The sequence below is a fragment of the Amblyomma americanum genome, chromosome 5, assembly GCF_052857255.1.
Source record: "Amblyomma americanum isolate KBUSLIRL-KWMA chromosome 5, ASM5285725v1, whole genome shotgun sequence".
In the NCBI taxonomy this organism is placed as follows: Eukaryota; Metazoa; Arthropoda; class Arachnida; order Ixodida; family Ixodidae; genus Amblyomma; species Amblyomma americanum.
Window position 1 is genome coordinate 87,776,790 of NC_135501.1, and position 72,089 is coordinate 87,848,878.

The 72,089-nt window shown below is 44.0% G+C and overlaps 1 protein-coding gene across 1 annotated transcript; it reads left to right on the forward strand.

The window, feature by feature from the left end:
• Positions 1-2,601: 2,601 nt before the first annotated feature.
• On the forward strand, positions 2,602-12,834 carry LOC144134859 (sulfotransferase 1B1-like). The gene is made up of 2 exons (XM_077667670.1): positions 2,602-2,660; positions 11,845-12,834. The coding sequence occupies exon 2, from the start codon at positions 11,867-11,869 to the stop codon at positions 12,827-12,829; it is 963 nt and encodes a 320-aa protein (XP_077523796.1). The 5' UTR covers positions 2,602-2,660; positions 11,845-11,866; the 3' UTR covers positions 12,830-12,834.
• Positions 12,835-72,089: the final 59,255 nt, after the last annotated feature.

The following is a 72,089-nucleotide window of genomic DNA, read 5'->3' on the forward strand; positions in this document are numbered from 1 at the left end:
GGCTTTTCATCTTTGATTAGAGGTGCGAAACCCACACAAACAAAAGGAAGGTAGTTGGGACTGTGCCTGTGTGTGTTTCGCGCCCGTAACTGAAGATGAACAGTTAGCAACTTGCCCAACAGTACGTGATTTTTAAGAATCGCCTTTGATGATAGCAAAAACGTTAATAGAAAAAGATGCAAGAAGGCCCTGGAAGATGTGCGGATATATTTGAGGTTATAGTGAATTCTTATATTATATGAAGATATTACGTTCATAAACAGTTTCCCGTGCAAAATTCTCTTTTCCAGAATTGTTGTGTGTGTAGAACCATACCCAATCATTCTGAAAGAAAGCATCTTTGACCGCGAATCTTTTTATGAATGAAATTTTTTCGTATAACCTGAGATTTCACTATAACACTCAATATATCCGCAAATCTCCCCAGGAGTTTCTTGCATTTTTTTATTAACGTTTTTGCTATCGTCATAAGAGTTCCTCGTTTGTTTTTATGGCAGTCCTAACTGTTTAATACGAATTAAAAAACACGTAAAAACAAAGATTTTGCTACATATCAGAAAACTGGACCACTACCTTCAGTAGTTCTATAACAGTATCTTACGTTTTTCTGATTTTCAAACTTTTTCTTCCAGAATGCTGGGGATGTAACTAAAGAGGGCTGGACACTTGGTGAACTACTCTGGCGTCTTAACCAAGGGAATCAGACAGAGCCGAAAGTGTAGCAGAGATAAGGTTCGTTATACAAAAGACATAGCGGTAATTCCAGGAGTCAAGAGTACCGGCTAAACCAACTAGAGGTAAAGCGAAAGGTGGAATACACAGACTTTCTGAACAATACTATTAAATGTAGGGGTGTGTAAACAATCGACATCGAACAATTTAAGTGCTGTTGGCTTCGTTGACTCGAACAGGCTTAGTAGCTCACTCGAGGACGCTGGCGTCTCAGGAGTAGGACACATGTTGCGGTACTGTTTGATCCTGCGAGCACAGTTGAGCTGACCAAGGAGTCATTCGGCGGTTTTTCATCGCCACTTACTGCGTTCGGTAGAATTCAGATCTTCTGGCGATGATCGTGTAACTTGAAACACGAAATAGCTTTATATCAAATCTGTTCGGCAGCTACACGGGACGAAGCTTATTCCCAAATCAACAAGCAGTGCGAGTTTCCACGTGTGCTGGTTTCTTCTGCACGGTCTGTCCCCTACTTCCTAAAAAAATTGTCTTAAGAAGGTTAAATTGCCCGTATGAAACATGACTGTCGGTTAGTATGCCCTCAGCTAATCAACATCCAAAAATAATTTCCGTGGGTTATTCGCGCGATCTTGTGTTTCTCGCATCGTTTTCTAGGCTGAGACTTTACAAAAGATGCAGCGATCCGACAAACATGGGTCGCGGAAGGCAAACAACTTGCTCTTAATTTCCTACCGTAGCAGTCTTTTGTTTTGCCTTCGCTTTTATGTTTTTTTACGCATAAGCTTTCAATTCTTGTCTATTTCGTCCACCTAGCTTCATTAACCTGAACCCCCAAGGGTAAATGACATCATTAGCACCCCTTTGGCAAATGCTTCCCACAAGAATTTTCAGCCGATATTTTTTCTCGTGGGAACGCCACTTTGCCACTTACGTAAATAGTTTTGTCTGAATCAACCAGTTATGATGAGGTGAATACTGAAGGCATAGTAATCCTTTAGTTAATCCTAGACGCTAAGAAATGCACTGGTATGAATAACCTTCACCATGCGTTACCGGTATTTCTAATATGCTTTCACCGAGATATCTAGAAGACATACAGAAAAAGTGCTTACCATCTGCCACTGTTCCTTCTTAGCGAAAACAAGGCAGAATGCGCCCTCGTTTGAAACGTAGCAAAGGACAGCAATCGTCAAAGTGCAGGCCCAATTGCTGAATATCACTGCTATGCATGATGCTAAATTTACTGCCTAACATTCAAAAAAGGTTAAAAGGCAGTTTTAGGATGATAACGCTATTACCTCACAGTTGGCATAGGTTTCTTGATGTTGAAGATAAACATAACGTTATTTTCAATTTTTCCGAAAGTGACTACTGCCGTATAAACTTAACTCTACGCTTTCCAATAGCCTGCACGCCTCCCTCTTTGATTCCCACTTTTGCACTACAGTCAGCTATCAGTACAGAGTGCAGTGTCTTCACTTGACTCAATGATTATTGAGCGCCTTTGTAGAGCCTTCAGACTATGTCGTCGTCAACATTCAACTTGTAACATTTTCTGAGATTTATTACTCCTAGAAGTACTGGCGTTAATGCCATTCAAGTTAGAAGCGGATACGCGAGGGGTCAGATCGTTAACTTGTGTCAATAGCTCCGAGTAGTGCATATTAAAACTCATTTTTTTTAAGCCAGGAATAGAGTATCTCACAAGAAACTCGGAATATAACTTCCCATCCGTGTCGCGAGAAAAAGCTGAGCTGTGGGCGCGCAGGTGTTTCTGGTAAATTACTCCGGTACAGGATATGGAGGTAAAGAAAACAGCAACGCATCCGCACAGCGTCACGAAACAGGTGCCAGCAGAGAAGATAGTACACGCCAGCACATTATCTGTTGTGCTACAGGCGGAAGCGTCATTTTTGTGGCCGTCGAACTTGGCGCAGGGTTTTCGTCTACATGCCACGTCTCGTAGGGTAAGTGCTCGTTTCTTGCACCGTTTGTCTTCTGATCTGTGTATTGTTGCGCTGAAACTTATAACAAGATGAAAATAAGGTTATTTACATCTCTTGAATTCCGTGAAAACTACCAAATCAGTAAACACAGTTCTACGAATTTTTATAAAGGAAATGAACAACAGCGCACATAAATTGAAAAGCAAATACTAGTACGCGACCATTTTCAGTTAAAACAAATTTGGCTGCTGTTGCACCCGTACTTTTTATGCACTTAAGGAAGAAACAGCGCAATGAAACACGGACACACGAAGAACGGACACACACGAGCGCTGACTCACAACTGAAGTTTATTTTGAAGAAAAGATGCTTAAATAGGAGACATGCGAGGGTGCTTAACAGGGCTGCTGCAGCGATAACCGCCAATCAGTGTGGTCGCGTCACAAAATTTCAAAAACAGCAACGAATGAAGTAAGTGATAAAAAACGGTGTAAAGGGACGCAAAAAGGTGGTCAGGTGACAGTAACAATAACAAGACCAATGGGGGGGGGGGGGGGGGGGGGGAGCATTAAAACCATGAGGGACACAGATGTGAAAATACAGGTGAAACATAAAAATGAAAGACGTACAAGCTTTAAAAGCGTGCCCAAAAAGGGGAGGGGGAGATAAAAGCGGTAAAATCTTAAGACACAGCGAAGGATAAAACAAGATAAAGGCACTACCAACAAGGGATAACAGAATTATTAGGCTATAGGTTGCACAAGAAAACTTAAGTGTTCATCAGGCCACCCAGAAAATTTAGCTCTTTTTCCGACAAGGAGAGGGATTCAGTGCTCACGCATTGTTCACCAGCTTGATGAATTTGGAGGGCTTCTAGGATTTCCCTCGTCAACCTATCTCGTCCTCTGCCGATAGTGGTGCAGCGATTAAAGTCAGGGGTGCAGATTCTTTCAGTGTCGACTTCTGTGATTTTGCACTTCTTACAGTGCTTAGCCAGGTGCCCAGAAATTGCTATACTATTTACGTTGTTTTGATTTTCTTGTAGGCGGATATTGATGCACCTTCCCGTTTGACCGATGTACCTCTTCCCGCATGACACTGGGATGGAGTAAATTATTTCTAAATCACAGGGGACATATTGATCAGAGTGTGCCACCCTACACCCTCGGGAACAGAGGGCGGAAAGCTTGTTGGGAGCCGTGAAGACGACATCCACGCCGGCGCGCTGTGCGACTTTCTTTAGACGATGGCCGATGGTGTGGAGGTAGGGCATTGCCACAAAATTTCTGCGGTTATCGTTTGAAGCAGCAGGTCCGAGGTGTGGCCGGGGCTTCTTGATCATGGAGCCGGCTACTGATACAAGCAGATGCAAAGGGTAGCCTGCTGTTAAAAGACGATTGGTCTGGTTGTTGAAGCTGTCCAGGAATAAATGCTCACATGATTTTTGCAGCGCGTTTTGGAAGCCCAGCTTTACTATGCCCCGCTAGACAAGTTTTGTGTGAGCTGACGTGAATGGCAGGAGTGGCTTTTTGCCTCTAGGTTGGTAAGACCAGCAGGTGTGGTTATCGGAAAATTGGAGATTAAGGTCAAGAAATCTGATCGACTGATCGTTGGGTGTTTCATGTGTCAAAGGGAGAGGCAAGCATCGGTCAAATAAGGAAAGGGCCTGCGACACCGCTGAAGTGAAAGATTCCTGGCTGCTGTTTAGAAGGACGAGATAGTCGTCAACGTATCGGAAAATTTTTACCACGGCCGTCTCAGCAATCAAGTCATGCAGCTTTCTATCATGTTGGGCTAGCTGGTGAACAATGCGTGAGCACTGCATTCCTCCCCTTGTCGGAAAAAGAGCTAAATTTTCTGGGTGGCCTGATGAACACTTAAGTTTTCTTGTGCAACCTATAGCCTAATGATTCTGTTATCCCTTGTTGGTAGTGCCTTTATCTTGTTTTATCCTTCGCTGCGTCTTAAGATTTTACCGCTTTTATCTCCCCCTCCCCTTTTTGGGCACGCTTTTAAAGCTTGTACGTCTTTCATTTTTATGTTTCACCTGTATTTTCACATCTGTGTCTCTCATGGTTTTAATGTTTCCCCCCCCCCATTGGTCTTGTTATTGTTACTGTCACCTGACCACCTTTTTGCGTCCCTTTACACCGTTTTTTATCACTTCATTCGTTGCTGTTTTTGAAATTTTGTGACGCGACCACACTGATTGGCGGTTATCGCTTCAGCAGCCCTGTTAAGCACCCTCGCATGTCTCCTATTTAAGCATCTTTTCTTCAAAATAAACTTCAGTGTGAGTCAGCGCTCGTGTGTGTCCGTTCTTCGTGTGTCCGTGTTTCATTGCGCTGTTTCTTCCTTAAATGCATTACCAACTAGTCCGAAACCTTGCTCTTCTTTTTATGCACCCCAGAATGCTGAGAAGTCAAAGGACTCCTGCTTTGACCCCCTGATAAAGGCCGTCTTTATGAAATGCGCTCCCCCATAGCTCGAAAAAGCACAAAATATTGTAACACATAAGTCTTTTTATTCAGAGGTCTGAAGGTTTATCTTCGCAGTAAATCGTTGTAAAGAATCTTCTGTGAGAGTTAACAAGATAAGCGTGACTAGGTACAGTTAACTATAGTGTAGGATAATGCTTCTACTTTGTTACTTGAAGCAACGAAATACTTCCTTTTCAAGTTAGAAGAAGGGGTGCCGTCGTGTACATACGGTAGAAATCGGGTACAACAAAATCATGAATCTATCTCCTACTTGGAAATTTACGCTAACAGTGGGACGCTTTGTGATGGAGTGTATTCTGGTCCTTGAATCAAAATTAGTGTCGAAAGCACATCTTAAAAGAAAAAGTCAACAAGATTACGAGACCAAGCATTTTATTTTTGCTTATAAACCAAAAAACTTTACTTGTCCTGCTTAACTTGCACTGCGCGGAAGCTGTTTCCAAAATATGAACGATCAGTTCTCGTTTCAAACAAGACAAGTTATCCAGCACACATTTACAAACCAAAGTTCATTCTTCATGTTCTATTAGCCTTATTATCTAGGTTACGTTTTACACAAAATACACTACGAGTTGCTCGAGGGTAGAAGAAACCAACATAAGCCATCGAGAAAAAAATTAGGAAAGTTGAGATCTGTTCATGCCATAACCTTATTCTCTATGATCGACTTGTCACCTTTGGCGTTTTCTGTCAAAGCACGTTTCCCTGCCTTTTTGAAGCACATGATTTTGTGTTCCTCAAAAAAATTTCCATCAACATGTCGTTGCTCGGGCGACAGGTGTGACACATAGCCACCTATTTCATCACGGCTGTACTGGAGCTTGCGACGACAATAAAATCTACGTAAAAAATTGTCAGTTGTTCTAGAGCGTGATCCGGTTGCACTACTGGTAAAGGTGTGCAATACACAAAATGTTTAGTATTAGACTATTCTGTGGGATAGGAATGTCATATCCTAATGTCCTCGTGGGGGAAACTAGACGCAGCAGCCTCTGAAAGTGCGGCTGCTCTACGACGCAAAGTCAAAAATCCTCTAATGCCGCAAGACACTTATCCGCTCCGTCCACGCAGCACGGAGCTCCAGGCGACTCAGCAACCTGCCGACCAGACGCCAAGACGACCCGACAATACCCGCCGTCAGTCCGACGCCAATCGCCTACACAGCACCCCTTCGACGCACCAAAGCCGCGACCGAACACCTCGACATTGTCGAAACACGACGTCACCTACGGCGAACCTACAGAACTCAGTCGAAAGAACCGACCTCACTGCCCTTGTAGATACTTGCATCGACAATTCCGTGCTTTGTGAGCAGTTTGCCACGGCGTTCAAGAAGGTTACTAACAGTTGGGGCGGCCCGCAGATACGTATCGCCGGAGGCCATTTGATTGAGCCCACGGGAATGTGCACGCCTAGAGTCACAGTGCAAGGGGAAACCTTCCTGGCAATGTTAGCCGTGCTGGTTCAGTGCTCCTGTGATGTCATCTATGGTATGAACTTCCTAACTGAACACAGCGCAATCATCGACCTGCAGGCGAAGTCTGTCGAGTTTTCGACTGAGAATGCCCTTCAAACCAACAGCACATTACCAGCTCCACTACATATTCTTAACGAGCCCGTGAGTGTGCCGCCAAACTCTAGTGTCATGGTGACCGCCGGTACACTGACACTCGAAGCAACAGAAGGTGTCTTGAGCAAGCAGGTCTTGCTTCTGGACAGAGGCATTGCTGTTGCCCGGGCAGTTGCTCTCCTTGCCGATGGGAAGGTTGATGTTTTGCCTACCAACTTCAGCAATGAACACATACACCTAGTTAACGCACAACTGGAACCTATCTTGGAGCTACCAAAGAAACTAAGTGCGCGCATAGTTTAACCACTGACCTGAACTACGACAACAATACGGACCTGCCTCACCAATGTCAAAAACTCCGGACCCTGCTCAACCACTACCGTAGCTCCTTTGCGGTGTCGGCATGCGTCGGACGCACACATCACGTTAAGCACTGCATCATTACAGATGACACTGTCCGTCCCCTTCGTCAGCCACCTCATCGCATTTTCCCTAAGGAACGCACCACTGTAAGGGCTCAAGTTCAGGAAATGCTGGATACCGACGTCATCCACCCATATCAAAGCCCGTGGAAAGCGTCTATGGTCCTTGTAAAAAAAATGGTACATAGCGGTTTTGCGTCGACGGCTGTCGCCTGAACAACGTCACAAAAGAGATGTTATCCTCGTCCAAGAATCGACGATGCCTTGAATCGGCTCTGCGACGCCAAATATTTCTCTTGGAGGAACCTGAAGTCGGGGTACTGGCAAATCGAGGTCGACGAGAGCGACCGCGATAAGATGGCTTTTATCAAACCAGACAGATTATACGAGTACCGGCTTGTGCCTTTCTGTCTTTGTTGCGCACCAGGCACTTTTCAAGGCTCATGGACATTGTTCTTGCCGACGTTAAGTGGGTCACTTGTCTTGTATACTTGGACGACGTGATTGTCTTCGCCTCAAGTTTCAATGCACGCCTTTGTCGCCTAGACACGGTCCTGCAAGCTATAAAGTCCCTGGCTTTACACTTAAATCCGAAGAATGCCTTTTTGAGCTGAAGTTCTCAGGACACGTAGTCAGCCGGTATGGCGTCCTTCCAGATACAAAAAGAAAACCGTTGCCATTGCGAATTGCGGCCCCGCGGGACCTGAAAGAAGTTCGCCGTTTCCTCGACGTATGTGCACATTACCGCCGGTTTGTCAAAAACATCTCGAAAATTACTGCACCCCTTACCCGCTTGTCCAAGAATGATGTGCCATTCACCTCTGGAATTCTGCAGGAGCAGGCTTTTCAGGGACTCCAACGTTGCCTTCAGGCAGCACCGTTATGGCACATTTCGACTAAATTGCTGACACAGGTGTAAACACCGATGGGAGTAATGTTGGGCTGGGCGCTATTTTGGTTCAGCTGCAGAAGGGACAACAATGTGTGATTGCATACGCAAGTCTTGCTTTGTCCAAGACGAAGGGCAACTACACTGCCACATAAAAAATTGCCTCGCCATCGTATCGGCAATTTCGAAGTTTCGGAAAGGTAGTACTGGCCTGCTCAATCCGCCGCCGTGACGCATTTTGGGCGAACCTGCCGAGACTGCCAGCAACGCACGGTTCCACCTCTCAAGCCTGCTGGTATTCTCACGCCCACTACACCCCAATCCAGTTCATTCCAACAAATTGCTATGGACTTGCTTGGACCGTTCTCTACATCTAGCTTTGAAAAGAGGGTAATCATAATTACTACTTACTACCTGACGCGCTACGTGGAAAGTGGCAGCTCTCCACAGTGTCCCTGCCTTCGAGATCGCTGAATTCTTCGTTCATCAGACTGTCGTACAACTGTAATCTGTAAGATTGTCTTACAACTCTGACAAATTACAAACCGAGGTCCTGCCTTTTCCGCTGAGCTAATGCAGCACATTCTTGTTCAGACTTGCACACAGCACCTCAAGACGAAAGCCTACCACCCCCAGACAAACGGAGCAACGGAACGTCCCGACAAGACACTTGCTCACATGCTCTCGATGTGTGCGGACGTGGAGTATAGATTGTGGAATGACGTCTTACCTTATGTCACGGTTGCGCCGCCGTCCAAGAAACCATCAACTAGGCACCATTTTCTCTAGTTTACGGCCGCACGGTAACGAGAACGCTCGGTGCCATGCTTACGCATTTACACGAACACATAAATGACGACGTTGCGCTTTTCTCCAACGCGCCGAAGATGCTCACCAGCTCGCCGGTGTGCGTATCCAAGGACAGAAAGACCGAGATGCGCGCCACTGAAACCTGCGCCGACGAGTTGCCCAATTTCTGGCAGCTGACCCTGTCTGGGTTTGGTGCTCAATCCAACTCCGGGCACTGAGCGAAAAACTCCTGCGAGACGCCCAAACCCCGACGACGCAAGTGCTCCGAGGTGGTCCACGTGGTCGTCCTCAAACTTTACCACGCTAGGACGCATTGACCTTTTACCACGGCATGTCTTTAACATGGGTCGATGCTTCCCACACACGTTGGGGGGGGGGGGGGGGGTGGCTAATGCCACCAGCGCTGAAGAGGGCAGCGAAGATTTTCGAGGAAGAGTGTGCGGCTCATGTTTGCTCCTCGGCCAGTTTTTGCACTTCTTCTAAGCTTGGCAGCATGCAAAACTTGCAACCTTGCTTCAAGATGTCTAGCCTAGCGTTTGCCCTGGAATAACAGGATCGCCTAACAACATTACAGTGCCTCGGTTCAAAGCCTCAGTGTTACGCCGTTTCCTCGAAAGTGTCGCCCGCATAGTACGCCACTTGTAATCTGTGACATCATACTCTGCTCGAAGTTCTTGGCGATAACTCCTGGGATAATGGCCAGATGGGCAAGCTCGGATACACGCCGCCAGTAGGAATATCCTCAGTAGGCTGACCTTTTTTCAGGAGTGAAGTATGCGGCAGAGGCGAAAACCGTGAAAGGGCTATGGGGGAAACAGCCAAAACAACATTGCGACATCCTGGGGAATGTAGGCGTGTATGAAACCTGGCTTTCAATGCGGTTCTGACCAAAAAGGTTGCAAACGAAGAAGGGTTTTGGAGAGCAGAAGGAAGGAAATGGCTCAAAGAACTAGAAATTAACTGAGTCAAGGCGTATACTTCGGCAGGTTGCCAAAGAATAAAGTAGGAAAAACAGCACAGAAACAGAGGACAAAGAAAGAACACAAAGGCACAAGGAGCTGACAATCAACTCCTTTTTGTTCCGCCAGAAGCGAAATATATATAGCTGGAAAAACGTCTAAACAACAAAGACACAAACATTATAAATAACCCTGATACAGAAGGCGGAATCATTACAGCCATTTCGCACGTTCACAAACTGTCACATCGAATCAAGGGAGATCTAGACAATTGTTTTGTTCGTACTGCTCCCAATGTGTATTCGACGAATTTACATTTGTGAACAAAGCTGAAAATTATATCGACAAATTTGTGAGTTCTTGAGAAATTAATTCCAAAGAGTTGCAATAAAACTGAGTTTTCCTTGTAAGCAGCACTAGTACAGCTTATACTGTAAAAACTTTGAGCTGAAACGTATATATTCTCTTCACACAAGATGCCTACCTTTCTTGCTCTTATGGAACTCAGTATTCACCGTCTGTTTTTTATCATTGCGTGTATCATATAACACAACTATCAATTCTGAGAACAATTTTCTTACATCTAAAATTTCACTGCAATAAATACAAAACGTCGCTAAAAAGGATACAATTTTCAGGCTTATTGATAATGGCTATGAATAAACTTATTACCTCGCATGCTTAAGAGAGGGTAGGCAGATGGCTTTTGGCAATCATAAATGAACAAGAATGGGGAAAGACTCAAAGTACTCGCCAAAGTTTCGAGAAGAGCACTTGTCTTCGTGTGTGGAAAGCGTTCATCACTAACGGGGTTTATATAGTGTCTCCACTCCGAGGAGGAAGGCCCGATGGGGACGAGGAGGGGATGAAGTGGGAAGAGCTTTGGGATGGGGAGGCTGAAGCTTGCCAGAAACCATGACTACTAAAGATGACTAATCAGTTAACGTGCAAAACTGTGAAAAGAAAAAAATGCTAGCAAGCAGAAAGGAATCCGGGGAGTGTGAAGCGTGGAGAAGTACCGAACCTGGGCTTTCAAGGTTGTGTGTACATCTGTGAGAGGTGGCATGCTACGATTGGCTGTGTTGACCTTAAAGTCGGATAGAAGAATTAAGCAGCATGTCGGTACGAAATACTAGAGGAAAGAATGGAAATTGAAGGAAAAGGAGAAAATTGGGGCGAGTTCAGAGAATGCGAGAAAGGAAGAGGGGGTGATTGCGGAAGCTAAATGTTCCCAAGAAATCATAGCAGGAGGTGTGGGCATAATTTCAATCTAGTTGAACAAATTCAACAAAGAAAGGCAAAAGTCAATTGAAAAAAGTTGTTTGAGGGAGGAAATGGCGGGTCAAGGTGGTAGGGCATGGTGAAAAAAATTAGAAAGCGGCGTTATGAAACACTGAGAAATGATATGAGCTTTTAAATTACGCCAGCCGCCGTAATGCACCTGAAAGATGCTAACTCTCATCTATGTATGTTGATCTCTGCTGGTTGTAAGGTTTTAAATTTGTGCATTAGGAATGCTCCTCTGCAATCTTTATTCTTTGCGGATTTGAAGCTTGACTAAAAATTGAAGTTCATCGAAATTTTGACCTCGTTTATTAAAATGTTTTGACGCTGCCTTTTTTGCGTGTCTTGCGGTGTCAGCTCGCTGACCATCTAATGTGGCGCTCATTGATTGCCCGGTTTCTCCTACGCATTGTTTCTGATGACAAAAGCATTACAAACTCAGACGACACACACTTAAAACTAGCATTTACAAAGAAGATGAAGTGGCCTATTTGTGAGATTTCCTTGCTGTACCATATGTTACAGGCCACCTGCAAAACAATTTAACCAGAATATTACTTCGTGTTTATTTTATTGAAAACTACCTGTTCTGTTGGAACTCTAGTTTCTCACATATTTGTTAGCCATTTACTCATGCGAAGAGGAACTACTATTCTCTACTGATCTGCTGCAGCCTAAGCGTGGAAATTAAACCATTCAAATGTGACGATCGTGTTGGAGGGACTCTAAATTTATCGGTATTCTTATATTGACGATCACACTCTGTGCAGGTGGACCATATGAAGATTAATCATGGCAAAGAGGAAGCCATTCGCTAAGTTTATAGATGGCGTTCCCAGGGACCCGCACTGCAACGCTGAGCTCCTCAGGGAGGCCTTAAGGTTTTGCCCAGGGAAAGACGACCTTGTCGTGATCTCTTACCCCAAAGCCGGCACCCACTGGGTTCTCTACATATTGCAGCTCATTCTGAAGAGAGGAGAGCCTGTGAGCTCTTATCAGGAGTTCAAAGAAAACATGCGCTACCTTGGAGTGGTTGAGTTGGAAGGCTGGGAGCCAAACCTGCCCCTTAGGCTCTTCCAGACGCATCTGCCACCGCGAAAAGAGGCAATAAGAGCCAAAGGAAAGTTCATCTACGTGGCTAGAAATCCATGGGACGTAGCTGTATCATTGTTTCACATGGTGACCAACCTCAGCCTCTACCGCTTCGAGGATGGCTCGTTTGATGAACTTCTAGATGCATTCCTCAGCGATGACGTAGCCGGCTACGGAAGCTACTTTGATCACGTCATATCCGGGCATGCCATCAAGGACGAAGCAAACGTGTTTTTCGTGACCTATGAAAACCTGCTCGAAGATACGAAAGGTATGGTAATGAAGCTCGCCCACTTCTTGGGAGAAGATTATGCCCGTGAGCTCCAAATGGACGAAGAGCTATGCCGAAAACTACTTACCCGGTGTAAGGCTGATCAAATGAGAGAGACGATGATTGAAGATCTTGACAAACACTCAGGTCCCGAATTCAATGACGTGGCAAGAAATCTCAAAGTAACTTGCAAGGATGGCTTTAGGGGTGACGGCAACAAGTATTGCTTCGTGAGGGAAGGCAAGGGTGGCAACTGGAAAGAATATTTTTCTGCAGAACAGCTCCAGCGCATGGAGGCTGCAATAAGAGGAGCAGAAGAGAAGTCGCCAGTCATCGATCTCTGGAGGAATACACGGAGCGAGGCTTTTGCGGCCTCTGGTACGCAGCAATAAAGAGACAGGGCGCATGTCTATTCTTTTATTATTTAATTCCTTTGATTTTATGTGAACTTGTTTCCTTTCACAATACCTTCTATATTCAAAAGAGCGGTATTGCAGCATAAATTGCTGAAAATACCGAAGGAAATTATCAGTGCCCATTTCTGCCAAAGCGTCTTTTCCCAAGTGAGTCAAAATAATTTTTGCTATGTAAACTTCACTTTCCGTGTTTTCGGCTCCACCGCAATTTCGCACCACTAATCAGTTCCCCAGCTATTCTCAGCACAATAGGCTAACCTGCATATTTTCTTGAAACTCCTCACGCGGCGTGCCTTCAATATCAATGTGTGAGCTAGGGGCTATGAGAGCGCTGTCAGCAGAAATTTTGCTTCGTTTGCATTGTAGGCTTAGACGCGTTCGCATCATAAAGGCCTTGAGCTAGGATTGCGGCAATGGTATGGATTGTACTCTTAAGGATAGTTTAAGAGTCGTCCAGTTGTCTACCTCGATATATCGTAAAATGAAGCTGCGCTCAATTTTCACAATTAGAGAGTACCGTGATTTTTTTAAGCATGGATTCCTCAAAACGTTTTTCATTTTAAACCCAATCTGGAAAAACCAAAACATCCACGGCATTCATAAGCCATGAGCATGAGGACCTTTGAGGCCAGCATGATAACATACTCTGAGACAGCAAGACAAGCAATTAACGAAAAATTAAGAACCCAGAAAACTAGTTTCACTAAAGAGCTATCACAGCTTCAACAATATATCACGCGTGAACAACATTGAGATAAGGGGTGCGCCAAACGTATCGGACGAGGACCTAAGAAAACTCATATTCGGCATTGGATAAAAAGTAGATCGCACCATGCCACCATAAGACATTGACACCGTACATAGGTTTTCCACACAAAACAGCGCTAGAAAAGATCAAGAAAGCCTATCTGACAGCAAAAGACATTGGAACGGCCGCAGAAATGACATGTATTTTTAAATGGCCGTGTGGGTCTCAAGAGCAAGCCACTCTTTTCTAAAGCATGCAAGCTAAAGAAGACCAAGGAGTGGGAGCCCCTAAGGACGGAATAATATGTCATCTAGGCACAGAAATATGTCACTATCACAGTCTACATTATCACTTCGTACCGCGACTTGCATGAGATTTATTAATACTGCTAGATTTTCAGAAAACTGAACTCCCACCGATCACCATGGCTTATAAACTACTGCGGCCCTAAGGCTGCTGTCAAAACATGTTGAATTACTCACACTTATCTCTTTTACATCTTAATATTGAAGACTACCTGCACACAATGAAGCGTTCCTCGTTCTACAAGCGAGCCTATATCACGCATTTCATTTTATCTCTGTATCTGAAACATGGCTAACGCAACAAAAGTGCCATTCATAGCGTTTACTTGGCTGCAACGTAGAAGTTGCATCCAGTGCAAAAACTTAAATGCATTCAACTACCTTATGTTCCCATATTGATTTTGCGGTTTACATTAATTTCTCGTCACCATATGTCGTTATAAATGATGCCAGCATTCCAGCCGAGTGGTCCGACTCGCTGTTCTTTTAAATTCCACCAGATCGCATGACCAGGCTTTTTATTCCGCACAAATACAAGCACAGGATCATAGGCATTATCTAAAGGTCATCTGGCAATAAAAATGACCACTTTATTAGTGTGCTGGAAAGGGTAGTTTCTAGCTTTTGGGTTTTTAACACTGCATTTGTTATTTTGAGAAATATTACTAAAAATATTGGGGAAGCCGATGCAGAAAATTACTCTTATATGCACTTACTAAGCAGCCATCCTCTAGAGCAAATGATAGTAACAATAACGCGCATATCAACAGAAGAACAAAATATTATTGACTACATTGCCTCGACGGTTTAAACCAAATTTTCAATAGAAACAATACTCACTGATATTAAAGACCACTTGCCTATTTTTGCAGTTGCATCTTCACGTACCGATCAAGTGACAGAAAAAACTTCGTTGTTGTTCACAGTCACACAAATATTATAAAACTCTTATCTACCGAAAACTGGCAAGCGATCTATTCAGGGCACGCAATCTATCTACCGAAAAAATGTTCAACAAATCCCTGAAGACTTTTTGGCCCACATGACAGCTGGCGAGACTATAACTAGTACATCTAAGACAAGACTGAGGCGAAAATCTTGGCTTACGGCAATGCTTTTAAAATCAATTAATCACAAAAGTCGCATGTCGAAAAAACGGAAGCACAGCCCCAATTATATCACTCTCGAAACAAGGTACAAATCTTATAGGAACATCCTGAAGAAACCAGTTAAAATCTAATGAGAAAATTATTCTGCACATTCAGCAGGCCAGTGGTAACAGCAACGCCACCCTAAATGTTAATATTGAACACTAGACACAATTAATGCGCAAAACAATATATCTGATTTATCGGTGGCCAGGTTGTAACTTCAAACACTTCAATAAGTACCTTATGGCAGTAGCTGCAAATAGAGCGCGAATTCCTCCTCATGAAAAATTACTTCATTTCATGGACAGCATGAGTAATGCGGATTCATTCCTTTTTACAACCAGTCACAAGTAAAAAAGTAAAGTTCACAATACTAGCATTGAGAAACACCACATCAGATGGCTATGATGGCATTTCAGTATCATAGATGAAAAGATGCTTATTGTATTTAGCGAACCACTAATAGATGTTTTCAGCGAAATGTTCACCACTATTTTCCCAACGCAGCTTAAGATCAAAATGCTGCCAATTTTAAAAGAGGTCAAACAGAAGGTTGGAAACTCCAAGTAAATATGAAAATTATCACATTTATTCAAAGTAGCAGAAAAAGTGCTGCTGTCAGAATTATAGTTTTTTTGCTGCGAAACAATTTTACGCAAAAGCACAATATGTGTACCTGAAGAGAAAATTAACTGGCGCTACTTAATATAGTCGAGAAAATAGACCAAAATATGAAAAAGGTTACTAACCATGGGCGCATCCACAGAATGTAGCGAAGCTTGTGTCTTGCTTAATGACGACGTATTAATCGGTAATGCAAATAACCACGAATTCAATTCGCACCGTTAAAACACTTAAACTATTACTTGCTGAACAGCGAGCAATGAGTCAGCGTCAACAACGTTAAACCTTCGAAATTAGTAACAGAAAGTGATTTGCTGCAACGGCCCATAATCGGTCCTTTTCTCTTTTTCAATAATATTGTTTATCTGCCAACTTACTTATTCGAAGACTGTATCTTATATGTAGACGAAACTAACATTTTTGTAACTGCCAATAGCGAACAATATCGCTGCAGTACACCAAATGATGTCTTACATAAGCTTTCAATCTGGCTAAAACACTACCGTATATTATTCAACCTACAAAAATTTCAATAAGTTATTCTTGAACCAAATAATATACACCCCGGTGGTAGAACAAGAATTTGGCTTGGTACTCACTGCCTGCAAAGTGTAAACCACACAGATATTTAGAGGTATACTTAGACAGCAAACTTCAGCGGCACAGACGTGTTCAAGAAGTAACTTCAAATATCTACCAAGAAATTGAACTAATTTGCAAACTACGCTACCTGTTTCGCACGAAAACCTTTCTTACCCAGTATTATAGCTTATTGCACGGTCATATTACCTGTGCAATCAGCGTTTACGGTTCAACATATCGTAGCACTTCTGCCAACATAAAAGTCGCTCAAAACAGCACTCCTCTACAGACAATCTTATTTCTTGCCAGGTGCTCGATTTAGGGGCTTCATGACGATTAAGTATTACAACGGCGGAAGAGCAGTCTCCATACCTGGAAGAGCTGTTTTAAATTTCACCGGGAGGCTCTGTAACTGTTCCATAAATGAGAAGTTCTGTAAACTAGAAATTACGTCCTTTACTTTTTCACCTTTTTGACGTGAAACTTCATTCCTTTTTCAGCATAGAACACTTACTCTATTTTTTGTCGAAGAATTCTTCGTGCCATTTTGACCGTGCAGGCATATCACTGAGCTTACAAGTAAAAAAGCAATTCGGGTGTCTTTCTGCACAACCTGCACGCAGGGACAGTGCAGTAGAATGCCACAGATGTTCTCAAGGGAAATCACAACATTCATTATCCACCCCCTCCCTTCCCGCGAAAAAATAAAAACTAATTAGGACACAAAAGCTTGTTTCCTGGCTGTTAATCAAAAGCAATTGATTAATGCTTCCCGTCATTCTTTGCGTCTCAACCGAGTTTTGACTTCCGCCTTGATCATTTAGGGCTTTATTGGATGCTTATTTCCAAGAACCGCGAGCTCCAGCACTTTTGCTAACAGCCGTTGATTACTGTGCTTCGTATGCCCCGCATGTACCGTGATACCGCCTATGTAGGATACAGAAGCATGATCGACCAGCATTCGAGCGCATCTACCGTACTAAAAAAAGCAGATCTACACAGCTTAGCTGCGCGTAGAGTAACATCAATACTTACATTTTTGTACCTAATTTATTAAACATAAGAAGCATACCTTCAGGAACTATTCTGCCACTCCTCTAGAACTAATAATGTGAAAGCACTTCGACCACCCATAAGCCGCATTAATGTTGACAAATATTACTTGTTGCCCTCAGCTATCTCTTACTAGAATAAACTGCCACCTACTGTTTTGAACTACAACTCTGTCAAATCCTTATTAGAACATGTTAATCACCTTGAATTAGCATCATGACATCGTGATGCCCCGTTGGTGATGAATTGTTATTTGTATTTATTTGCGCCTATACTTGTTTTCTTTATTCGATTGCTGTTTGTTTTCTGTCTTGTATCCTCTCTTGCATGGACCCGAGAAGGGCCTTAGTATTTGTAAATAAAAAATAAAAGCATGTCTCCATTTATGTGTTAACGGTCACAGAGGTTGCGGCCCTTAACATAAAAATTTCTGGAAAGCGGGCTGTCGTATGTGCCCGAAAATTTATCAGGCGAAGCGCACGTTTCCCTAGCCTACTGACCCCGTTGTGCTTGCGCTATTCAAGCCTGGTGACAAGAAAATATCCTTTTACAGGCTTCTCGACCGATAGTGATAAGACGGAGTACATCGTCGCGTCGTACAAAATTACCCACACGAGTGGAAAGGAGACATGCCAGACGTAGCGGGCCCTGTTATACTCCAGCCACTGTGATTTCCGTATTTTCACGGTATTCAAGATGGCTGCTGCTTCTTAATACTCATTAAGGCGAAAGCATTTAAGGGCTCATGCTCGCGTCCGTCAGTCCGTCCGGTACGCTCTTCAACTCGATAAGAAAAAAAAATATTTGTTCACTATGGGATTCAAACCACCATCACTACCGTTCCGCAGTCGAGCGTGCTAACGACTACGCTGCTTTCTGCCAACGCATATGTTGTTCTCCTTGTCTAGGACGCAGGAGAGGGTGTGCAGAAAGTCGTCGAATCATACGGATGCCTCGCAAACGCCCTCCAGTGTCTCCAGTACTTAGGATTCACCAACAATTGTGTATTTAATGTATTTAAATAACATTTGAACCACACATCAGTGACACAAGCAGCAACACCGCGCTAAAGGCATTCGCCTCACTGCACTTAAGGTCAACAAAGTGCCGCCTTGAATTTTATTCTCTTGGTTCTGTCACTCTGTGTAGGGCTGTCAGCTCTGGAGACATGTAGAGCAGCTACCAAAAAGTTAAAAGACAGAAAAATTGCGCAAAATCTCAGACAGCGCTCCGGTGCTCATACTATGAGACAGTTCCCTGTACCTCAGGAATAAGGTAAACAGACATCATGATTGTTTCACAGCTTCACCAGTTGGCGTCTGTGAGGTAGGTAAATATGTTGTTACTCTTTATACTTATGTGCGCTTAGAAGTGTTGCAGGCTGTAAACGACTAAAGCAATCAATAAATATATGTAAGGTTGTTACAAAGTGAAGCAGGGAGGAAAAATATGAGGACTTGTATCCGTCCGGGCTCCCAGACGAAGACAAGTCCTCTTTTTGAAACGTTGGCAAGCACCCTGAGGTTTTTTATACCTTGTCCTCTTTGTGGTTATCAAGAGTCATCTGGCCAACCTCTCTTTACCATATATGTAAGGTTGGTGTGAAACATGGTAGTTATGTTCATTACTGTTCATGTTATTTTTTTTTTGTAAACTATACTGCCATTGTTGTGGAGCAATCAAGCTTCTTATTAAGAGCATTAGCGATACTGCGGTCAGTGTGCCGATTTCAAAATAAGGAATTTAATCTTTTAGTACTATTTATTCGAGACTCTCACGGCGCTAAACACTATTATTTTTTCTGAACTTCTTCAGACTGCATGTCACATTAATTTTCTTAGCTTCAACAAACTCGCTAAATTTACACAAGTAAAACTGCATTGTTGCAGCTAGACAGATCGAATCGCCATGTTAGAGCTAATAGTGTTCATGAACAGTACAAATGCTCGCTCCTTTGCAGTTTCCTGTAGGTCCGTTTGAAGCGACAACGAAATGTCAAGTTGTCACAATGGCCGTATTAGTGAGGCTTGTGACTGCAGCCATAGCACTGCATATATCCAGAGCTGATCAGCGTTCATTCATCCTGTCTGCAGGTTCGTGAGTGTCTTCAGGAGACAATTCAGCGATGCCCCTAAACGCCTTCCTTCAGCTGCTGTTCTCTGCACTACAGCTTTTTTTTTTCTTTTTGATCGTTGTTTCTTGCCTCAGGACAAAATATAAATGGTTATATGAGTAAAAAGAGGATTGGTTACAGGACTAAAAAAGTTTGCGGATATAATGATGCCTTACCGAGGTACTGGATGCGCCCCTGCGTCCCCTAGCTGCAGAACTCTTAGCCGAGTGAATCACCGCGGGTAGATGTACGATTCTCGTTGGTTTCAAAGCCGGTAAGAGCCGCAGCAGATGGTGAATGTCGGATTCAACTTCTTTGTTGTTCAACATGTAAACACACTGTCTGCAAAAAGAAAAAATTAAAGCTTTGAACGTTAAAGCTGCAGTTTTATGAAGCACCATGTAGCAGGTTTCTTATTTAGAGAACAAAGATCAGGTCATGCAAGGGTTTGCACCAAACGGTCAATAATAAGGAGGAAACACTTCGGCGATTCTAGGTGGATCATGTGAATGCGTCACCAGCCAAACTTTCGTGATATGTGAGGATTACGTACTAATGTTCGTTCTATATGATGTGGGACATTAGGTTCGTTATATTCGTTCACTAAACTACATTATATTATATTATATATCCCAAGCCCAGATGCGAGTGTTTGTAATATATGACGTGGCATACCTTAGTTCGTTTTGTCCGTGGTTAATAGGTTAATACAGTAAAGTTTGCTATAACCGAACTGGCATAATAACCTTCCTTGTACTCGAGGTTAAAACACGAAATGTCGTTATATCCGACATTGCATACTATGGTTCACTATATTCGACGTTGGATACTAAGTTGGCATAGTCAGTATACAAAGTTTGTTGTAGCCCGATGGGTAGGTGGACCACCTGTCTCCGGTGGTGGGCCACCTAGCACCTGGCTTACGGCTGTCACCATTTCTACTTGCACAGGCCCTTCAAATGCTAAAGCATTAACAAATTGTCGGAATACATGCTCGAGGTATGCAACCCGCCGAAGTTGTATATTGCATCAGATTGCAGCATCATCTGAACAATCCGTATCAGCAGCCTAAATTCTTTAACTGCTAAGAATTGATAGTCGATGCTTTCGATTTTGCACAGACGACTCTGCAAAGTAACGAAGGCACCAGAAAACACCCACAGTTGCACATACTAGAAGCACTTTAATTTACTGTACTGAAACAGCAATGGAAGCGATACATACCGACGACAGATCGTGTCCTTTTAAATCGTCTATCGTAAGTATTCCTGGTGTACTGCTGAAAAGTCTGAAAAGCACAGTACGCTATGCAGTGACATCGCCCCACCGCCAAAAAACATGGCGGCTGGCACTCGTTGCCGACGCTGTGACTGCAACCAAGGACATCTTCCATAGGAATTCTCCGCGGGCTTTGTTCGCAGTCCTTACCCTAGGCCACCGTCACTGTCGCGATTGCGTGTATGCCAGTGCCGCTCACCACGATAAACATTTTGATCTTGCGCAGTTGCGTGCGCCCTATTGCAACTGGGAGGTGGTGAAGCAGAGGGCTAATCTATGCTATGCTGAGCTATGCTAACCTATGCTGTTCTTTCCACATGGGCAGAAACATGGAGTCTTACGAAAAGGGTTCACCTTTAGTTAAGGACAACGCAGCGAGCTATATAAAGAAAAAAATATGTCTATCTTTAAGAGACCGTAAGCGGGCAGAGTGGGTGAGGCAACAAATGCGGGTCAATGACATCCGACCCGAAATCAACCTAAAGAAATGTGCTTGGACAAGGCATGTAACGCGAAGGCAAGATAACCGCTGGATCGTAAGGGTAACGGAGTAGATTCCAAGAGAAGGAAAGCGTAGCAGGGGGCGGCAGAAGGTTAGGCGGGCGGATGAGATTAAGAAGTTTGCGGGGATATGGTGGCCACAGCTGGTAAAGGACAGGATTAATTGAAGAAACATGGGAGAAGCCTTTGCACCCTTGTGGGCTAATCAGGCTGATGATGATGGTGTTCTTTAATAGCTAAAAGGGATCATAAAGCCCCACAACGCACAGACTGTGTTCTCTATTTAAAAGCACAGCGCATTATCTCATAAACCATGGATGCTATTTCGGGTTTTCAACTACCAACTGTCTGCCCATGCCGACTTCGAAAGCTTCTTAGTGCCCACTATAGTCGGCAGGCTGAGAATATATATACGATTCACTCAGCTTGCCATCTTCTTTATCTCTGTGACCAACCTCCAACTCTTTGAGAAGTACATACGCATGCCTAAGCATTTTGTGTTTTCATTTCAACCACCGTACCATTCCCGAATTAGATCATAAATAAGCGCTGTTCAGTTTGAAGCCTATAGCTTACCTCCGCTTCAATTGTGTCCGCGCTGCTCTGGCTCAGTTGAAGGGACGCGGTTTGTAATGTGGCTTAACACCTTTCCTGCAGCATTGTGTCCAGGACTACCCAATGTCGATCACACATAGAGCATTAAGGTTTATCTGCAGAGGATTGTGAACAGCTTGACACTTCCGCACATAGTCGAGGAAAGCAGGCAGGCTGGTGTGGGCTTCGGGCACCCGATTATTTCGGGCCTTGGCAGCTTGTGGACTTACAAGCTGTACCACGCATACTGCGCAAGAAACCAGAACTTCCTCGAGGTGATAACGTTCGCGCATGATCCACTGGTCAGTCAAGTGGAGCGGAGGCTATACGGAGGTTTCGGCTTCATTCGAATAAAGGTTAAATTCACAACTATAGATCTAGAGAGTCTCTATATTGTCGTGATAGCGTGAGGTCGAAGGAAATGATATATGTAAAATAGCTTTTCTAGTCGCTTTGTCGGTTTTGCAAATGCTTTGCAGGTTCCATGGGCTAAGAGGCTTGCACACAGAGTAGGATGCTGAGAGACACACTGAGAAAGGATGCCCGATGTACTAGAAATGTACTGCAATAAGGTGTTTGTCTCGGCTAGTCGGTACATGGTGCTAAATAAAGGCACAGCGCACGAAAGACGGGACTGAGAAAGAGACAAGAAATAGTTTGTCTCTTTCTCAGTATGGTCTTTCGTGCGCTGTGCCTTTATTTAGTACAATGTACCGACTAGCACAGACAATCACCTGTTTGCAAATGCACATGATGCCTATAGAATAGTTGTATGTATGCGTTTTTGTGAAGTGAAATCTGAGCAGTGAAACAATTTGGTGCTCAAAAATAAGAACTCTGCCGATCCTTATTTTTAACCTCATTCTACAGTCATAGCTCTAGGAAAGACTGTTTCTAAGTAAAACGCATTATATAATGATGTACCGAACACCATGGTATTCCCTTGTTGTCAAGGAATAATGTTGACATTGATTAAAGTATATGTGTGCCCGGCAAGTGGCGCTCTGAGAAATGTTGCATGTATAGTAATATTGTGAGTCTATCTTGGCCGCAGTCACGATTTTGAATGCAGGGTAGCGGGCTACAATCCACTCAGATATCTCCGAATCTTTTACCCTATTAGAAAGTCGTGAGTGTGAGTATTTAGTGGGGCCAATCATACGTGGCTGTTGCAATGGGTATCAAGTGGAACTTCGCGTTCAACACAGACTCTAATAGCTCTCAAACAAACACAGAGTTTGTTAACACTCTAATATAGAACTATTTACTTGGATGTTCCCCACGACAAAGTTGCATGGCATAATCTAGAATTTCTTTATATAGACCAAAAAAACTCCCTACTTTGGTCACATTTCTCCCGCATCACTTAGTAAAATGAACTTTCCATGCGTCATATTTTGCTAATGTTATTAATAAAAACTCGCCTTTCTTCGGCATTAATCCTCGCTAAAGTGAGGTAATTGCCGAACTACTACTTTTTCACGCATGTTCGCTTTTCCTTTTAAACGCTTCACCATGTACAAAGGCAGGGCCACCTGTCAAGAAATTTGGCGAATGTCCCTACCACTCGCTACCAGTTGAAAGAAGGCTACCAGTTGCAGCGCTGTTCAGTTAGAATGTACGTTAGGAGCACAGGAAATAAGTACGTAAAAGCTCATTACGTACGTAATAAGTACGTAATGAGGTTTTATCTCGTACGTAACATTTGAAACTCAGGCTAGGGTCAGCTCTATAACACTACCATATGTTTAAGCCAAATTGTTCGAATTATAGTTCAACAGCCTAACTTCGGGAACAGAAAAAACTAAAGTTCAGGTTGTAATGTGGTAGAGGCACCTTGCAGAAGATCCGAGGTGCCAGCATGCGGATAAGATGACCAGTGCAGCGCATTCTATATCGATCATGCAGCAACAACATGAAAACCTAGCGCATCAACGGAGAGAGCCTCGTATTTCGGTCAAGTGATAAGGTGAGTATGAAGGAACATGCACAGGGGAACGCGAGGGTTAAAGCGCAGTGAAAGCGCTTTCTTTCCTTATCTTTACTTGTCTGCAGACAACCTAATAGTTCGTCCCCTAAATTAGGTTGTAAAGTACCGGGAGCAATAACGAATGTAAGGGGAGTCATTTCTTCAAAGTTCCTGATGATACTCGGGCAGATTCTTTATAGGCTCAGTTTAAGCCTGAAATTTTCTCCTAGCAAAATTTCAGTTTGGATAATGACTGGCTTACTCCGCATTAGTAAGTGGGAACCGTTCGGCATTTATCACATGTTAAATCAGCGACGCAATAGCAGTGCTCTCACTGTTGCCGACGTCGAAATACACCTTGCGTTTCTAATGGTAAATTTGGTGGCATTGATAGCTGCCTAATTTTGTAATGCTAAAAATAAAATATTCAGAACTGAACTTTGGTTTAGAAGGTAAGTGTCACTGAGCAGAGTCACATGGACTGATTTTCATTTCCTGGCCTCCAAGAGCGTTCAGCAAGGAAATGAATGCAAATGAGAACGCAGCTTTAACTTTGTAAACTTTGGACCTTTAACATTGCCGCAAACTGCCGAGTACAACTGATGCCCTGAAGTGCTGTACGAGTTCTGCTGGGCCGGAAAATGCGTTGTTTCGCCGGCCATAAAGAGAACCGGGACTGAAGTTTCGAGTCTTTTTCAGGCTGTAGCCTGTGTACATGGGGCGCGTGCCCGGCTTTTGATCTATTATTGCAAGTTGCACTTACAATGTTCTGGTAGCCAAACGTGAGAAACAGGAGCATAGGGTTTGCAGAGAAAGAAGATTACTCAATGCCTTATTACGGATTTTTCGGTGCATGGTGTGCTTGCCTTCTCACGGGACAAAAATAAAAACTACGTTTCGTTTTCCGAGTAGCCCCCATCTCTCTAATGAAAAAATCTCGGCACTAAAACCTCTCTGGAGAGTTGTTCGTTTACGCGAGATGAAAGTTTAGCTACGCCGTTTAGAAACCGAGTTTAATTAGCGTCTGTGACAGTCAGTTGTCCAAGTTACTTTGGACGCGCAAGCCCGGCGACGTTTAACGATACCAGAGAAGTTAAACAACAATTATCAGTGTTGAAGAGTGGCCGCGAAAGACAATTCTCGCTGTTTATAAAGCACAAGATCCAGCAGCGGACTGAACTACTGCCGTGTTCTTAGTGGAACGTTGTAACACATGACACACGGCTCATTTGCATTGGCGCCTTCGCCTACTAAAGCTCAGAGCCCCCTGGCTTGGGCTGCTTCACCTATGAGCAAGTACGCGCCGTCTCTTCTACCATAAGGTGCGCCGGATCTGTTGGGTTTCCTTTTCCCACTCATAACTCGACAGTTGAATACCCATAGAAACCGTTAGAGAGGGATCTTCATTGGACTGCTCAAAGGGCAGCCGTTTGTTCCCAGGCCGTCCATGATTGTGTTTCGACCGGCTTAATAGGTAGAATTGAAACTATACTTTTTTCAGGCAATAGAAAATATTGGTAAGTGCCTTGCCACCTGGCTCCTATATTCATGGGGGTAGCATATCTTGAGCTCCTTATTTTTGTTCTTCATTGCAGCAGTTTCGGGAACAAATATGGCTTTTTGCACGCAAAGCAAGGGGAAAATATGCGGATGACATAGAGACAGTAAGGGTTTGAATGCCTAGTATAACGATGGCAAAAAACAACAATGTGGTAATAAAGCGCACATACGGCAGAATCTACGGTATCTCTACAGAGACGTAAAGTACCCTGCAGATACACTAAAATGTCAAGTCTTGGTGATTCAACAGATGCGGAGAGTACTCCAAGAAATACATGTGCCGGTCGTGAAGCTGTCAGGCTGCAATGGTTAAACGGATCCCCTAGAGCTAGGATAATCATTGGGTGATATGTAGAGAAGAGGTGAAAATGCACCAGCCTTCAGAGTCTAGGTGTTAAGCCTGCTGAAAATTTGTCGGTTTTCGCACTGAGGTCAAGCGACAATTTTCGTAAGCTCCTGCACTCTCGTAGAGCGTTCTTGATAACACATGCGGCACGTTCTCAAATCACCCAACACACCAGATTCACGCCTTTGCGTCCTCTTAAGTGTAATCTTCCGCATGAGAACAACCATGTGCTTGCAGACCGCAGTTAACTCTGCGACGAACACGCTATGTGGATCCTCACGGAAGGTAAATGCTGCATCGGTTTTCTTGTGACTGAGACGAGCTTCATCTTGTTGTTTGTAGGTTTGAAATGCGCAGGAAAATAACTGTCTCAACTACAATACATTCTGGCGTAATGAAATATGATGTCATCTCTGCGCATGATGGAGCAGTAGCGCCTCTTGCTAGTTTCTTTGTGTGAATAATTGCAGCAGTGATGTTTCTGTATAATTATCTAATCGATAAACCGAAACGCTGAATAGCCTAACTTTTCAGATGGCACCTATGATACACACATGGAGTTGAAATGTCCATGTGGTGGAACTGAAAACCGGAAGGCTGCGTACCCCATCAGCATAGGGAAGAATCGATGGTGTGGTGGCTTTTGCTGTGTAGTCGTGCAAGAACAAAACCACCAGGTCGAAATCGCAGGTTATGCGGCGCGTCATCGCTTCGTTTATTTTTATCACGAACCTTCCAGAGACGATGTTGTGGATGGCTGGTGGTAGATTATTAATATATAACGCAGGGCTTACCATATACACGGAATCATTGCGGGAGTGCTTGAGCCCAACTCCTAAATGTCTCTGGAAGAGTGTTGCCTATAAAATGCAGCGAATAACTTATGATGCATACTGAGACCCGGAAGTGCCGGACAGGTGATAGCCCCAAAAAGTGATATTGGGCTGTTTGAAAGAGAGCAAAATACACACCCGAAACTATATAGCCTGATCAAACTTTTTCGACTACCAAAGTCGGAATAGCGGCTTTTTTTTCTGGGACGATGGGCGTATGCCCTCTGCGCAGTAGTTATCAATAGGGCGAATGTTTTATTTTTCTGACCTATAGCTGTGCACTGAATGTTGAAATATAATTCTTCATACACGCACTTTCTTCGAGAATGCTGCGGACAAATAAAGGCTATTTTTAATGCATTGAAGCGAGCCAAACATGTATAACATTCACAAAGACATTAATTTACACACCAATGTAATCCCGCTGAACAGTAACCGCACTATCGTTATTCGGAGATTTGGGATCATTGCGTTCACACAGGCCCACAAAATCTGAAACATATATAGTACGCAGATATGTGGTAGTCCTAGTGTGAATACGGTGGCGGGTGCTGCTTACCCTTCTGATTTGAGGTTCTTGGCATTTAATGGGTTTCGACGCTTGGAGCGCATCGCACTCGGGATACGTAATCTTAGGAAGCTCAGAAAACAAAATTCGCTGCACATCTAGTAACAAATTCTTGACCACTGGCTGCTGCGAAAAGTTAGGCTCTTGCTATTAACATCAGAAGGCAATATTAGAGAAGCATTCGCGAGACGTTTAAGCCTTTTTCCTCTCCACAGACGAAATGGCAACCCATGTTTGTAATGCGTGTAGTTCAATGTCCAGGTACAGCAAGAGTCACGAACGGATAGCAGTGCTTTGCTTAAGGTAAACTTAAGATGGGCGGAAAGAAATGAAGGCAGTAGGTGAGATTAGAATATCTCTGGTTATAAAGTTGTCGCCGCTGGCACTGGATACTTTTATGTAGAGGTCAGTGGCAGTAATGTTTTGTCTTGCTTTGCACTTTAACGGGCACGCGATGACGATGATAATAAACCTGATTTGACCACAAATTGCACGCAAGAAACAAGATGTAGTGGTTTCATGCGTTGTCGACAGCGAAAACCGGACCTTTAGCTTGCGCCTCTTGTGAAACACATGCACAGAAAAACTAAGAAAAGATTAAAGACTATTGCTCTCTACAAAACAACTGCACCGGTCTCTTTCATTATTGTGAGACTATTTTTCGGACGCGCTCACTTTTCTAGTTATAGGTGCTGCTTTCGTGAATTGTACTAATGAGGTCTCAATACGAAGAACGGACTTCGAAGCCGTCGTGTAGTCATAGTAATGAAAGGTCAGCACCCCAAAACCACATCATGTTAACCATCAGTGAGAAATGCAGTGAATGCCAATTTTATTCTTTGATGTTCCAGAAGCGATGCGGAAGTTTGGGTCTCGGTTCTTCAATATCGTTGAGACAAAAACTCCTTGGGACAAAAAAAAAAGCACGTTCTAACTTGAAGGTGCTTAATTGGTCCAGGTGTTGAGAGGCTCCTCATGGCTCCGGTACTTCTGATGGGTTTAGGTTGCGCCAGAGCAAAGAACCGAAAATGTGATATACCTAGTGCAATTGTTGCTTGAAATGGCGCCCTTTACTCAAGAATTGTAGAACAATTGAATTTTAGCCGCCTGACTGGAGCGTTTCGGCTGACACAAGATCGAAAGTGTAGATCATGCGAAATATTCTTATAAGTTATTCATGCTGATCAGACATGAATCATAGTTAAAATTGGGGCAGTGTTGTCTGTCAGTGGGTTTTCTCTTTCCACAAAAACTGTGCGAAAGACAGGATCGAGAAAAGGAGCCGCGCACAAACACAGCCTGTTGTGGGGTTTTTATAACAACTTGAAGTCAGTGTGCCCTCTTGTACTATAATCTGGACGCCCAGAAAGTCAATTCAGTGAGCAAAAAAATGGATGTGAAAGATGAACTTTGATGGGTGTTTTTAAATGTGGCGCTAAACTATGAGAGGAGGTATTATGTTTCAGTCCACTTCATCCATATGTCGCATGGAAGGTTTTCTATAACGTAAGATTAATTGATTTGGATCATACACATTTTGATTCAATAAAATACATAAATATATTTCGGAGCCGTTCTAGTGATAGTAGGTATGTGTTCCTCTTTTTTCCTGTGCCTTTGTTAACATCGCTATTTTTATTTGGTAAGCAGTACAAACTAGCCAGAAACCTTTCTCTTGGGCATAATGCAGCGCCGCTCATTTGAAGCTAATAAGAGTTACGGAATTCGAATGAAATTAGCGCCAGTACGAGCATGGTAACTGTTTTAGTTATCCGATTACGGTAGTCTGTACTCTTGCTTTTTGCATACTACGTGCTCAGATGATGATGAAAAAGGTTGTTGGGCTCAGTGATTCGTGGCTCCTGGTCTGGTCGCTGCCGTCAGACCAGGTTCAGCTTCGTGCCATCATAATGTGACCTACTTGTGTAGCGGGCCAACATCAAATTTTGGATCACAAGGTGCGTATTCTTGGGAACTGTCAATTTCATATTTTTTTCGAGCAAGTATTTAGTATTACATATGTAGGGCGGGTGTGCAGAAGCGATATGTCTAATGATGGAGTGTGTGTAAGGGATTATGAATTGTGTGATTTTACTGATGCCTGAAATTGTTTTCCGTGAAGTGTTTTATTCTTTATGTATTTTTGGGAGAATGCAAAAATACCTGAGAGGCGGGTTGGCTGTGGTAAGTGCCTTCATTTCACCTTGCTGGAAAACTTGTTTAGAGGAACTGTTATGTTTTTTGCTCAGTGGTAGGGTGCACGGAACTAATCTTCCATAAATACATAAACAAGCATGAAGCGCAGGGCTGCATAGCTCATCACTAAACATTCTCCCAATTACCGCGAACTACTGTGAAGACACACTCGAATTACTGAGTAACGGGGAGAAAGGAGACCGTGACAGTATACTTTCCTTCTCAGAAGGAGAGGAACTTGAAAGATCGAATGAAGCAAAATGCCGAAGGTTAGAGTTATAAACCTCAAACATTCTGATTAACTAATACCGCACTTAGGACTTCAGCATGTACTAAGGATTAACCAATATCCAAGTACCAAAGGACCACAGCGGCAAAAGCTGGCAAATTCTTTTTGGCCTACATAATCATACACTCTACAATATAAACTGTAAATACAGGATCATTAATCTAATGAAAGCATGCCTAACTTTGGGCGAGATATTGAAACTGTCCCTAGATCTTAAACGCTGCTTGAGCAGAGGCCGCCAAAATGAATACGAATTACCGAGAGTCCTGTGTAACTTCTCTCCAGCACTGCGTCTTCAAGAGTATTTGTTCGAGAAACAAAAAAAAATATCAGTCCACTTCCATCAACTCAACAACAGTGCACACTCCGATCCGGAAGAGATAAAAATCTAGACCACTATATAAAATTTATAGAACAAGAAATACTTCACGCTTAATCATAATTCCAGGCTAGGTCTCTACAGTTCAAAGAAAAATACGTCATGGCCATTTAATGTGTGTAAACGTAGTGACATTATTATCAAACCCGCGGAGAAAGGAAAAGGAATAGCATTCTAGATGTCAGAATTTGCGTGCAGAAAGATGAACTATCAGCGCAAAAACCCCGAATTCTACAAACTACTCTCCGCAGAGGCCACCATCAAGCACGAAAACAAAGTAGCAGTCGCTCGGAACCAACTGCGCTAGGAAGGAGCCATAACTTCTCGTATAAGCTAGGCACTTACCGCAGTCAATCAGTATCGGAATGTTTTTTAGATGCTCTGAAAAATTCACAAATAAAGCAACCGTAATCGACCGAAAATTTCCAGCATCGGCGCATGCACGGAACTCATCTACACCTACACACACTCTCTCATATTCCCTCGCAACCGTCCCACATGCCTCACGCCAATAATTCCTCGAAGATATCATAAACGAGCTCCCGGGAGTGCGAAACTTGTGACCCTTGATGTGATGTCCCTCAACATCAGTATCACGTGCGACGATGGCATACAGGCTCCAATCACATCGCACGGAAAACAGGAAAGTAAAACCTCTCTCGGTCTGAGAAAAATCAAGACAATTTGCAAGCTCGTACTGGAGCCGAATTTATTGGAATTCAATCACTTATATTGCCTTTAAACGAACAGTAAACCCACAAGCACTAGAATGGCTCCTACCTGCGCCAAAATATTTCTGCACATTGAATCAAATTTTCTTTCCTCATATATAATTAAGCCGGCGTTTTACAAACGTTTTCCTGTCGACATACTGATGATATGAAGAGAAAAAGAAAACCACGTAGCTGAGGATTCACTTCAAGCGTCCCTCAAGGCGCGGTTAAGTGGTCCGGCGATGACGAGATAAATACTTTAGCTATGCTACTATGGCTGTTGCATGCATAACTTTGCATTCTTTTTCATAAATTTGTGTTTAGCAAAGAAGACCTATAAGGAGTCTACTTAACTGCATCTTAGCTGTTCCTCCTGCATATTTTTGTCCAGACAAAAACCCTTTGAGAGGGCTTTTCAAAGTCGCGTCACCTGTCCATATTTTCCAAGGGCAGCATTCCAAAGATGTCCATTTATAAATGGCCATTTTCCGTCCGTCTTGTCCTCTGTCATTCGTCACTCAGCTATACCCACGACTTTCATGCGTCTGTGCAAAACCACCTCGCCATTGCGTAGAAACCTGCCGCGGTGGCTCAGTGGGTAAAGCGCTCGGCTACTGATCCGGAGTTCCCGGGTTCGAACCAGGCCGCAGCGGATGCGTTTTTATGGAGAAAAAACGCTAAGGTGCCCGTGTGCTCTGCGATGTAAGTGCACGTTAAAGAACCCCAGGTGGTCGAAATTATTCCGGAGCTCTCCTCTATGGCACCTCTTTCTCTGTTTCCTCTTTCACTCCCTCCTTTATCGCTTCTCTTACGGCGGGGTTCAGGTGTCCAAAAATATATGAGACAGATACTGCACCATTTCCTTTCCCCCCAAACCAATTATTATTATTATTATTATTATTATTATTATTATTATTATTATTATTATTATTATTATTATTATTATTATTATTATTATTATTATTATTATTATTATTATTATTATTATTAATATTATTATTATTATTATTATTATTATTATTATTATTATTATTGGGTAGAAGGCGACCAGACCTGAAGTTTTGCTGCACAGCGCATTCAATGGCAGCCAGTGGGCAGGTACCGTCACCTGCTCTTGAGAGAGCGCTGCGATGCACCTCACAAGTGACTGCATATCTCAGTCGGTACCAGCCAATGGTGAGGCCCTGTCGCCAACAACCCAATGACAGGTCGCTTTCCACAGACGCTTGAAAGCCGCAGGTATGTCTGAGTGACTAGTGACAGAAGGCCATGCTGACGGGAAATCGCCATCTTAAAATGAACACCCTATAGAATACCACCGCAGTTTAGCTAAACAGAGGTACTGCACTCAGGCCGACTACAATATAACTTCATTTTTGTATTTATTATGTGCATCGCCTTGATGGCATTACAGCATTGGTGAAAATGCAAGAACACTAGTATGTACAATCATCATAATATGCGCACAGAGAAACACGTGCACGCATTACTAAACTAAGCACTCAACGCGTGCATAAACATTTTGATAAAAATGAAACAGTTGCAGGCAATAAAGCACTGTATTGAAGAACTCTTTGACAAAACGCGAATGATCTTCACACTTTAAATCACAAACTGAACACCTTCAAGATACAAAAGGTAAACTGGGACCGAGCACGAAGCAATTCATGTTGTATGAATTATGGGCTTCATCGTCCGAAAAAACATTCAGGCTTTGAGGCATGCCGTCGCAGAGGGCTCCGGATAGTTCCGACTCCTTGGGATCTCTCCGAGCGCTGACCTCACACATTGCATTGAAATGCGACTGCTGCAGCTGGATAGACCACATGTCCTCTGAGTCAGCAGCTGGTATTATTCGCAGTGTAAACATTTGTTGAATTTGAGAGATTTTGGTGACACGATGTTCGAAAAAATATTACGGTCTTCTCCGTGCTACGGCTCGACTGACCTACTGTAGAAATGAATGTGTACTGCAGATTCTTTTCGCAGTGTGTAGGCATCGAGCGTAGTAAGTAAAGTAACTATTTCAGTTTTAAGGAAGCTTCCTGTTTTTCCTCAACCCTCCGCATTTCTGGCTGTTCATTTTCTGCGTTTACACTTGAGCAGCGACATCTAATAACATACGCACAATGCCCATTATCTAGCCGATGCGAATCGCTATTTTTACTTGAAGGACGCGTTGGATGGAGAGTAAGCTATGGTGGAGTGCGCGAATTTTAAAAAAGGAAATGTAGAAAATTCACTGTACCGCCAATTGTTTACATTAGTGATCTCCACTGATGAAAAAGGAGACGAAGGTGGCGCCATCTAAAATTAAGCAGATAGCTTCAATTTAGCCACCGTCGCCTGACGAACACACGGCCGTGTGTGCAGCGGCGGTCCCATGTCAACTGAAAGAGCATCATTGCAGAAGAGTATTTGGCCGCTTTACCCGCCGCCCGTCCGCGATTGCTGCCTGCGGAATACAACGGTGTTTTTAGGGTGGCATAGTGTCCGCATTGTATTTGGAAAGTGCCCAGCTGAATTCACAAACATTCACGGCTTTTACCAGGTTTATAATTATTACAAGAGTTCCGCAGGCCTCAAAGTACTCGGTTTTAAGGGGTGGAATTGTTGCTAAACCGATTTTTCCCATGAGCTTGAAGAGGCCTGTGCAAAATGTCCATCAGGAGGAAATTTGGGTAGCTTTAGGAGATACGTTCGACCAAAAAAGAGGGGTCAAAGTTGTAATCTATTCAAAGACCGTAGTTCCCTCTGCTGGTATATGTTTTTTAACTTATTTCATGAGTATAAAAAAGCTTATGCGAAGGAAAACTCGGCGGTGGCCGTCTGTAGCTGACCGGGTTCCCACAAGGCAAAAAAGAACTTGCCATACTCAGAGGCTTGATGAGGACTGGACGCCGCGGAGGTGCGACGAGATCACCTTCACTGGCTGCTGCTTTAGAAATCCCGGCCATTAGAGCATTTTTTGTTTATGGCACAGAAAAACAGTCGAAAAAGGAAAAGTGCGAACACACTCATGACTCAAAGCACCGGGCTCCATAATATGAGCCTGCCCTGCACCCGCACTTCACCGCCACCACAAACATAAAAATTCTGAGGGCACACACACGCGCGCACAGATAGGGTAACAAACTTGCAGGCTCTTCAAACACAACATATACTTCCCGCACCAAAGAGCACTACTTTCGGAACACCGACTTTAATGGTCGTGGTGATTCTGCATGGTGGTCGATCATGCTGCTCTTCCAAGCACTGAGTTGTCCCAGGAACACAAACCGGTTACAATGCGCACACGTATTGCTCATCTACGCAGTGTTTTCAGTGTCTTTTTTACGTGTTCGTTGTAATATGTACAAGAAAAAGATACCATCTCACCCTAGAATAAAAGAATAGTCAATGTTCTTACACAGTCAGCAATGCACTGTACATAGCACAAAAATGTCCTTAACGTGAAGCCTAGTCTTGAACGGCAGCAACGATGTGCGTAGCTTGAAAGCGAACGCTTTTGTAGCACAATAATACGCAGTCGCTTTGCATGTTTGAAACACTGGTGTCTAGAAACTCCAGAAAATGCTGTCGACACAGTGGTATAGAGAACAAACACCCAGTAAGACCTTACTGCGACCTTCTGGAGAGATTCTACAGGTAACGTGAAGAAAAGCGCACAAAGAAAAAATAGAATGTGTCACCGACTTCCTTAAGCAATCCCCATAAAGTCCGCTCACAATCCTGTGATCTTGGTGCGAAGAGTTAAGGGAAATGAGCTCTGAGACGGCTATTAAGCACAACTATCAGAAACGAGTGCTTCGCCAACGTGAAAATAGAAAAATCGTGAAACAAGAACTTGTGAACAATGCCTATTCCACCAGACTTTAGAGAAACAGACAGATTGCCACGACGCATGGATTGATGGAAGGTAGGAGCGCCCTCTTTGAAACGGGGCAGTGGTAGTTGCCACCATGCTCAGTTTTTTTGTCTCTACTTTTGTTGAACTCTGCTGTAAGTTGTTAATAAAATTCCCCTTTTTCTTTAAAATACGCCTTCCTAAACTTATGTCACCTCTCTACTTTTGAGCCACCAATCCTCCAATCGCTTTTTGCTAATTTCCACCGCAGATTTAATTACATGACTATTGTTATCTCTAAACTTTAAGGCCTCAAGAAGAGTGACTCTTCCTGATTCGACATCGGGATGGATACCATTACATTTTAGAATGAGTTGTTCTACAGTTTCTACCGATTTACCACACACAGCACATGTGTCATCTTCTTCGTTGAATATCTTTTTGTAGCTTCGTGTTCTAAGACACCCTGACCTAGCTTCCAAGTGGAGGGCACTGCCTCTTGAGTTATCATAAAACGTTTCCTTCCTGATCTGCCTTTTCCAGCATTGATATAGTTCCACACTATGCTTCTTTTTCATTGAATCTATCCAATTTTTACCTTTGACGTTTTTAACCTGTCGTTTAATGCTCTTTCTTTCTCCTTCCTCGTCTCTGGCAAACTTACTGGCCAGCTTTCTAGTTCTTTTCCGCCAATGTGTGTCAACGCTCTTTCTGTACAGGTATTTAAATACCTTAGCTGCCCACCGGTTATCGTCCAATTTCCTCAGGCATTCTTCGTATAGTACTTTACTCTGAGCTTCCCGTGCTTCGAACGTTGTCCAGCCCATATCCTATTCCACTCACTCGTTTGTGGTTTTCCCGTGGGCACCTAGTGCTAATCTTCCAATAGTTCTCTGATTTACTTCTAATCGTGACTGAACTTCAGCCCTTAAGCATAGAATCGAATTCCCGAAAGTAAGCCCCGACACCAACATTCCTTTCCAAATACCTTTGAGACTTCATACCTCTTGTACCCCCACAATGCCCTATGTTTCATTATCCCTGCATTTCTTCGCCCTTCTGCTATGACAGACTGTTCGTGCTTTTCCGTGTAGATATGCCATTTGTTTACCCATACCCCGGGATATTTTTATTCGGCCACTCGGGGTATTTTATGGCCTTGTATTATAAGCTCCTGATCAGTTGTTCTGTTGAAAACCATCACACCTGACATAGTTGCGCTGAAACTGAATCTTAGACTGTCTCCTTCGTCTCCACAGCAATTCACTATGGTTTGGAAATCTTCCTGGCTATCTGCTAAAAGCACAATATTGTCCGCACACATTAAACCCTCTAGTCGTTGCTGAACAACCTTTCCGCCTAATGCGTACGACAAATCAAAACCTAGATTCCTTTCTTGTAGCCTTATTTCCATATTTATGATATAAAGCATAAACAGCAGCGATGATAGAGGACAACCTTAATCCTTGCCTTAATCCTTTTTGTACTTGCTTTGACAGTTGTACTCTTAGGTCCTTCCCATGTTATTTCATCTTCATTTTCCCGATATATTTCCTGTAGAAAATTAATTACCTCATGAACGACACCTTTACCTTTTAATATGGTCCACAAGAGTTCCCTGTTCACATTGTCGTATGCACCGCTTATGTCCAGGAAGGCTAAATACAGAGGTCTGTATTCCGCCTTAGCTATTTCTATGCACTGGGTAAGTACGAACAGGCTATCATCTAAGCGCCTACCAGTTATAAACACGTTCTGGAGTTTTCCGAGATTTCTATTACATTCTACCCATGACTGGATTTTTATTTTCACCACCTGCATCGCCAGCCTGTATGTAACTAATGTTATCGTAATCGGTCAGAAGGATATTATGTTCGTCTTATTGCCTTTCCCTTTATAAATCAAATTCATTTTGTTATTTTATTTTATTTTATTGATACTGTTGACCCTCGCTTGAGGGTCGTACCAGGGAGGGAATACAACGCAATGTACAACAGAAAAAATTCATGTCTCATAACATCAAGTTGGGTGCCCCCGACACAAAATATCGATAGAACGTTCGAACTTGTGCACTTCCGATTGTTCGACAACTTCAACAGGCAAAGCATTCCAAATTTCGATGACATCAGGAAAAAAAGAGTAACGAAAAACATCAATACGTGAGTCGTAAGGCTTGATCGATCGAGTGTGGCTTGTTCTCGCGCTCCGTCTTCCCGGAGGCTGAACATATCTATCTGATTTGATCTTGAAGTGCCCTTGAATTATTTGAAAGAAAAGTTTTAGTGTTGAATTTTTCCTTCGATTTTCCAGTGACTCGAGCCCACATGAGTTCAGCATTTCCGTCACTGAGTCCCTTCTTCTGTATCTTGACGAAATAAACCGAGCAGCCATTCTTTGGATTCGTTCCAGTTTATCTTTTAGAACTTTTTGGTGCGGGCTCCAGACGACACAAGCGTACTCCAAGGATGGGCGGATGAATGTTTTGTAAGCTATCAGTTTGACATCTTTTGTTGCATGTTCCAATTTCTTCCTCAGAAAGTAAAGTTTTTGGGAAGCTGTCGAGCACTCATTATTAATATGTTTATGCCACTGCAGATTATGTGCAATTGTGACGCCTAAATACTTGAAGGTATCAACATTTTTTAGATTATTTTTTCCAACATTATAAGAAAATAACTGCAAAGTCTTCTTATTAGTTATATGCGTAAAAGTTGATTTTGTGTAATTAATTTCCATGCCCCATTTTTCGCACCAAAGATGCAAGGAATAAAGGACACGGTTTATTCTAATTTGGTCGGCAGCTTGTGTTATTCGAGAATAAATTAAACAGTCGTCTGCAAAAAGCTTCAATTCTACGGGAGACTCGGTAACCTCGTTAATATCATTAATATAAATTAGGGACAGTAATGGAGCTAAAACCGACCCTTGAGGAACGCCAGGAAATACTTCTAATGTAGAAGAAAAACAATCATCCACATGCACAACCTGCCTGCGATTATTCAAATAGGCTTTAATCCACTTAAGAATGGTTTCGCTAATTCCTGCTTTGTGTAACTTGAAAAGTAATTTACTGTGCGGAACCTTGTCAAATGCTTTTGCAAAATCTACGCAAATGACATCTATTTGTTCTTGGGCATCTATGGCTGAAATAAAATCATGTATCGTTTCTATGAGCTGTGTTATGGTAGATAGCCCTCTTCGGAACCCGTGCTGATGCTGATAAAAGAACGCGTTATCCTCGAGGAAAGTTAGTATATGTTTACTTATGATATGTTCCAATAGTTTACAGCTGATACTTGTCAGGGAAATTGGGCGATAATTATTTGCGAGTAGTCGGTCGCCGTTTTAAAAACAGGTGTTACGACTGCGCACCGCCAATCTTGTGGCAACGAGTTAGAGTGTAGGGACTTTGTAAAGATTATCGTCAAGAAAAATGATATCCACTCAGCGTATCGCTTTAAAAACTGGGTTGGACTTCCATCCGGCCCGCTATCCTTTTTAGAATCCAAAAGTAACAATTGATTAAACACGCCGGCCTGGGTCACGACCAGGTCTTCCATCGAACATGAAAGGGAGGAAGGCGGGTACGCGTCACAGTCATCATTGCTTGGTTTAGAAAAAACAGACTGGAAAAAGTTATTGAAATGATCTGCTATTTTTGTTTTTTCTGTTACTATGTTCTCACTAATTTGAATTCTATTGATTTCCTCTTTATTGCCACTAAGGTAAAGCCAAAACTTCCGAGGTGCCGTTTTAACGAAGCTACTTAATTTTTTATTGAACAATTGCTCTTTTGATTCCATCAGAGCCGTTTTTAAACTCCTTCGCAATTCCGATACCTCAGCTGAGCTCACTTTTCTCCTGCGCAGCCTCTTTATCTTGCGCTTAATGTGTATAATAGGTTGATTAATCCAAGGGTTACGGGGTTTTATTTTCTTTTCTCGAGTTGGAATGAATCTGTCAACGCAATGTTTTATGATATTCTTGAAACGTAGCCATAGGTTTTCAACTGGTTCACAATCGCACGCAAGTTCGAATTCATTATATGACATTTCTAAAAAATCTTGAATGGATGTGTCGTCTGCCTGCCTATAAGCCTTAAATTGTACAGATACAAAGGGTTGGCCACGAGTGTTTGTTCTGATCGGAATGTGCACAGAAACCATTCTGTGGTCAGATATCTCGTCTTTAACAGACACAGTACAGTCACCCACTCTGTCCGAAAGAAACACTTAGTCCAAAAGTGACCGGGATTCGAGTGTTACCCTCGTGTCTTCTTCCACGATTTGTTTAGGATTGTGCGAAAACATTATTTGCAGCAGTGCTTCGGAACTAGAAATTTCAACGTTCCCAGGTAGGAGCCTGTCCCAGTTAATGCTAGGCAAATTAAAATCTCCGGTCATTATTAGTCTGGTGGTACGGTTCAAGTGAGTGCATAAGAACATATTAAGGTCATCCATAAACTCTGGTGAAGTGGCAGGCGGCCTATACACTGCGCCAACAAGGTAAGCAACACTCGCATAAGTAATTTTGCACCAAACTGTTTCAGGCAAAGTGCACTCGACCATTACTGCATCTATAGATCTTTTGACAATGATTGCAACACCCCCACCACGAGTATCCCTGTCCCATCTGAACATCTGGTAGTTTGGGGGCACTATACAGTGACTAGGCACACCGTTGTTTAGCCATGTTTCGGTTACGACGAGCACGTGTGGACTTTCTGTCAGTAATACATATTCTAACTCGGTTACTTTGTTAAAAAGGCTACGAGCATTCAATGATAAGATTCGTAGCTATGACGGGGTGAGTTTAGGTGTTGATTCGCCGGAATTATCCGAGGTGTCAGAGCCATCATGCGAGTTGCCTGCTTTTCGAGTGCGGTGCTTGAACTTATCTCGGGAGTTCAGGAGCGAGTGTGCGTTCTTCTCGTTGTCCCATGTGTATAACTTGTCATTTATTTTGAGCTTGTCGTCGATCAAAAAGACCTTCTCGCCCTGCGCCCTTTCAGCAGAGGCACTTTCCCACAACTTCCTTCGCACCACTACTGTTTCCTTCGCATAGTCATTGCTCACACTAACCGATTGTCCTTTCAGTTTGCTGCAGTTCTTCAGCACTGGTTGTTTTTCTCTGCTGTCATAAAATTTCATAATAATTGGCCTAGGCCGTTCTTTGTTCTTTTTCCCTATGCGATGGATTTTTTCGACGGTTTTTACTTCAACTCCCAGCGTATCATAAAAAAATTTTATCTATGACAGCTGGCTTTAACTCCGTCTCTGAATCGCCGATTTTTTCAGAAACACCAAAAACCAGCAGATTGTTACGACGACTATAGTTTTCATACTCAATCAGTTTTCTGGCCTGTTGCTGAACTGTTACCTCAAGATATTCAATTCTTTTGTTCAATTCTTGTATCACTGCCAGAGAATCAGTTAGTCTATCAGTCTTTTCATTCAGCTGACCAATATCTTTGCTGATATTAGTCAACCGGCAGTCAGACGCGGCTTGATTATCTATAATCGTCTGTAACAGCTCAGCTGTCTTAGGTCCGGGGTTTTCTTCTATGTCTCCCGACATCAGCAGCATCAGCACGGACCAACAGTCAATAACAATGCAATGAAGCCTACCAGGGCACGGCAGGACGACTAAATGGCGATGTGCAGTGCAGAACTGCTGTGCAGAACTTGCTGATTTGTTATGACTGCCTCCAATAATTTCATCAGCGTTTCCTTGCCTCTTGGGTCAAGTTCATTAATTAACTTGATTGGAATTTCGTCCACTCCTGCGGACGTACATCTTGGAATATTTGCTTCCGCCTTTTTCCTGTTAAGATTCCTCAGTTCCACGCTGTTTTCTATTGTGCTGTCCTGTGTTGCTCCCTCATTTGGAGTGATCACTCTATCGTCTTTTTTAAATGACTCAGCTATAACTGATGAAATGTAATTCACAGCGTCATCTCCCTCTAAACATTTTCCCTCGGCATCGTGAATCTGTTCCTGTTTTCTGTGATTTGCTTTGCCCAGCCAGCTTATGTGGTTCCAAAATTTTCTTGCCCCCCCCCCCCCCCCCCACCTTTAGTTGCATCGCGAACTTCAGGCAGCCAGCGACCAGAGGACTGCTTTATTTTAGCCTGGACGAAGACCTGCACTTGCTGTTTATTTCGTCGATAAGATACCCATTTTAGGCCTATTTCCTCTTCAGACTACTGCGCCCTCTTTGCTTCTCTGTGTTCCCGTGATGCCAACCGTCGTTGTTCGATGGCCTCCGTAATTTCCTTATTCCACCAACTTCGTGGCTTCCTCTTACCTCTCCAGCGGTTTACTCCTTTTACTTGTTTTATTTTTGCACTAATGAGCAGTTATAACTTATAAGAATCCCACTTTTCAATGGGATGGGTCCATTGCGTCCTCTATGCAGGCCGCTATTTGCGCTATTTGTTCGTCGTTTAATTTTGCGTGCTCTTTCTGACTCCCATTAATTTCTCTTTTTAGCAGGGCTCCTAACTGTAGACTAATACGCTTATGATCACTACCAAGGCTGTACTTCCCCTCTTCGTCTATTTTCATTATTGCGAGCTTGCTATACATCCCCTGCGAGATTAAGCAGTAGTCAATGGTCGTTTGCCGGTTTCGGGATCCCCACGTGATTTGTCCCTCACACTTAGTTTCTCTATTTGCAATAACTAGGTTGTGTCGCTCACAGAATCTAGCGTCAACTTCCCGTTACAATCTGTGTATCCATCCAGATCCTCGATGGGGAAATTCATGTCCCCCAACAGAATAATATCGGCGCCTTCTCCAAACTGCTTTATATCGTCATTGAGACCCTTAACTAGATCCGTGTTTTCTTGCCTGCATTTGTCCCCTGTCCCTAAACAAACTACTCCTAGCCATGTCCTTTTACCGGAAACTGTACCCGATACCCAGACTTGTTCTTTGCAAGTTGACTTTATTCTTTGCCAATTTGTTCCTTGATGTATCAGCATACCTACTCCTCCTCCCTTCCTCTCCGTTGTTGTTCCGTTGCTCCCTTCCCAGACGTAGCCATCAATAAATGGTGGGTCTTCTAGATACCTGAGATGTGTCTCGCATAGCGCGTATGCACTTACTTCTTCGTCCTTCAACTTCTGTTCTATCTCTAACCGCTTCGCTCTCTTTCTACCGCCTTGCATGTTTATGTACCTGATCCTGGTGTTAAATTTATTATTTGTAGTTTTCTTCAGGGACCCGCTAGTGGCCATTTTTTTTGGCGTCAGCCTCCATTGCTCCACTTTCCACTTTGCTTCTACCTACCCCTATGCCCCAAGCCGCAGTGGACCCCCTAAAAAAGCTGCTGCCCGGCCTGCCACGCGAAACCCGGTCTCGGCTCCTAGCCTTCCATTAAAGTGGATGCCGTCTCGTGTCAAGCTTCCGCCAAAGCTGCTCTATGCACTTCCCTGTTTATGCCTGCCGCTTCAAAGCCTTTGTCCTGGCTTAGCTTCCTTATCTCCCGATTAACAGCCACAACGTCCTTGGCAATTTCTCTGTTCCGTACTTGCACTTCCGGCACTGTGCACACCACGATCTGGACTTGCTGTGCTATCGCCCTTAAATCAACTCCCTCCGCTAATCTTTCCACTAATTCTGCGGCTTCACCATTCAAGACATCATTTAACCCCACCGCTACCACTACCAAATTGTGCACTGCAACATTCTTAGAAAGTTCGTTTTTTTGTCTCTCAGTACTGCTTAAATTTTCCTGCCTTATAATGCCCCAACTGCTACCCGCTTATCACCCTTTACACATCCGTTATAGTTCTTTAGCACCTACTCATATCTGAGTCACCACCGATAAGCACTAGGCTATTCCCTTCCTCCATTCTAACTTCCGGATTACTATGCCGCCTCTTATCTGTGACTGCGACCTCATTCTGGGAAGTTAGCTTGTTCACCTTCTCTCCATCTCCTCTAGACTTCCTAGCTGCCACTTGTGCGTAGCTTTTCCTGTCCGACCTGCCTGTCCTAATTCTTTAGCGCAGGCCCCATCCACGTGGCTGGCGCTGGAATTTCCGCCAATGTGGCTTCGCTTGGCGGTGTCAGCCATTTTTGCGTCCAACCATTCACTAAGCTGCTCTTGGAGTTTGCGCTTCTCTGCCCTCTCTACCTCCAGCTCTTTTTCTAGGGCATCCATACGTAGCGCTAGGCTCGTGCTCGCTTCGTCAGCCCTGTCCAGGCGTGCACTTAATACGCAGCATTTGCACATAAAATCCGCGCCTTCGGCCTCCTCTACAGATTCGAACCGCGTTTCTTTGAAATTCACCGACGCTTCACACTCCTTGCATTTAACCTTCAGTTACTTGACCATCTTAGCAGCACTCTATTATTACTACCACAAAATGCTAGAAAAAAAACACCACTTGCAACCACGTGCTCAAATAAAATTCTGCCTAGCGCAAAAGCCAATCACCGAGAAAGGAATACTAACTACCTGTCTAAACCAGTTAATTCACAAATGAGCCCTGCAAATCCATAGCTGCCGGCCGGAAAAGGCGTGGTCGTTAGGTCACTGACCTGCTCTTTCGCGAGCACTTCACCTATCTAGTCTAGATCTAAATCTAGCCTAAATCTTAGCTCTTAAGATAATAAATGAAAGAACTCATCGATTTGCCGTAGTCACGGCGCTCTCGCAGTCGACCGTCCGTCAGGTCCCGGTCAACACGCGTAATCCGAAGATCATTGAAACAAGCGTCCGCACCACATGGGATCCCATTGAGAGTGCCACACGACGGTTGCGAATATTCACTGCAGTAACCGCACTTTTCAAAATACAAAGCTAGCAGCACCTGTGCGAGCTTTGCAAACGAGTAGGTGTTAGAGCCTTCTGTCTGAGCCAGTACTGAAAGTTCTTGACCCACACAAGCCTGCTTTCTCGCCTCATGGACATGATTTATGAATTCCAGTAAGCTCCACTGTTGCGACCAGGGGGCAGAGGAGACCCTAGGTGATAAAGCGCCCCACAGCTCTAGCCCATTCCACCGGAATGAGTGCCCCTCATCCCCTCTCACCTCGTCAAAATTATTTGGCGGGGTTTTTGGGGTCATTTAAAACTGAACTTAAGAATTCGCAAAACTGTTCACTGAAGAGTAACTCGCAACGGACACTTTTTGTCAGAAGCGGAGAGGGCGAGTTCATCACCTTAAGATAAAATCTTCATATCCAGCCAAAGAGAAACCGCAGATAGCTACGTTGTTAAGAATATGGAGGCAAATGCATTCAAGAAATATAAAAGAACAGCCTTGGCGAAAAATTAATTTCCGCTGTTGTAAGGGTTTGGTTAGTGCTTGGTTATAAACGCGCTTTCTACAAATCTGCTTGAAGCACAGCCTTAGGCCTCTGATTAAAATATCACCAAATTTTGCATGCTCCAAGACCGCAAAAAAGAAATTCCGAGCAGCTTTAACAAGCGCCTTTGTAATGTCAATCTAAAAAAAAAGAGCTTTTGTGTCAGTCCCGTATAATACTGTTTCCGATACCACACGAACAATACGGGTATGGGTTTGGATACTGCGGACTCCGTTAGCTGATGCGAGCCTTTTATGTCCCTGAAAACTTGCAGCAGACGGCTACGAAGATCCTGAGCAAAACGTTTGTACTCCACACTTAGAGGATATCCTTCTTCAATTTTAAACCAAGTATCATCTGCGTTCCCGGAATGAACACTGTGAAATAGCAACAAACAGGATAAGATGCTTGAAAAACATTCATCAAAGCGATTGAAGGAGAGGAAGACGAATAAGTTAGAGAGCTGTCGGGCGGAGCCCGCTCGTCTTTGCAACTCTTTGCGAATAATTTCTCATCGGTGCTGAACATTTGTGTTCAGATAACCTGCACTGCTATATCCTGGTATGATTTCAGCGGTGGGTGCAGCTCCGCTGGTGCCGCACTCTTGCTCAAAACCTGACTTTACACCTGGCATTCCGTCAGGCCGAACTCAGCACGCCATACCTGCTGTGCAAGTCCTACGTGCTGCCTCAAACCTAGTGTCTTGAAATCACTCTTCTGCTCCAGCTGCACCAGGAGTAGGATTTCTATATCCTCATGAACAACGCACCCTTGATGCTTACAACTGAATCCGTGATATGCCACTACCTTCAGGACAAAACGATTTTCCTGATTCGTCATATTCTTCTACTATCATGGACATGGACGCTACAGAGAAGTCCGGACAAGGGTCTGAGAGATTTATTCATGTACCTTCAATGCGCGATCGCAGCTCAAAGCGGTCACTTATGAGTGCAGATACTCCGAACGTATATCAAACTCCTAAGCCCAACCTTACGGTTGTCATCAAGCCACTTGATTCCGGGCACAGCATCACCTGCTTTAATCCACTGACGTTGAGACAAGATTTTGAATCTGTGGCTCCAGACGGCGTGCTTCACGTTCATCCCAACAAGCGCCTAAACCTTCTGGCAGTCAACACCCGTACAGTGCACGCAACTGAACGCCTCTTGCAAATAACAAGCATAGCTGGAGTTGCAGTTCAAGCCTACGAGCCTCGCCCCAGCAACAGAGGCGTCGGTGTCATTAAGGGTGTCCCCCTTTAACTTTCTCAATCAGATATCTACTCAGCGCTGCTACAGAAAGCTCCGAATAAACCCGTCCGCCGACTTGGAAACTCACAAAATATCCGCATTGTATTTGCGACAGAATCTGCTCTGCAATACGTTATTCAGGGTGTACAAGCTGTCGTGTGTACCAGTACATTAAAACACTACGGAAATGCACCAGATGTCAACGTTCCGGCCATGTGGCTAACGCTTGCCGACTTGCTTTGCGCTGCTCTCGTTTCGTTGGCAGCCATGACCGAAATGAATGTGCAAGTGATAACCCCCTTTGTCCTAACTGCGGTAAGCAGCGTGAGGGGACGTTTTTCTGCTGCACTGCCTACCAAATGGAGAAAACCATCTACAAGTACAAGAACTCAAACAAATCAGACCATAAGTAAGCAAAAACTGCTCTACTTGAGCAAAACCAAATCCGGGGAAGTCACCGCAGGAAAAACTCATCGCCGGGGAAGAAAGCTTCCCAATCGCCGGACAAAGATAAAGCCAGTCACCTGCGCATTGAGGACGTGGGGGAGTTTCCTCCTCTTCCACAACGCCAAAATGTTGAGCCACCTCCCGTAGCGAGTTCAAAAGTGACCACTCCACGGCAGCCGCAGTATGCAACTTGGAACCACCTGCGCGAAGTGTCTATTCGCCAAAACTTCAATAGTACCAGTTCTCTACTGTGCTCGCTTGTTGAGACTATCCGCGCTTTCTTTACACCACACTCGTCGCCGGTGGCGAAGATCATCCTAAATGTCCTTGATTTCATTGCACCTGTTCTTGCACAATGGCGGTAGCAGTCAATAGATCAGCTACACTACCTAGCGTGCACAGTATCCGTAACAAGGCCACCATCTTCCCATGGAATGCCTGCAGCCTTCGTCCACGACTGTCTGATTTCCGACAATTTGTTTCGAAGCACCGTTTCCCGATTATTGCCATATCAGAACCCCGCCTGCGTACTGCTGTCTGTCTTTCAGGCTATGCCGTTCTGAACTCGATGAGAGGTGCTGACATCAGCAAAGTTCCTTTAGCTGTTCGGAAGGACGTCACCTCCATTCCACCACCCATATCTGCCGACTCACGGAATGAGTATGTTGCAGCCACCATCAAGATCATGAACCTGTCCTTCACAGTGATCGTCGGGTACATACCGCCACGGGTCAACTTTGTCGTCGACCACCTTCAGTATATCGTACGCAGTACCCCTGCGCCGCACATCATAACAAGAGATTTCAACGCACATCATTCTGCTTGGGGAGGCATCAGATCGACAGCCAGGGACGACAGTTATTTTATTTCGCACAATGCAACAGTGGACGTGCATGCTCAACTGTTTGCTGAGGGAAGTAAGAAAGGACAAGAAGATGAAAGGTGGAGAAGGATTGGTGATAATGGGTGATGTACATCTGCCAGAGAAGATGAAATCTGTTTTGGAAAAAGGACCGAAGTACGCAGTGGAGCCAAAAGTGCCGTCTCAAAATCTATTAGCCATCAACCGACAAATTGCAAGAAAAGCCACAGCAGAGGTGCGAGAAAAATGCCTGCTGGAAGGCGTTGAATCCCTTCTAAAGTCGGGTTATCCGGACACCACAAGAAACAAGGGAATGTCGACGGAAGCCATTGTGTCGTACTGCAGAAGAAATCAACTGCGTCTACTACAAGCTGATAAGGAGGGCGGATTTGTAGTTATCTCGGACGATGACTACTCAGCGAGAGCAACTCAAGCGGTTAGAAAGAATTTCGTTCCAATATCTAAAAAATCTACAAAAGTGAAATCGGCCGCGATGGCCTTGTGTGATGGTCTGCGGTTGAGCACCCTTACTAACCAGATTAGAGATAGCAAAAAGAGCGCGTTTAAAGTTTTCTTTTCTGTCAAAACTCACAAGCAAAGCATGCCGTTTAGAACTATCGTATCCGAAAAAGGCACGTGGCAGAAAAATCTTAGCATGTATTTGACTAAGCACCTGTCCAAGCTGCATGTAAATGATCCTTTTTTGACAAAACGGTCAAATGATATTTGTGAATTTTTTGAAACCAACCCTGATGTTGGGAGTGCTTTTTCAGTGGATGTTGTAGATTTGTTCTATTCAGTCCCTCATGGCCCCTTGTTTTCCGCTGTTAGGGAATGTATTGAGGGAAATGACCCGATTTCTTTTCAGAACTCAGCCGGTATTTCTATAGATGACGTTTTAACCTTATTACAGTTTTACCTGGAATCTACTTTTATCACCTTTGACCAGCACTTTTTTCTGCAGAAATCAGGCATATGCATTGGGTCCTGTGTGGCACCGGTGCTATGTCACATCTTTCTATCTTATATTGACCAAGCTCTGCAGCAAGTTTTACCCATTGACAAGGTTTTTAAAGTATTTAGGTATGTTGATGATTTTATGATTGTTTTAACTAAAGAAGGTCTTTACAACCTTAAGAAAACGGTGGACTGTGTTTTATCTGCCTTTAGAGAGCATGGAAAAGGTCTGGAGTTCACACACGAACTACCTGCTCATGATTCATTACAGTTTTTAGACTTGAAAATTGAGTTCTGTGGTGATCGGGTCTGTTGGTCTTACTTTCCGCGTGCAAACAAGCAGCTGCTACCTTTTGACTTCTGCCATTCCAAACTTGTTAAACGCGGGATTGCTTCGCTTTGCCTTGAATCCGCTTTCAAAAAGTCATGCCCTCACAAAATGCGGGACAGTTTTTATAACCAATTGGCTAGGCTTTTTGCAGCCGGGTTCCCCCGTTCGCTCGTGACTGCGGTGGTTGAGTGTCTCCTAAACAAGACAAAGAATGGTACTGGTAGAGCTAGGCCAGAGGTCCCTCGAGAAGAGGTAAGACCAGTGGTGGTGCCATACGTGCATCGTGTGGCCCATAATTTGAAAAAAGTTGCCAGCCGCCATGCTGTACGGCTCGCCTTTTCGGCACCGAGAAAGCTAGGTGGCCTTTGCTCCCGTACTGATAAAGAGAACAGCAAGGAACGAGGCTGCGGAACAAAGCACAGGAGACCGTTCGTAAAATGTGCTGAAGGGGTGGTCTACGAAATCCCCCTGTCTTGCGGGCATTCCTACATAGGCCAGACTGGCAGGTGCCTCAATGAGCGAACGAGGGAACATGAGAGAAACGTAGAGCAGAAAAAGGAAGGCACACATCTAACTAAGCACCTTAGTAAGTGCCCGTCCCGCAATTGTGAGCCTTGCTTCACTGATGTGCGCATTCTGGGCAAAAGCTGGAATACTAATGCTAGGGAGTTGATAGAAGCGTTTTTTATCAAAAAGAAAGGCGACCTGTGCGTAAGCGACACATCGATAGTATTGTACAACTGTGAAAAGAAATTCCTGGAGCGCGCCTTATCAAGTCGTACTTCAGCTTTAGGTGACCCATCTGCACATGTGACGACAAGCTATTTAAGTACGTTTCACGCATGCAATAAAATCAGTTGGAAGTTGGCGCTTCGTCCTGTCTCCTACCCTATGTGTCTTGTCCTTTTTTGCGCCTAAAACTATTTAATTATGAATATAATGAGGTGCTGGCTTGTTACCGACACACTCCTATTTCGACTGTAAATTTGTAAAATAAACCTATTGTACAGTTCCCCTCTTACCGGAGTCCTACACCGTCCTTCGGAGCCGGGACCTGCGGTGCTGGACGAGTCAGTCAAGGAAAGACAACTCTGTTTGGTCACTTCAGAGTTAGGACAGAGTTCGTAAGCGCCTTGATGCGCTGCTTCAATGGTAGAGTAAGGAAGCCATTAAAATTCGATGCGGCTTCTGTCCAGAGAAAACCCGCTGAGCATCAGACTGTCGCAGAGTGCGAAGATCTCAAAGCTACGAATTGAAAACAGGCGCGTAATCGGCTCGGATGGAAACGAAACGCGAAAATTATAGAGGTTTCGAAGAGGCTAGAGGGACCGTTGCCGAGGCTGGTCGGCGCGTTTACATAAGACACGAATCAATGCAAGCGTGCGACCGGCAAAGAAATAAGGCCGGACAAGGGGAAACCCCGACCCGAAAGACTAAAGGGAAGGCACGCCAGACCGTGGCCGAGTTGGGTAAGCGCGTCGTCACGAGAAAGAAGTTTGTTCGGGCATTCAAGCGGCATGGCCGTGAAAAGGAAAAGATGGAGGTGCCCAAATCTGGAGTTTTCGGAGGAGAAACTGTGGGTAGCCTTGAAAAGTGCGCACAGTACAGAGCAGAACAGTGCCACTGCCAGGCGTACAACAAAGGTGAGCGAGGCGAGCTCCAAGGCAAGCTGTATGATGCGCAAAGGCAACAGGACAATCATCACAGGTATGAAGCGCAACATCCAGAGGCAGTGAAACGTCCGCCGGTAGATTACGTTGAGTTATTGCGCAGCTGCGATGCGAACAAGGCTGATGTTCGTCAATTCGGGGAGAAGTGTACCAGTAGTGGGTATGGGAAGCGAAAGGAGTTGGTGGTTGATCCCGAGGTGCGCGCGGGAGGCTCGCTGCAAACAGAAGAGAAGAACGTGCCATGCCAGGGGTAGAAAGAAATGGAAGGCTCTGATCTTGATGATGATGATGATGAGGATGATAATAGTGAATTTGTATGGCGCAAAGGCATCTCTGGCCAAAGAGCGCTATGGCGCAAGATATTTTCGTTTTTGTTCAAGGTGGGGTCAAAGACTTATTTTCCCGATATTTCACTCTGTTTAAGCCGAGCACCGGGCAAGGGAAAGCTTGTACCCAGTGTATCAACGGTGGGTACCCGACGGTACTGGGTAGCGAACACCGCACCACCCGCATGCGAGGCGGATGTTCAGACCACTAGGCGACCGCTGCAGTGGCTCTGATCTTGAGGTAGAGGTGCTAACTATAACTGATGCAAAGAAAGAAGAAGTTGTTTCAAAGCCTGGAGAAAAGAACGGCATTGCGTATCAGAGAGTAGAGTCTAATTATGCGAAACGTGCCGATAAGTCAGAGAATAACCCCCTCCCCCAAAATGTCAGGAAATTATCCTGTAAGGAAGAAAGTGGAAGTAGGCCCACTGAAAGGCCGCGAGGGGCAAAAATAGGTGAGTCGTGTTATCCTACAAAAACTGCAGTCTGCCTGAGAGCACGTTGTCCTGCTTGAAATGGAGCACCCGCTTTTCGGAAAAGCAGAATAAAAGTAACATCGAAGAACTCTGTCTGCAGAAACGCTCAAATACACGATTCCTGCAAATTGTTTTGGATGATCTCCAGGCGGAAAAAACGACGTCGAAAGCTACCACGCCAAGTTTGTAGCGCCGCGCTACAAGAAAAGACATGGGAAACCCGCTTGCGTCTAGTGTGCCCGCAGACGGGTCAGAAAGGAAACACCGCAGCTGGCTGAAAGTGTGAAACAAGGGCAGTCAATGGTCTTGCTGGCAGACCATTGTTGTGTTGTAGGGATCGGCACTACACGCGATACCGAGAATTTAACATTGTCTGGAGGGGGCACAGAGAGAGAGACAGGTGTCAAAGAGTGACGAACGCTAGGGATGTCTTCGTTCGTCAGACGGACGCGATTCTGAAGGGCGCGGCTGAAAGGTTATTCCCGGAATACAAGGGGGGGAACTTGTCGTTATAGTTTTTTTGTGAACATTTTGAGCAATTGGTTGTATCGTTTGATCATGGGAGGAAAAGCTAGGGCTCAGGGACAGTGAACGTTTTGCTTCGTCCAGGACAGCAATTTGGCAGAACCGAGAACTTTCTTTTAGTTGCGTTTATAATTTGAGAAAAGAAGACAAACAGTGAAAAGTAAAGGTTGGCTCTTGTTAACTCTCACAGGTGTAGTAAAGTGTCAGGTTAAGACAGAATGTGACGTTTTGGCAATTCATGATAACTGACATTCCAAGATGTCTGTCGACTGCATTTGAGGTGGGGTTTTGCACAATGATTTAGGGATTTGTCAGCCGATGGTGTTCAGAATCTAGTGGAAAAAACCGGCAGAGAATGGTGTACTGGGGCGCGGCTTGAAAAACAGGACGCAGAAATATATCGCCCTGTTTTAATGCAGCCTCAACTTCGAGATGGCAAGCTTCTGGGCGATGTTTCTTCGGAAAGATCATGTAAGGGCTACCTGAGGAAAATGTTCGGCTGCGACTGATTTTTTTAGTTGACCGACGCTTTTGAAGTGGTCCAAGATTTGCGTATTTTTTAGGAAGATTTAGTGGCGGAACTGAAAGATTTGACAGACCTCTCCTTACTCGTGCAACGCGGTGGTTTTACTTTGGAGGTCTTCGGGTTGCATGTATCCCTGCTTTTTCGCCACGACTATTGCTGTCAACTAGCCCATTGTTATTTCATAAAAGCCTGGTGAACTTTGCCGAATTCCGAACGCTTGCTTGTGGGGCGGTGCCCTGTCGCGGGGAACAGTCCATTGACGCCTTCCTTGGTTGAATGTTCGAGTTTGGATGGTGTTTCTGGTAGACAGCCCTTCCGCACGGTTGCAGCGTGATCTGCTCCTGCCCAGCGGTCGTCAGCGCTGGCCTGCGAGAAATTCCTGTGGGCCTGCGAGAATGAGTCCTCGGGATGGCATGCAGCGGCGAGGTCTGGCGTTCGCGGGGGCAGTGACTGCACCAGCGGCGACAATGAAGGCGCCAGGTGGCCGTGTCTGCCTCGGCTCGCTGGACGGTGTGATGCCATTCACCTGTCACGCTGGGGATGATTGAAAGATGACTGGGACTTAGACAGTGTTCCAGAGTTTCGGACAACAGGCGGGAGTGTTCCAGCTTGTATATTCACCTGCTGGGAGTCGGCTGGGTATTCAATTCCCACGGGGTCGTCAACCTGTAAGATGTGGTAACATCATCGCGCCTGTTTTCGATGCGTCTTTGTCCCGGTCCACCTGCTGGAAATCGGCGTTCCTCACGAAGGCATCCACCTAGTCGCCGTGGTGTAATCGACGCAACAGTGCTGAAGCACTGTTTTTACTTTCGATCGACCGAGCTGCGATAGAGCATCAGCTCCACCACCTTCCGTGGGCGGTACAACTATCATCTTCATCTGTTCACTTGTTTGGACGTAATTCTCCGAACCTTAATCCCCAGTGAGGCATCTGAGGTATACGAGGTACATTTAACGAGGGGCTGGTTTGTTGCTGACACACTTCTATCTCGACTGTAAATTTGTAAAATGAACCTACTGTACAGTTTCCTTCTTATGGGTGTCTGACACCGTCCTTTGTAGCCGGGACCTACGGTGCTGAACGAGTCAGTCAACTCAAGGGACCCTTCGTCTCCAACTCTGGTGGCACCGGTGGGGTTTAAGCCCAATCTCTAACACTGGTGGCCTGCGGCGGTGTTCAAGCCCCGTTCCCCAACAGTGTGCATGCGTTTGTACGTGCGTGTTCGTGGGTACATGCGTGTGCGTGTGTGTGTGTGTGTGTGTGTGTGCGTGTGTGTGCGCGTGTGTGCGCGTGCGTGCGTGTGTGCGTGCGCACGTACGTAGAATTTGGCACCGATCCGAGGGGGTAAGCGGGCAGCAAAACCGTCGCCTCCAGGGAATCGCCGCGGATCGGGGCAGCATCCCGATACCCTCAGTGCCCTGAAGGTGCCCGGATATGCACCCACCTCAGGGCGCTAGGATGCAGGCATCCGGCGTTTGTTTCTACCTTCACTGATTTTGCTGCAACTTTCTCTCTATGTTCTTCTCTGTTTTTGTTCCTTTGTGTCGAATTTCATTGCTAGGCTGTCTTTCCCTGCTGCGCGTGCAAATTTTAAAATTTCTCATTTGGTGGCCTTAAACAGGGAGACTTCTACGGGCAACCTTGAGTGGGTGACATCACTGGATGCGCGGCCGTCGGTATTCGCTGTGCGTGTACATAAGGACAGTGTTGTGCTGGCTTTTTGTCATTTCATAAAAAATAATGATCCAAGCTCTCACTTACAGTCGTCAGTTTGGCCAATTAACGCGAACACGGTAGGTCTTGTGTGAGTTTCCGCGGCGTCATAGAGGGCCTGTCACGACATAGTGGTTTGTTCGAAACTTATTTTAGGTTCCGATTTTCTGAATTTGGAAATTTCAATTACATCTGCTTGGAATTTTTGTAGACGGCTTTGTACTGGAGTAAGAGGACTGAAAGGAATGAAATGTGTGCAAAAAAGCCTCGGAGTTGGCCTTTAAGGGACTGAGCTTCATTATTCGCGCTTTTTAGGGTTCGAAAATGCGACTGTTTGTGTGATTTTTTTTCTCTTCAATTCCGTAGGTATGGACCATCTGTTTTATGACTCAGGCTGCTTTGAGTGCAGCGAGTTCAATGAATTTGAGAAATACGACACGGGAATTCAATAGTCTATGGAACAACATGCTGACTCAAACACGATTGCAGTACCTCATATCTAAGGGTTTGAATTTGTATTAAGGAGAACCCGTTTGGTTAAGTGCTGTTGAAATAGGGAGTCATTAACACTTAGGGTCAACCTCAGCGCTACCATGCGGCAAGAAAGCTTTCAAAAATGACACCTAGCTTTTTTTCCTAGCCGCGTCGCTGCGCTTGGACGGGTGCTAATGTGTAAGTGCTCCCTTATCTCAAACTGTTTCTCATCATACATTAGGGAAGCTTAAGAAGCACTGCGATTACGCGGAGCAGTACTTAACGTACATTTATGCTACCGCGCCGAAAACTAATCGTCCATTATTTCGTTGAAAAAATCAGCAAAAAATTCTCTACACGCGAGGTGAACTTTGGTAGCAGGCAAAATAAGAGCGAGTGCGTAAACCCACGCCCAAGTTTTGTTTGGTTAGGTTTGTGCCGTTCTGCTGCCGCTTTTTTTTAAACGAATGAAGCTTGTACTATTGCGAAATTGGCATTTAGAGAAAGGCGTGATTTTTGAGACCTCTAAATTTAAGCCTTTGACGTTGTCAGACGCGTAGGGCGCACTGGTAACTTCGTGATAGCCACCGTGAATGTGTCGGTGCCAGCGTTGTTTGCTGCCAATTAGGCGCATCAATGCAATTCATATAATTTAGTCTTTGTCTAGCTTATGAAAGCTCGGCTTTCAGTTCGAGTAAACACAATTTCTTTGAAAAAACACTAAGCAATCCACGCGGTCATGTCTAACTTGTTCTGAGCGTCTCTTTAATTTCTTAAAATGAGCAAGCCCCATTGAAAATACCCTTCAAGGGCGCCGATGCCCTTCGCGGTCATGATTATTTTTCTCGGCTTCCTCGTGATTATTGTTCTGCAACTTTTTCCCTTCAGCACGCGTATAATTGCGTCTGCAAGCATATTTTTCACGTGGGCATTTTTTTTTTGGGGGGGGGGGGGGGGCGGACAGACATATCTTTCGATCGCAATGTGCCGGGCTTGGAAGAATGAATTTCACCGATTCGTTGTCAGTACGACCGGCCATTCGTGGCCCAATTAATGAGTTACTGATACGCGATCCTCCAATCGCACCCACGCCGGCACATATTTGGCCCTTTGCTACCTCATAGGACAACAAATAATGAAATGTTTTCCTACTTTATTCAAGCTTCGATTTATAATCGTATGTTTCCAATGTGTAAAAACTAGAGCTCAAGAGAGCTAATCTTGGCGAAAAACATCGCTTTGTGTAATACTGAAAACGAAAAGCTTATGCACAGCTTTTTCCCCCAGAAGTGTCACATTACTTTCTCCTCCTGCTGAATTACCAGCTAAGCAATCTGAATTTGTAGCATTCCTCGCAAGATAAAGAAGCATGCCAATTGAATGAAGGTACTGCTAGTGCACGCTCCATTGCATTTTCCCGCGCTCATCGGAAAGAAAGAGCTTGCAGCGTGCTAAGACAGTGCGTCTGGTTTAAGGCTTACCTTCTGTGCTACCTCTGGTCTTTAAACTGCACAAATTTTAGGAGTCACGCATGAGGCGTTGGGTGAGTTTGCAGAAACGCCTCTAAGAGGAAAGTTCAAGGTATAAAGTTCTTATGTATACTGTAGCCGAAACGTTTTACATTAGAATCTTTGCCAATGAGACGATTATCCTGTTTTTATGAGGCTACGATGCCAGGTGGCAAGGGTGGGGCAACAAGCGCAATGATGGACCACCTTCGGTCAAGGGATCTTGATGAGGCTGGAAGTTAGGGCTGTTGCATGTGAGTGGCGCAATAACCTGCCACTAGACTTACTGTTGCGAACTCTTGACTCCAGTACACAGCGAAATGCCTGCGATTTCTTGTTTGTAACACCGTCTGTACCCTTACCAAAGTTCATTCAGAGTCTATAGACTTCCTAACTTTAGGAAATAAATAGTATAGTGAGACTGCAGAGAATTTAAACATTTATAGCCGTACGCGTTTACTAGACTTTTCTCTATAGAAAATATCAACAGAAAGGAAACAGTCTGTACCTAAACTGTAGAAAGTCTATAAGACGTTTTATAATGGGAGGCTGCTAATGCTACACTCTGCCGATTTCAGGCCGCCTTATGCAGTAACCGACAATCCTTATTTGAGGGGAAGGCGAGCGTAGCAGGGGTGGCAGAAAGTGAGGTTGGTGGATAAGAGGTTGGCCCCGCCGCGGTGGCTCAGTGGTTAGGGCGCTCGACTACTGATCCGGAGTTCCCGGGTTCGAACCCGACCGCGGCTGCTGTGGTTTTATGGAGGAAAAACGCTAAGGCGCCCGTGTGCTGTGCGATGTCAGTGCACGTTAAAGATCCCCAGGTGGTCGAAATTATTCCGGAGCCCTCCACTACGGACCTATTTTTGTTCCTCTCTTCTTTCACTCCCTCCTTTATCCCTTCCCTTACGGCGCGGTTCAGGTGTCCAACGATATATGAGACAGATACTGCGCCATTTCCTTTCCACCAAAAACCAATTATTATTATTATTATTATTATTATAAGAGGTTGCCGCAGCTGCCATAGGATGGTTAATTGGGGAGATATGGGAGCGGCATTTGTACCGCAGTGGGCGTAGTGTGACTGATGATGATGTGTAATCTAGGTGACACGCTGATAGAGAAGATCTTGTATTGGTTAGTCAGCGATCGCATGGCGTTCAGGATACTGCATCCTAGAAATCAGCAAAACCTAATAAAAGCTAGTATCATAACTTTTACACTCTGCCAATGGGGTTGCATATGTAAAACTATGTTCTATTTTGTGCTAGAACAATATATTTCATATTTCGCATTATGCAGCATCAGCAAATGCAAAACACCAAAGCTCGCTTGAAGCGCTTTCATCGGCAATTTTAAGCGAACATAAAGTTTATGCAGCTTGAGGAATAATTTATTGTTCTGCTAATTACTATACTTGATTTATTGCCTCATTGCAGACCTGAAAGTACTGCCAATTAGTGAAGATTATGTAAGAAAAAAGGAAACTCAGTTTCCTCGCAAAAAGTGAAGAAAATACTAATGCGAGAAAAAAAAAGCAATCTGGTTGTTAAAAGAACACAACAAAATAGAGAGGAGGAAAACTGAGACGTCATGCTCTCGTAGAGCAAAGTTAGAATGCTCTGGAAAGCAGGAGTTGACACTAACGACTGTCAGTACATTTTTCAAACCACTGGAAGCACCTTTTGCCGGTAATTGTAAACACTTCTTCCTCTTCACTCTTTACTGCTACTGAACCACTGCCATCACCGGCTTGTTCCCACCGCATCATGCCTTTTCTTTTATTGAATTTATTCCGGACAGTGGCGTGTTTAAGACACTGTTTAAAATATGCGAGGGCATTTCTCATTTTGCCCAGGCCACGTCTGGCTTGAGGCCGAGGTGACTGGACGACGCGCGGATGTTTTATAGGACAGCGGGTCGTAGCTTTCTCAGACATAACAGGAGATGGAGTTTGTGTGCATCCTCCACCTTCTGTTCGCTCACGCCACTTAGGATGACAACATTGAAAGGTGTGCTGCCACTGCTGCTGCTTTGCAAAACAATGTTCACCTCTATCCATCAAGTAACGCGGCACTCGCCCTGGCGCTGAAAACTAAAAACTCCTTGTGGATCCGACGTTGTGTACTCGCTTCCCACGAGGAATCCCGACAAGTGAAAGTTTTTCTCGAGATTCTTTTTCTGCTTGTGTTAAGCAAAAGGACCGCACACGCGATCGCTGAAATTGCTTATCGTGGCCAGTAGTGTCTGCGTATTCAAGCTGTGCAAGTTCAAGTTCAGCAATGAAGCAAAGGAAGAAGGCGACACTACTGGAGGAACACTAAAGGCACGGCGCGGTCAAGGAAAACCTGCGGTTTATGTCGTGGAGCCAAGAAAATCAAATGATGTAAAATTTCGATTGATAAATGAACGCTCAGCCTGTGTATTCTCTCACACAAAGGAGAATGTTGAACTGGCCATTCTGTTGTAGAACGAAAACGAGTATGGTACAGTGTTTCTAATGCACCTCTTTTTTTTTATTTTTGGTCCTACCCGAATTCCGTTTATGCGGCGACCTTGGTGCCGGCTTCTCTCTGTATATGCGCAGCAAACGGCGGGTAGGTCAATATTACTAAGTGTTTGGGCGTGCCTCACGTTTCACTGGGGCGCCTCTGAATACGCGGGGCGCGAAGCGTCCTTGGCGTGCCGCCTTGTCATTACCACGACAGGAGAAAACGCCTTATCGATGAGCCTGGACTAAAGGATCAATATCTTGCTAAGTAGACGAGTGCTTCAACAGTAGGCCACAAAGGCGGATTTTTCGCCTCATTCTCGTCGTATACGCCCGAACAGGTGCCATGGGAAGCTAATACACTGTAACTGAATCACGCATATAGGATGCAGTTTCAGGCCGCTTTATGGCTCTCGTCAAACTAGTAAGATTTTCCATCCTACCTACCTCGTTAGAGGGAAGCTAAATGCGACGTATGTTTACTTCTATTTACAGCTGTGGGGATTCGCTCTTTGTTTCTACAGGCAAGTGTAATTTTGTTTATGCTGTCATGTTTTTACTCAGCTGTAATAGGACCTCTCCTGGGGGACCATTTTTGGTCTGTTTTCACGTTGGCTTCGTGGAAACCCGCCAATGAAACTCATGTGATCATAAAAACCGCAAAAAAATGTGCTGCGCAGCGCAGCTGATAAAATATTTATGCCCGCTGGAGTCGAATTCCTTCATTTTGAAGACACACCAAGGAAGACTCATTTTATTCTGGGGGAGCTTTTAAGCGGACTAAAATATTTAGGCCAGAACGCGGGGTGGTCTCCACTTTCCAAGTCGGTTGAAAGTAAGAGACGGCTAACATAATCCGAATAGTTTATAACGCATTAACTTCCTATAACTCCAAGGTACTGAAGATGGTCGAAAAATATGTAGCGACCCAAAGCAAAAGCATACAAAGTGATAAACAAGATGAAAGTGATGAATAACCTTTAAGACTGACGTTCTGAGCTTTCTGTTAGTCTACGATTGTTGTCACTCATAACAATTCCCGTAACGAAAGACAGAAGAATTATTTTCTGTTTTTCTGTGCGTGAATCTTGCATCGGTCAAGACTATAATAAAGCTCCCGATTCGTCTACGTACGCGTCCAATAGTTTATGAAGTTTATTTTTGTAAGAGACGTGTCAATGGCAATATGCATGATGGAAATTAGGTTTTAGTTAATGAGTAGTGGAGACGTAAAATAAAAGAACTAAGCATGGGACATGGTTCTGTGAGCATGCTGACACTAAGAATAAAAACATGCGTACTTTCTTCCTAAATATTGAACGTCTCGAGGGTGACTACATGAGAAATAATTTTGTGCAGATAAATACCACCTCACAACATGGTGCTTTTTGGCTGCAGGCGCTGTTGCGCACTAAAAAGTCCTCATCATCATTATTAAAATGAGTGCTGAGGATTCGGGAGATTTTTCATTCATCCCAGAAGTAAATAGGGACACATTTACTGCCCTTACACCAATATAAACGATGCGGCATTAAAGACCCTATTAGTCTACGTTATAGTAACAGATCAAGATGGCTTTAAAATGATCTGCCTTTTTTTATTTTTCACCCATAGCTTCTCTGCTGGACTATGGTCAGACATGCATTTCGGCGCTGCGGTGGTTCAGTGGTTATGGTGCTCGGCTGCTGAACCGAAAAACGTGGTTTTGGTGGTGGCCGCGGAAGCCTCAATGCGATACAGGCGAAATGCTAGAAGTTCATTCCGTTTGCTGCGCGATGTGAATAAACGTTAAAGAACCCCATGTGGTCGAAATTATCTGGAGCTGTCCACTACGGCTTCTCTCATAGCCTGAGTCGCTTTGGGACGTTAAGCCGTTTAAAACCAGACATGCTCTTCAAAACTAGTGTCTTTCAGCTTCAATCTTTGCTTTCGTTCAGGTGATATTAGTTTTTTTTTGTCCCGCTTCCCTCTAAAGCCACTCATGTTCTAATAGACTGCTAGGTAGTACTCTATGAGGTCAGCTTTCGCAGAGGTAGGCGGTGCCTCATTAGGACATAGCTTATAATAGGAAAAGGACCTGTGTCAGCTAAGGGAGATGGGGCCATGCTTCCCTAGGAATGCTAGAGTACAAGGAACACTGTCTATCTCACTTATAACATACGCACTTATAACGAACGCTCGCTTATTATGAATTGAGGGTGGCGCTAGTATGAAATTATGTATTCGTTTCAGATCATTGCTTCTCAAGTACAACTGATAACAGCCAACCCACAAACCAGAGCGAAGAAGGGGTTGCTGTACGCTCCACTGTTCAGAACCCCAGATTCTTCCAGGAACGCGATGAACGAGCGTCTGCAAGCCTTTGAGGCACCCCTGCCCACTACCTATGAAATGAGGACCAAAAAAGAATGACTATATTGGTATGTATGCAATAGCAACCAATGTTTTCCCCGCATTCGGCCGTCAAAGCCGCATGCTTTGAATACCGGCGCACAGCGCTGGTGGAAAGGACAGTAAGCTACACGTCATCGCCCTTCTGTGCGCAAGTTTGGACGGCAGCGAATGGCGGCTGCCGATTGTATTTTGGAAAATTCGCAAGGCGGAATGCTTTGCCACCTAAATTCTCGTACGCTACATCATCATCATAATCATTAGCCTGACTGCGCACACTGCAGAACAAACGCCTCTCCCATGTCTCTGCAGTTATCCTGTCCTGTACCAGCCGCAGCCACCTTATCCAGAAAACTTCTTAATCTCATCCGGCCACCTAACTTTTTGCCGCCCCTTGCCGCGCTTGACAGCTTTTCTAATCCGGTACGCAATCGTTTGCGGCCATTAATTATCTTTTATTTGTATTACACGCTCAATCCAAGCACATTTCTTCTTTTCGACTAGAATGTCATTAACTCGTGCTTGTTCCCTGACCAGCTCCGCTCTCTTGTTGTTTCTGAACTCGACGCCTATCATATTTCTTTCCGTAGCTAGATGCATTGTTACGAATTTAGGCTAAATCGGTTTCGTTAGCCTCCAGGTTTCTGCTCCAGAGGTGTGTACGGGTAATATACAGCTGAATGGCATGAATGTAAACGTGCTATTCATGATCTGACCCTGCCAGCCAAGTGCGCTATTCTCCATTCTTACTCTTCTAGTAATTTATCTGTCGCGATACGGCCCTACGGTCACTCCCTATAGACGCATTCCTTTACCACTTTCAGCGCCTCGCTAAAATCGTTAATTGCTGTTACCTTCCGAGAATGCTGAACAATAGTTTTCTGTATAACTAAATTTCGACGCACTATCCGACTCAGCCTAATCATTGACTATGCGCTGCAATTCATCACCTGAGTGATATTGCCAGGTAATGTCATCACTGAATTCCATATTATTAAGAAATCCGCCATTATCTCTTTTCTGCAACTGCTCCCAATTCAGGTCAGTGAATACCTTCTCTAGAGGGGCTGAGAATAGCAATGAATAGATATCCGTTCTCGCTGCCTGACACCCTTTCGTACTGAAATTTGTAGCTGATTTAGTGGAGTACTATACCTGCTGTGCGGACGTTTTATATATCATCTAGTTTTTTATGCACGACTCTCTTACACCTTTATACCGTGATGCCAGTTTGACTGCTGAGGTTTTGACTGAATCAAATGCTTTTTCGCTACAGGCACGACACAAAGTTCTTTATGATGTGCGCAACTTTTTTTGCTTTTTATTCCGGAAGAACACGATAACCATATATTTATAGCAGTTATAGTTATGACCACTGACTTGTTCGGCGAGCGGCTTACTGAGTTGGACCGGGACATGAAAAATGTACGAAGGCCTTGCTCGTGCTCGATAACCGTGCGGCACAGCATGCTCAGCACTACCTCGCTGCAGTTTGAATGATTTTCTTTACCCAACGTGACAGCCACTTGTCATGGGTGCAATTGAAGCACCCAATGTGTCTAATCGACGATGCGTCGCAAGCGCATCTTGGAAGCAAACGATAGACCAGGTGCAGGGTTCTCAGTTGAGATCCCTCTTTTCGCCGTCGTTGATTAGGTCCCCTATAGGCGGAACCTATACTGTGGAGTGAATCAATACTTTCAACTGTAGGGTGGAATTTATGCTCCCAAGAATGATGTCAGACTTTGTTGAACACCAAAGTTATTAGAAGCGTGTTCATTTGTGCAAACAGGCGTTACTCCGCAGGTTTCACCCCCTTCTTATATCGCCTAAGATATCTTCAATTGTTCGGATTATGACGCCTACGTCAGAGGAGCAAACACTCAAGTAAATAACTGTACGTGAAGTAGGAACAGTCTCCTACTGCAAGGTATCTGCCATGTACCTACCATCAGTTTCTATGAGGGCTTCCATCGCGATTAGTTACATCGAGTTCCAGAAGTAGCTTGCTTCCAGGAATGGAGAAGCATTTGACAGCTCTGCTGAGCTTGAGTTTTAGTTTGAACAAGAACACGCGTATGACCAAAAATAAATGCCCCACACTGTAGTGCACTGTATTCTTGGGTGTAGCATGAGAAGTCCAGTTACTGAGAACCCTTTGTGCATCGAACAAACTAGGCGTGACTGTCAGGTTCTTTATATGTGGGCTCGACTGTACTTGGAGATTACCAAACCTATAACGATGTTCTGATGCTTTGATCACTTAAGCATTGGCACTATATGCTACTTATGATCACATCATACAAACGAGAGACTTTTACTTTTCGATTGTGCGCTGTTCATGACGATGATGATGAATATGGATTTTTATGGCACAAGGGCATCTATGGCCAAAGAGGACCATGGCGCAAGGTATTTACGATTACTCAAGGTGGGGTCAAAGACCCGTTTTTGATACACTTCAACCCTGATAAGTCGAGTACCAGGCAGGGGAAAGCTTGTACCCATTGTATCACCGGTGGGTGCCCTGCAGCACAGGGGATTGACCCCCCCTCCCGCATGCGAGGCGGATGCTCAACCACTTGGACATCGCTGCGCTGTACGCTGTTCAACCCTATGGTACGATTAGAAGCAGTAAAATTTAATAACTGTTTATTGCTTTTGAATTCAGCTCCTCTGACTCCTAAATTCAACCAAGCGGAAGTTATTAGATTAAAAGGTCTCGTTAAATTGCCACAGCCCAGAGTCGATGCAACTCATGCGTTCCGCCGTTCTTCTGAGATTGTGGCAAATGAGTTATATGCGCCGCTTGATTAAAAATTATGCTTGATTTACTGGTTCTTTTGAGAGTTCCCGAGCAACGGCGGGCAGTGTCCATCGCAGAAGAAACCAAATCAGGTTTTGCAAAATAGGACGCGTGTGCTGAGACAATCACGACATACACTTGAGGCTCTGTCTCTCTTTCGAACATAAAGAATATCATGGTAGTGACACGCAGAGCTGTCCTTCCACTTTACTGGTAAACTCCACCAGCCTTCTCATCATAACGGCTGCTGCTAAATGAAGGTTCAAACAAGAGGCGGGTTGTCAATTCTCGCGCAATGTGCCATGAAGCTGGCTGGATGCCTTTTTTGACGACGTTGAAATACCTTTGTCCATTAGCACCTGTAACAGGCCTACAATTGCCGCATGTGTCCTCAAAGCATTGCTTTTGCTCTGAGGAAGCATACACGAACAAACGCGTACAACAGAAGCTCTGCACAGTACATCGCAGCTCAGCAGTAATAAACCAACTCAACAAAATACACATCACACCTGTAGACAGCTAAGTGAACCGCAAATTTAACGTTCAACTGTGTGATAAACTTTGCACAAGACTGAAAGCTTTATATGCAGTCTATTTGCGCCTACGAATCGATGCTGGGTTCGAGGCAATATTGTATAAAAATGTAATACAATCATTCTAAATACTTGCAAAACGCGATGACAGTCCTTTCACGTCATTAGTTCTGAACGTGGCAGGCTGTTCGGAAAAAAATTCTCAACCCACCGTCGTTACACTGTGAGAATATTTTGGACTGCAGTTCTCGCCCTTTTAAACGCATGTCTTGCATAATAACTCAAGATCTCATTTCAAGCTTTGAACAATAGAACGTAAAAACGAGCAGTGTCAGCTGCAACGCAGTAGTAAAGAGTAAAAATGTCAACACTGCGCTCAGACTACCGTTCTTCAAAGCGTAATAGGCACAGCGACGGAAAGAAAGAATTGGTGTTCAGTTTCGAGAATACCCGGCTGCAATGCAAGAAATCTTTTTAGGGAGCGGGCCCTTCAAAATCTTTAAGCACGTTGTCTGCCTAACGGTGTAATCAGTGCCCACCTTCTTGCGATTTTTTGCTTCTTGAGTACCTAAGCCATTCACGCAATCCTGAAATTATTATTATAGTTTATGAGAACACCTCGTGGAGAATATGGATAAAAAAGTTGAAAAGGCTCGTCCTTTATGCGCCTATCTGTTTGAGGCACTAGCGTAGGCTGTACTCATTTTCCCGTCCGCTCGAAGGAAACAGCTGTTCGTCCACTTTTTTAAACATCTCAAGCGCAAGAGCGATCCTTGAAAATGTAAGAATGAAGCCTTTCATGCTAATAGTGCTAGAGATGGCATGATAAAAAAACGAAAAGCAAGCGAGCGCAATTTTCAGTCACATTTCTACAGCGTTTGTCAAGCAATAGACATATCTATCTTCTTTCTTGAAAGTTCTCGTGGATATGGCCTATTGTAAAGGAAGGAACATCGACTAGGTGTTCATTCCCAACTGCATATCAGCAGCAGAACAAAGCAAGAAATAAATTGCATTCCAAAATTGTCTGCTCTTTCTGGCTTCCGGCCATGCGTTACTTCCCGTTAGGCGAAAAACGCTGCACGGAGGCAGGTGCACCAGACCGAGTGCAAAAACGGTTCCTGCTCGAGGGAAGACATCTTGCCTTCTGGCGAGTGCATTTTTTCTTATGTTATACACTTCTGGCCCCGTTTGTTTTATTTCTATAGTAAGAGTTTCGTTGCTTCACTTATTTTTCTCACGATACGAGGAACTGCTCACTTGCTAAGATATTAAGAGAAGAATTTTTCCCGTCCTGCATATTTGTTATTGTTGCTGCTCACGCCTCTCTTTTATTTCTGTCTTGAAAAGAGAGGGACAAGTTAATTCTTTTAGATATTATGTTATGGCAATGGTGGGTACTTAAAATGCATAACTTAAATGAGTCAAAGAGTAGAACCCGAGTATACGCATATACAGAAGCCCACTCATGTATGCAATAATCGGTGCAGGAATAAAACCGCAAAAAATACAGGCGCAAAAGCAAAAGGAAACTATCTTGTAAAATGTGGATGCATAAACGATTAAATAATCAAGTTTAAAAATATATGTGCGCTCAAATATAGATTTTACCGTAGGCAAGAGAAAATTATTTTTTCCAAACAAGCTCCTTATTCATTGCAAAAGATAAGTTCTTCCAGGTCATTTATATCTTATAGTGGTTTATATTTCACGCTTTCGTATTGGGGATTGTTTTATTCATAGGAAATGGTGAGATATGTACTGTATTCTTATTAGTAACTAACGAAATTGTCTTTAAACATGAACAAACAACCTCAATCTCAAGCATCCACCTGTTGATGGAAACGTCACGGCTAAGTTATAGTCAACCATTGTTGAACCAATGTCAGCACATCACTCCTCAGTATCCCTCATTTGCTTTCATATTAATTGACGGTGAATGAAAGCATGTGCTGCACTTGTTGCGAATAGATATTGTGCAGGAACTTTGAGATTTTCTATTTGCGGCATGACCATAAGTATGCCTGAGACTCGCCGCGCGTTCTCCAAAGCCGTTCAATTATAGAGATAAATATTCTTCTTTACAGACCATTGCAGATGGCGTCGAATGGCGGCGAGACATGACCGCCACCAGGGGAAGAAGAAAATTGCGGAGGAAAAATAAAAATAAATTTAACAAACATCTCTAGAAGAAGATCCGATTGCAAACCTACAGGCCTCGCAGAAGCACACCGTCGGCGCCGTTGAAGGGCAGTGCGCAAAACATGGCGAACAGTGATCTGCAAGAAGCGACGAAGCGCAGACTACACGCGGTCAAATAAAAAAAACAGAGTGCAATGCAAAACAAGAGCGCAGCCTCGAAAGCTGCCTCATATGAGACGGCATGCAGCCAGCAATGCTTCAGTGGCAGGCACTACACCACCGGGTGCTCGGAAAGCGCACTTGAAAGGACGCTCCGGCGTCCTGCAATATTTTGTCGATGACTGCATCCATCCACGATAATTTGCTGAGACCTGAAGGAAACGCCTATTCAATAATCATGATGTTGCTGCTGCGTTGCATCTATAGTCAAGTGAACAAGTGCGTCAACAAGCATCCCACTGATTTTCCCCACTGTTGCAGAATGCGATGTACTCTATGCGGATGTAATACAATACAAAGGCAAAACAAGCTTGCTTCTGATGGTAGGCACTGAAAGGCAGTTAAGCGAAACGACGCTACTAACGAAATGCATAGGAAACACTGCAGTGATACACTAAAAACAAAAAAAAAACCATTAACTATTTCGGAAACCATGGAATTTTCTTAAGTATATTCAAAATGTTTCTATTTATGCAGAATTCTTTTGTTGAAGACCGCAGTGCCAGAGGCTAGAGAGAATCCACGCAGAGCGGTTTCTTTTTCCGGTTTGTACCCTGGGCTGTATATTGACAGAAGTACAATATAATAAGAGTCAGAAAGCTGAGTATTGCTTAACTTTCCGAGAGTTCGTAGCAATTAGTTGTATGAAAAAAGCACAGATGAGTGATTAGCGTGGTCGGCAGAAACGTGATGGTCTTGCTGCTTCCATACCAAAGCAAGGGCACCTCACTTTCTGCATAAAAGAGAAAAAAACAAACAAAAAGTTTACGTCGTATTTTTACGAGCGCGACCACCAAAACGGAGCGAGCAAATAAGTAACTGCAAAAAAAAAAATACAGCGTAGCAGAAATTGCCTCGTTTAGTAAGCAGGTCGATAACATCACCTAGTCTCGACTATTTTGCGGCTTTTACAGGAGCAAATCCTGCCAGAAAAAAAAAAAAAAACGTGATAGTGTGGAGCGATGGAAGCAGCCCCTCAAGTCATTAGCGTTGCTTGATGACAATCGTACGGCTGGCAAGGGAGCGAAATTACTTGCACAGTAGGGAAGAAACATCAGTAGTTAACGCTTGTGAATGATGAATTGAATATTTTCGGGCACATGCACAATGATGAAGGGTGTCACTCTGGAATAACTTTTAGAGAAAAAAAAAACAGCTTCAGTTATCTCTACAGCCTAGTCCTTTCTAAGGAACGGAGCCAGTGGAGGCAAGTCAAGTCGTCAGGGGACCAGCCTCCTGTGTTGTTGCGCTGCTAAAAAGAAATTTCGTAATTAGTCTTAACTGGCACGGAGTTGGACAAATCTATCCATGAGGCAACGTTCAAACGAAGCCACGTGCTCGGGCATCTTAGTAGTCTCAAACGAAATTTTTGCGAAGTGGCTAAGATTCCTGCTTTTGTCGTGTGGGCTGTAAAGTAGGCATTGACCGTCGTTGGCAAAATACAGGGCTCATCATTGATTTAAACTTTTTTCATAATCTAATTTTTCATTAAGGGCTAATACAGGCGATCACGTTAAATTAGCAGACAGAAAGAAGCAAACAAAAACATTTAAACCAACACATTATTCTGTACAACCAGTGTTCGCCACATACAAACAATATAACACTGGATTTAAGAAAAATTACTAGATGCAATTATTGAAAAAAATGTTTTTTTTTGCAGTTCTCACAACACTTTTGGCTTGAATGTCTGGCACTGTCAGTTTAAAAAGCAGAAGAGAGAACTGCGCACAGCAAGGCTTAGTTGAAGGCGTCATCGGCTCGGCTTCAAAATGTTCTCCTCTGCTATCGGCTCGATCTTGACGGTCACGTATAATTTACACAATGAAACGATGGCGAAAGAAAATGATGTGGGTGAATATTGCGAAGTATTCGGGCGTGCCACAGACTGCAATTTAATCTGCTCCTGAAAAAAAGAGCCCACACTTACATCGCGTGGGGTTTGCCATTTCCACACCACTGACGCCACAAAGAACATGACCTGTGATGCATTTTTAATGCCTTCAACTTTCTACTAAAGCTGCGATCCTAAATAGGATCCCAGTCAATAAGCGTTACCGTGTTAAGCGGCCACCTATGTTTCTTTACAAGACATATTGCTGCACACGTGCCGTGCTGCGGGATCAAACCTTTTTGGATGAAGTTTCGGCTGGAGAGAGATCACGCTCATGAAAGTTTCAGCGGGGTTAAGCGAGACCTCTACCGAAAAATAAAATTAATGCAATGGAATGTACCCGGGCACTCCAAACGTCACTGGTTGAATTTAGACGTGGTAATTTCGGGGAAGAATTTTTTTTACCCAGTTTTCGTCTTTTTTTTTTTTCATTTGTCGGGAGGTTGAAGACAAAGACTGTGATACTTTAGATGTCTCTGTGTGGAACTCATGTGGGTTAAATCGCAACTTTCTTTAGCCACGTCAGCCATTTTTAAAGATGGAGGACGGTCTTCCAACTCAAGCGCTGTTTAAAAATTTACTTTCCTTAAGTGCACATCCTTCGAGAACATTAAACAAGCGTGGAAGAGGGAACAAATTTCGCGTTGGAGGTGCTTTAAGATAACATCAATTATGAAAGTCGAATTGTGTCAGTCACCGCTAACCAGGTTTAAAAAAAACTTGACCGCTTCTCATTGAGAATTTTACAGAGAGCTTCCCTAGGAGCCTGGCGCATGGTAGTAAGTTATTTTTATTTTATATTTCCTTGAGGAAAGCGCGCTCAGAACCCGAGTCTTTAGAAAGCGCTACATAAATTGAAACTTATCTTTAGTAGAAAATAAGCCAACAGACACTGAAACTCTCTTTGATTGATGTGCTCCTGATGAAAATAAATATCAGAAGATGTCACACTTCTGATATAGAGCTACAGTTTGCACGTTACGTAATTATCTGCCGCGTGCTTCGGACTAATACTTGCATCTCAAGAACAGTCAGAGCACAAAAGTTATGCACCTGTTTTGCTAGGAAGGCTAATTTGGAACGTTCTCAGGGAATTGGTGTTGACGATTAATGACCCAGTGGCATTTTGTGCTACACTGGGGCAACGTTCGATAAATGCGTTAAAATTTTGCAATATGACCAAGCAGCCTACGCATGGCGACCCATGCCGGCTTCTTGCAAAATGTCCACCGGCCGAATATCATTTGCAATTTGATCTCTAGTGCCGATTCTGCACCTGTAAAAAAAAAACGTAGACAGCAAAAAGGCGGTGGCGTTAAGCTCGGCACCTCCCCAGATTTGTCGCAAGGGATGCTGCGCTAGCTGGCGATTTCTGAGAGAACAAATCGCGAGAAATCGCCTTTAATCTCTGTGCTAAGCTATGCAATCGCGTGTTGAAAACAAAGCGAAAATTTGCACCTGTGGAGTGTAACTTTTTCGCTTGAACCTTACAAAGGCAAGTTTGGCTTATGCTTGCCCACTACACGAAGTAAAACAAGTTACATGATGATTCGGTTGTAACGCCGGGCGTCATGCTAATCTAGGCGCTTCAAAAGCAACAACGCTTAACTCACCTATCCCTTGATACATGGAGCTCAAAATTATTCGTTCACAAATATTTGAAGACAATAGGAGAGCCATACACAAACGCCATTTTCAGGCTTCGGTTATGGACAAAGCGAATAGAATTCGGAGAATGAGTCTCATGAGTTGATTAAATTAGAAAAAAAATTGCCACTGTATATGACTGCACGCAATGTTAAAAAACTTCGGAAGGACGGAAAGTTAGGTGCTGATATATTCTTCTATTTCTTAATGTGGGCATTCTGTGATCTCCATTTACATATTTAGAACTAAATTCGCGTAATTACCAATGGAAGGCAGTGCACAGACGCGACAAACCCCTCTGTTGTGAAACGCAGCTGCGTGCTGCTTTTTGCAGATATCGCTAGCCAACTGTGAAAAGAAGACAGCTCGGAAATTAAACTCTTATTTTCCGCAATTGGTATATCAAACACCACAAACAGCAGCTAAGTCACACCACAGACAAATTAAATGCCATGTCTCATCGTTCTGCATACGTAATCCCGCGGATTGACTTAGAAAATAGCACAAAGACATCTTTCAACACCATTTTGTGTGAAAAATTTTGCAATCCAATAGTCAGCTAATGAACGACCTCCAATTTTATAACATAAGTAAGCATCCACAAAATAGTCGCAGAAATGCTGTTAATTAATTTCGTTTAGCGTGGTTTATGAGAGTTTAACGTACCAAAGTGACTCGGACTATTAGGGACGCCGAAGTGAAGGGCTCCGGAAATTAACGTTCGCTGACAAAGCACAGTACACGGGCCTTTAGAAAATCGCCTCCATCGAAATTCGATCACTGCGGCCGGGTTCGAAGCCGCGATTTTGTTGATCAGGATATTGCTCTTCAAATTCACCTCACTGTTTCTATCCTCTAGCTGCAATAGTATATCAGCTGTTGTGCACAAATCATGGCAGGCTTTCTTTTTATTTTGCCGAAATCTTATTGAACAAAGTTGATACGAAACATTTGAACTAGCGCTTTAAGAAAACTTTGATTACGACGGGAATACAGAACAGACTGAACAGCATGAACTAAACAGCGGGAAAATGCGCCAAAAGACAGCACCATATTTGTACTTCATTTTATGAAAATGTAGGCGCAAGGAATTTGTGTTTCTGTCTCTGTTGCTTTTTTCTCTGAAATTCTGACCCGAAATCGTTGGTGTGGGATAGTGGCCCTATTTTTTCCGGCATTGCATTTCTCTTTGTTTACTGTGGCTTTAGAGCTTGTCATTGCGAAAGCAGTTGTTTTGGGCACGTGCTTGCGTAGCAGTGACCGAATGGTATGTTTGTTTCCACATTGTCTTGATGAAGTGATGCAGACTAGACGCTGGCCAGTGTTACTCATGTACAGCGGCTACAGTCACGAGAGCGGGCCGTTGCAGAGAAATGGAAAACAAATTTCCGTTCAGTAAACATTGCGATAAGCTTAACGAAGAACGAAAGAGGTGGGAAGCAATCAAAACAAGTCTCCCTTTTTACAAACCCAGGCCGAGTAGAAGACTGGGGAGGCCGGATTTTTAAAACAAGCAGTCGAAGTTAAATGTAATAGGAGTTAGTCAAGAGAAATCATATGCTCTTTAAAAAACCGAAGAAGCGTCACTCGTTAGAATTAGGGAAGTCGGGATTGTTGAACACAATAAAAAAATAACGCATGCAGAGAACAACGCCTAAATGGAAGCTCAAAGGGAAGCGGCCGGTTACGTTGCGGCATCAACATCAGACTATGATTTGCTCTCGCCATCATGCATTACGAAATTGAGACTTGGGATGGTAGTCGCTGGGCTGACTTCAGAGAATTCCCTTTGAGGCTCTCAGATTGCAACGCGATTACAATGAGTCTTTGTCATCCGCGTCGTCTTTAGCTGCAAAAGGCAGACTAGAATAGCTTGGATTCGGCCTTCTCGCTTTTTCTGTATAGTGTGAAAGCAGAAAACATGTCACAAAAACACCACAGCATTTTGCATGGAAAACGAATCTTTTCTTTCAAGCAAAAAAACGCTGGATTAGACGGAATGTTTTTTTACGTAGCGAGGACAGCCATGTAACCGCAAATTGATGTTTTATTTTTACAATAGGTTTTTCTAAAGAGAAATTGGAAGATGTTAAAATATCCTCTGCACATACAATAGATTCGCATTGTTGCGATGCTGCGAGCTGCGAGGCGATTGTAGTTGAGCTACCTGTTTTTTTTCCTTCCTAATTATCAAAAAAACAAAACAAAATGTCTGCATCATTTGGAGCTTTCAAGTTCATGGCAATATGCCGCTGTAAAACAGAGTAGAGCTTCATGTTCGGGAGCTACAGATAATAGCCGGTTTACTGAGCAACGCTCTTGGCAAGTTGATATGCCATGCTGCTGTGGATACTCTTCCCGCTTGATTATTACACCACTCTCGGTAGAGTAAACTCAGAGCCACATGGAGGTGACCTACACGTAATATACAAGCTGCCAATTTAGTTTATCGGAGTTCTCACAAGTATTACCTAACAAACAACTGTCCCCGATTTATTTGGTTAAGCTAAAAGCGAGGGATGACCGCTGGCACGTTTTCACTTGTTTAGCTTTGTTTATCTCTGTTTGGTCATCTTTTAACTCTAACATGGACTTACACCCGAATGTTTTTTCTGTCGTTCGTCGACTGTCCATTCCGGCATCTGCATCTGCATGCAACCCTGTTTCTTGCTCTTGGTGCGTTTCTGTATTCCGTTTAGCAATGTTTTACTGTTTTCGCCGCTCTGCTTCCTCTTCACTCCTTGCTAATACACTGGGCCGGTGACTCAAGTTTACGCTCAGTTTTTTTGCGTTGTTCAGCTCACCGCGCACGCCATTCGGCCTCGGAATCTGCAGAAACAAAGCTTCATTCATCATTTACCGTTTGCTGCGCTGCATGTTTCTGCGGTGGATTCATCTATGTCTACTGCAGAGGGGTGTAAAAACTGCATTCATAACTTCCAAAGTACTTGGAGCACTGTTCATTTTAAATTCATTTATCACTAATATCAGTTTCAGTGAATGCCTTCTCACAAGACAGGATGTTAAAACAGGACTAAGAAAGGCACAAAGAAAAAACTTACACTGAAACTAGCC

What these genes read in the sequence shown, in the direction of transcription:
- LOC144134859 (XM_077667670.1), top strand. Translation starts at nt 11,867, where the DNA reads ATGGCAAAGAGGAAGCCATTCGCTAAGTTTATAGATGGCGTTCCCAGG.